The sequence below is a fragment of the Hibiscus syriacus genome, unplaced genomic scaffold (genome assembly GCF_006381635.1).
Source record: "Hibiscus syriacus cultivar Baekdansim isolate YM2019G1 unplaced genomic scaffold, ASM638163v2 tig00111835_pilon, whole genome shotgun sequence".
Classification (NCBI taxonomy): domain Eukaryota; kingdom Viridiplantae; phylum Streptophyta; class Magnoliopsida; order Malvales; family Malvaceae; genus Hibiscus; species Hibiscus syriacus.
Genome location: NW_024063193.1, coordinates 556,703 through 608,734, shown reverse-complemented (window position 1 = coordinate 608,734; position 52,032 = coordinate 556,703). Strand labels below are relative to the sequence as shown.

The window sequence follows — 52,032 nt, the reverse complement described above, 5'->3', positions numbered from 1 at the left end:
TTTCAAAAATTATATAATATTTAAATGTTTTAAAAAAATTCAAAACTATATATTATATAAGTTTTCAAAAATGATTTTAAAAACTATATATATCTATTTTCTAAAATGTTTTAAAACTATATATATAGTTTTCAAAAAATATTTTTAAAACTATATTATATACATTTTCAAATGTTTTCAAAAATTATGTATATTATAAGTATTTTCAAAGACTGTTTGCAAAGTAAATAATATATATATAGATATATATATAATAAAAAATAATAAAAAATAGACGAAAATGAGTGTCTACACACATTATAATGATATCGATTGATACCGAATGAATTTAACCGTTTTCATTGTCAATTAAGTTATTACTTAAAAGTAATAAGTTTCGGAATTATAAGTATGAAATATATATATATATATATATCGATACATTTTGCGTGCGTTTGAGCCTCCCGTGTATAATATTACTTAAAAGTAATAGCCTTCATGTGGAATTAAAGTATCGAGACCGATATAACAAAGTATTGATACATATATAAAAGTTTATGATATTATCATTATACCGATATAATTTTACCGTGTACCTTGTAAATTAAACTATTACTTATACAAAGCTCATAAAGGGTTATCAGAATGTTGGATTTACACAAAGACATATACAATGCACTTGAAAGATGTAAAGCAAAGGAAATCATCAATGGGTTGTTAATGCAGTAATTGCTTACTTTTAACCGGTACTTGGAGTATCGATATTTTAACCTTGCTAAACAATCTGTAGAATAAAATCTCCCGCAAATCATGGCCGGAAGTAGTTCTGTAACTGGGATTATTCAGGTTAATCATGTTGACTGCATAGCCAATAAAACCCGGGGGTCCAAATGGTAAGCTATGAATTGGTAATATAAGTTTTCTTTGAGGGTTTAAGGACTGAATCCTCCCAACGTAAGGAGTGTATGATTGAACATTACATATAATAGTTATGTTCAGTTCTTGAAGAATTATTTTTCATTGTATATAAGGATAGTTGTAATGATATCCGTTCACGCTTCAGGACCAATTAGTTAGATGCATACAATACCCTATATCCTCGACGCAGAGCACAAGAAATCTGACACTTAAAGATTTACCAAAAGCGGTAGCTTTTGCTCTGCATGAAGACTGAACCTAAAATCAACTTTGCAATTATGCCTATCATGCTAAAGAGAACATGTTGAATTATAGGATTTGCACACAAGTGTGAGAATTTTAAACCCTAAACCAAACTAATCTACTAAAATTATGCAACAGAGATCTCAGGATTTCCCATAAAATGCTTGCAGTTGTGTGCAAATCCTATCATTCAGCAAGTTCTATTGATCAATATAAACATAATTGCAAAGTTGATTTTAGGTTCGATCTTCATGTAGAGCAGAAGCTACCGCTCTTGGTAAATCTTTAAGTGGCAGATTTCTTGTGCTCTGCCTCGAGGATATAGGGTATTGCATGCATCTAACTAATTGGTCTTGAAACGTGAACGAATATCATTACAACTATCCTTATATACAATGAAAAACAATTCTTCAAGAACTGAATACAACTATTTTATGCAATGCTCAATCATACACTCCTTACGTTGGAGGGATTCAGTCCCTAAACCCTCAAAAGAAGCTTATCTTACCAATTCCTAGCTTACCATTTGGACCTTGCAAGGGGGATTTATTGGCTATGCCTATGCTGTCACCATGATTATGAGCTTCTTTTATACTTTGGCATTCAGTAAGACTGTAGAGATTTAAAATTTGTAATCAATTAAAAGTTCTTAAATACTTTAATCAAATTATCATTTCAAGAACATACATTGATACTTACTGGTTGCTTTCGATTTTCTTCAATGTTGATACGCTGGGGCTCCATTTGAAGGTCATCATCTTAGTTAACAAAGATTGAACTTTCAACCTATAATAGGTCTATTCGAAAATAACAAACTTTAAAACCTAACCCTATTTCCGAAGATTAAAATTCTAAAAAATTAGGGTTTCGATAACATACATTTCGATTCGATTGCATCAACAAACAAGTACCTTTCGAAAAATGCACTACCACTATTTACAACAACTAACTTTCCTCTAAAGAAAACTACGATCGTCTTCTATATATTTTTTTGGATTAGGATTTCTTTTGTAACCCCGATATGCTATTTATATTGAATACTCTTATAAAAGTATCGATACTTTATATAAAAGGAATCGACACTTTGTTGACGTTTCTTTTTTTCAAAACTGGTATCTATTGACTTGTTACATTGTATATTGAAACTGGTTTTATCAATTTTTAACCTTTTATATCATTATGTATCGATACATTTTTATAGGTATCGATACTTACGTGCATGTAGTTTTGAGAAGCATACTAGACAAAAAGTATCGATACATATACAAAAAGTATAGATACTTTATATAAACTTATGTTACCATTAAACCAGTATCTATTGACCGGTTACTTTGTATATTGAAACCGGTTTTATCAACTCTTAACCTTTATAATTGAAGACACCTAATTTCGTCTCTTTTTTATTTTTTTATTTTTATTTAATATTATTACAAACTATATCACATATTTACATTTATTTTATTTTTTTGTCAGGCCCAAATTATATGGGGCCCAACAGAATGCCCTAATCCAACTCGAATCCTAAACATGCACGAGAGCTAGGGTTTTTAGCTAGCATTCCAAGCAGCGCCTCACGAGTCCTCGCTATTCACGTTGCTCGACCGAGTCCCTCGATCAACCTCCGGATTTCACGGCCAAATGCCACCAATGCTGCCCGTATCGCTCAAGGCAACCAACAACAATGTTAGCTGAGTGTTTTACATTGAATCAAACACTCAAATAGACTAAAAATAGGACCTCTATTTGTACTATAAATAACTGTAAAAAATAACATGAAAAGAAAGAGGGGGGAGAGATTACACACGATTGATACACAATACGCACAGAAACGCACAGAGAAAATACCAAAAAATATTAGGGATTACACAACTTCGAAACATTTTTGTTGTAAACCTTTCAAGATAAATAAAAAGGTATAATCTTTTTTACCTTGTATATTTGTTGGTTAACCTTGCATGTTGATTTTCCCTTGAGATCTGGTTCGAAACAACCAAAAAGCAAGAGGCCGATGACCGGTGGGGGTATTTTGTCGAAGCATTTTTGTTAGATCTACGACCCCCCGAGGCCCGTTTTAAAAAACTAGTTTGATTTTTGTAATCTGCACAAGAAGAGCTTTCGGAAAAAGTCTACCTTTTCGTGTTTGGCCGCCGATGAACGACACGGCGGTGGCAAGGCGGAGGGGTCGTCGGAATCTGGAAACCAGCGACGACGTTCATATCTCGGATGAACAGATGAGAGAATAAGGTGGGGGCGTTTTGGTTTTAAAATGAAACTGTTAAATGTTTTAAATTTTTTTAAGTTATATAGTTGGCCCATCTGATCCGCGCGATCCAACCCAGTAACTCCCAAGATCCGCGTGTTTTTGTTTCAATGTGGGTAAACCGTGCTTTTAGCCCCTCTGACTTTAAAAACTCTCATTTTGGTCCCAAAAATGAATTTGAACTCAAATTTTCTTTTAATTTGGCCACTTGATTTGTTTTCCTTTTCAATTTAGCCCTTGTTAAGGTCAATTACTGGTTTATTATTTTAATTTTATTTATTTACTTTTTTATTATTTAATATATTACGTTTTATTATTTATTTTATTATTATTATGGTATATTATATATATATATTCCATTCTTTTTATTATTATTGATTTTTATTATTACTTTTTAGTATTTTATTCTATTATACATACGTTTTTTATATTTATATATATTTTTATTTTATTATTTTATTTATACTATTTATTTGTTTTTATTGTGTCTTTTAGTTTCTTTACTCTTATTATTATTTTCCTTTTTTTAATACTTTACCTTTCTTATTATTTTTGTATATATATTTTTTCTTCATTTATTTTATTTTATTTTATTCAATTTCGTTTTCATTCTTCGTGTTTGTTTCATCCATTTATTTTCTGTTTATTCTTGTTTGTTTCATTTACATCTTTGGTTTACTCTTTAGTTTAGTTCTTATTATTATTATTTTCTTTTAACACCTTATTTTAAATTTTAAGGGTATTTCTATAAACTTATTAAAGGTAAGTAACTCAGATCAATTTTTACCTTTCAAGTTAAAGTTATAATTTTCTTAATTTAAGACAACTGGAAATTACGTCTTACCGAAAGGGTAGTTCAAGGGTGCTAACTCTTCCTTGACTGTAATCGACTACCCAATCCGACACATCTTAGGTAAGACACAAATCAGGTAAGAAATAAAGTATCCTATCAACCCATTTGTAATAAATAAATGATCGGTGGCGATTCCAATCCACATTTTCCTAAGTCGAAGCTCAATTCCGGGCTCAATCGAAAGACGATTCCGACAGCTTGGTAACTCCGTTGGGGATACAGGTAAGTGAGTCAGGCTAAGGTAATTTCCAATTGTCTTTTTAACGAAAGGGTAAGTTTAAATTTTAAGGTAACATTTCGATTCTTATTACTTACTTTTGATTATATTTTCGAGTAAATAGTTGTACTAACCGTTTTTTTAATGATTTCAACATTCCAAACTCATTTTTCACTTAAGGCTCTAAACCTGAGCTCTGAATCCGTTTTTAAGTGGGGGTGAAAGCAACGCCTTCGTGTGAATTTATTCACCGTATGGCCTAGCAAGTAACCTTTGGGATTCATATATCTTATGTCTTCGTGTGAATTTATTCTCTGTATGGGCATAAGGGAATGTTTCCTCCCAAGTTTAACTTAGTCCACACAAGCTTATAATAAGCTTAGGACTAAGGGTTTGGCAAGCCCAAGGGGGCACCGGCAAGGAGAACTCGGGTATCGTTTTTAGAACCTAAACCGGGAGACTATGGAGAAATAAAGTCTACCTCGAAACCCCATTTCAAACCCTAGAATATTTTTACCCTAACCATACTTTTTTTCTCCTATTCTTCTTTTTTTTCTTTTGTCATTTTTTTGTGTTTATTTATTTACTAACTTTTTGTCTTTGAGTTTGTTTTCTTAGCATTTTCATTATAACAAGAGGTCATTGATCCCTAAAAAGGTATTTGTTATACACAAAATAATCTAAACAAATGGACAAAGGTGTTGTAATACAAAAGATAAAAATGCAGAGGACAATCTACAAGGCGACTATGTGTCACATTCAATCCAGAAGACGTGGTGCCCACAATTGAAGAGTATACCACTCTGATGCATTATAAAGGACTCATAATGAATCGAGTCTACATCAAGTACAATTAAAGTCTATCTTGGAAGAACTGACTAGAAAAGGTTGCAGGGGCAAGATGAAGGTTACTGATATTGGGAGTTCCTTCAAAGATAACAATGGCAAAACGATAGCTGAAATTGGAGATTATTGCTGATACAGACAAATGAACTTCACATAGGTCCTATCAATTGAGGGCTCCAATGACGTATTCGTTGGGAACAGACTCAACAAAAGATAAATGCCCGAGATGCAGTCATTCGAGACTTCTTGGGCCAATACAAAAAGAAACTCAATATTTGTACGGTTCATCCAGAGAAGCCGGAGCGGTACGACATGTTATTCAGCCGGTGACAAATGAACGTAGAAAACTAGTCAGCATGCCAGAAGTTGTCATGATTTTTTTTGTTTCTTAAAAGATAAAACACTTTTGTCCCCAATAAGGATTATTCATAATAACAAACACATTTTTTGGATCAATGCCTCGGACATTTCATGCATCATGCATTTAGACATATTTTGCATTTTGTTATTTTCTTTAGATTTGCATTAACTAACGGAAGAATGCTTCAATAAAAGGAATAAATATTGGATACACCACCTCAAGCGTTGGACATACCCCATCCGCATAACACCCGCTTGAAAAAGAGGCGAATGGAGGATAAGATGGATCAGAACAGTCAAAGTACCCTGGACTCAATCAAGAAGAACCAGGAGTCCTTGGTCGATCAAATTATGGCCAAGTTATTGAGTCTCCAACAAGCCAGTATACTAGGGGCAGGTTCATCTGAAAGAGTCATTATACCACCAACCCCACATGTGGTTATTTCACCCGGGATCATACCCGGACCGTAAGAAAACTCTTCTGCTACCAAAGGAAAAGCATCATCTGCTGCGAAGGTGCAAACATCCATAACCTATCCTGATAATCATCCGGAAGACTATCATATCCCGGATTTTGACGAGAAAGATGAGGCAAAAAAGATGTAAGAGAAGATTAAGATGTTAGAAGATCATATGAAGATGGTCCAAGGGGACTATGATTATTATGGAGTGGACGTAATGGAGCTGAGCCTGGTTCCAGATTTGATGCTTCCACCAAAGTTTAAGGTCCAGAGTTCTAGAAGTTCGATGGGAACAGCTGCCCCTCAGCCCACATCACTATGTTCTATCGGAAAATGACGGGATATGGGGGAAATGACCAACTCCTGATCCACTACTTCCAGGAGAGTCTATCCGGTGGTACAACCAGCTCAGCTGAACTCATATTACGTCATGGAAATACTTAGCCAAGTCTTTTTTGGAGCAATACAAGCATATTAACGATATGAGACCAGACCGGGTTATGCTACAAAGCCTGGAGAAAGAACACAATGAAAGTTTCCGATAATACGCACAACGATGGAGGGATTTGGCTATGCAGGTTCATCCACCTTTGGATGAAAAAGAAACTAGGAAGCTGTTTGTACAGACCTTGAAGACGCCTTACTTCAGGCACCTGGTGGCAATTACATCGGGAACTTTCTCTAATCTAGTTATGGCTAGTGAGATGATCGATCTAGCTATAAAACAAGGAAAAATTGAGGGAAGGGACTCCAGTGAGAGGCCTCCCATGAAAAACAAAGAGCGAGAGATCAACAATGTCAACACCTATAACGCTAACAAAAGTGTTACGATATCAACCACTGCAACTGTACCATCCGATACTTTTAAACGAACTCAGAGAGAACTAAGGAATGAAAAGGAATCTTACCTGACTAATATGGGGATTAGACCTCATAATGTGTTCCATAAAAAGACTCGCATCAGTCCAATCCCAATGACATATGAGGAGTTGCTCCCAACGCTAGTTGAGAAGAATCTTGTGACTCCGGTTCAATCCAAACCTAGAGAGGCCCCATATCCTGAAGGCCATGATATTAACGCCATATGCAGTTATCATATCGGGATCTCAGGGCACACCACTGAGAACTGTGGGGCATTGAAACGTAAGGTCCAAGATCTGATCGATTCAGGGGCATTAACATTCAATGAGTAATGAGGAATTCTGATTGAGTTGATCGGGGCATCCATCAGGAGTTTTGTTGTGTTCTCATCTTGTTTGAAATTATTTTTCTTTTGTGCTTCTTATGTTCAAAAGTCACTTGACGTTCAAACATTTTAAATAAAATGCTTCATTCTGAGGAAATGAACAAATTTTAATCTTGAATTCCTTGAATATCACCTTAATTAAAAGCTGTTTAATATTTGAGGTTGTAAATCTTTGACAAATGACAAGATTAAACCCTGCAAAGAAAAGACCCTTTGGTTCTAATTTAAAGGATATATCAGACTACACGTTATTCTCTTACAGGGACCGAGCTAGTTTTCTCTTCTCATGAAGAGTCCATCAAAGGTTTGGTATTCAGGTATGTGTTAGGAGCGAACAAAATAGGGCAACTAGCACATGAGATTGCAAAACTAATTGGTTTATGCTTTTGTTTAAGACGTTCAGTGATGATCATGATCTTCTCAGATGGAATGGTCAAGTAGGTGAATCTAGTTTAGGTCAGTTGCTTGGTAATTGAACTCTAACGATGAGATTTTATGACCTTGAAAAACACCTAGACTATAACAGGTTTTTCTTAACAAACTTAAGAAATTGGACCCGTATGCCCACATTATAATATTATTTATATACAATAAAGCTTGAGTTGTCCCTCTAGATCAATTGGTTAAACGCCCCGGCTTTATGGATAATATTCAACTAGCCTGATAAAGGTGATTATATTATATAATAAAGCTTGAGCTGTCCCTCTAAGGCAATTGGTTAAATGCCCCAACTTTATGGATAAGATTCAGTTAACCTGATAAAGGTATTTACATATTGAGTTGTCCTTCTAGAGCAATTGGTAAAACGCCCCGTCTTTATGGATCTAACTAGCCATTTAATGGTAAATTTAAATAAGAAGTTTCGGTAAAAATGAACTAAGGGAGTTAAGGAACACCTGTTATAGTTAAATACACACGAGAGCACTTAAGAATCTTTTTTTAGATCGATATTTATGCACTACTTTTGTTAGAGGAGCTTATAAAACTTGAACAAATAGAAGATTTCAGAGAACTGAAACAAAAGTGTCCTGAAAGGTCTAGCCATTGATTATGCTAGTTGTGTCATTTTGTTCGTCTCCGATCAAAATGTCAAATCAAGAAAGAAGGGTATGCCATGATATTCACGATGACCGAATCGATGAAACAAACCTTAATACCCACCTCTAAACCAACTTTTCGATCTTGATATTTGTCAAAGGTTTGTATCTATCAAAGATTAAAATAGCATTTGATTATTTTGATATCCAATGAACTCTTGTTTTATGATTTGCTTCAATTGTGAAACCTAGAAGGAGGCAATATTTTTCAAAACTCCTTTTGATATTTTTCAAAATTTTGAAAATTCAAAGGAAGAAAAGCATTTTCAAAAAAAGTAAGTTATCTGGAAGCATGTCTTGGAGTTCAACAAATATCCCTCCGAAGCTGAAGATTAAAAGTTGGGGCAAATGAAGCAGATTTTGGGGCAAATTTTGATAGGGGAAGGAAAACAAATTGTCTTAGGTTGAGGTTTACAAGAGTACACCTCGGTGGAAATAAAGACACACCGAGAGAATGAAGACTGCTCACATAATTATCTCCTTCAAAGATCAACATTCTATATATTAAGGTTTAGTATGTTGGAGAATCCAAGATCAATAATCAGAAATTTAAGTTTCCAGCATCAAGGGTCATTGAGACTGACACACAACCAAAGATTGAGATTTTTCTCTAAACCCTAAAATAACATGTTTTGCATATACATTTTAGGCATACATAAGAGCATCGCATCCATAGCATAGCATATGTGCATAATTTTGCAGATTCATGCTAGAGTCAATTTCAACTTCACAGCGAAATATATTGAACTCAAAAGAAGTGCAATTTACAAGTGTGGATCTCAACTTCACAACGAAGAACATCCGATTAAAAGCTCAATTTCACAGCGAATGAGCCATCCACGATTTCAACTTCACGAAGAAGGATATCGTGCCCGATGAAGTGATTTAGTGTCGCAACAAATATATCATCCACAAATTTGACTTAAGTCAACGATTAAAGCTTCTGAAAGGATTTCTTTAGCATACATGAACAAGCAGATTATAGATCACCTTTGAGATTGTTTCCCTCGAAACAAAAGATTTTATATCGCTTAAGATAGTTTCACTCAAAACAAAATTTTGTCTCTCTTGAGACAATTTCTCGTAAAACAAAATTTTGTCTCTCTTGTGACATTTTCTCTTAAAATAAATTTTGTCTCTCTTAAGACAGTTTTCCTTGGATCAAATTTTGTCTCTCTTGAGACAGTTTCCCTTAAAACAAAATCTTTAAATTTGTTTTCCTTTAAACAAATTTTGTCTTTCTCGAGACAGTTTCTTTTGAAATTAAGTTTTATCTCTCTTGAGACAATTTTCCTTGAAACAAAATCTTTGAATTTGTTTTCCTTGAAACAAACTTCGTCTCCCTTGAGACAGTTTCTGTTTGAACTAAGTTTTGTCTCTCTTGAGACAGTTTCTCTTAAAACAAATTGTCTCTCTTGAGACAGTTTCTCTTGAAGCACCAATCTTTGAAATTGTTTCTCTTGAAACACAAAAAAACCTTTAAAACAATTTTTCTTGAAACACAAACAAAAAACCTTTGAAAATGTTTCTCTTGAAACACAAAACCTTTGAGATTATTTCTCTTGAAACAAATTTTGTATCTCTTGAGACAGTTTTTCTTGAAACACAAAATTTTTTGAATTTATTTCCCTTAAAACAGAACTTTGTTTACCTTGAGACCGTTTCTCATGAAACAACAAATATCTTTGAGATCGTTTCCCTTGAAACGGATTTTGTCTCTTTTGAGACAACTTCTCTTGGAGCATCATCTGAACCGTGTTATCAACCTTCCTATTAGACGACCAGAACTCTTCATCATAGACATTCGAGTTCGACTACGTTCAGCTCAAAGGCATATTAAATTTACATCATATTGAGGACGATTCAGGAGTTACTCGCCAAAAAGCTTTGAGTTCGATTTCAACTTCACGACAAAAGATATCATGCTCAGAAGCTTCCAGTTCAACTTGACCTCACGACGAGGGAATCATTTCGTGTTCCAGTTCAATTTGAAAATATTGGATTTCAACTCTACGACAGAGGGCATTTGATATGGGCGAAATTCGTGTCTTTTAATCTTTGCTCTATTTTCGTTACACGACAATGAGCAAAAAGGGGTAGTTGAAGACACCTAATTTCGTTTTTTTATTTTTATTTAATATTATTACAAACTATATCACATATTTACATTTATTTTATATTTTGTGTCAGGCCCAAATTATATAGGGCCCAACAGAATTCCCTAATCCAACCCGAATCCTAAACATGCACGAGAGCTAGGGTTTCTAGCTAGCATTCCAAGCGACACCTCATGAGTCCTCGCTGTTCATGCTGCTCGACCGAGTCCCTCGGTCAACCTCCAGATTTCACGGCCACACGCTACCAACGTCGACCGTTTTGCTCAAGGCAACCAACAACAATGTTAGCCGAGTGTTTTACATTGAATCAAACACTCAAATAGACTAAAAATAGGACCTCTATTTGTACTATAAATAAGTGTAAAAAAATAACACGAAAAGAAAGAGGGGGAGAGATTACACACGATTGATACACAATACACAGAGAAATACGCAGAGAAAATACCAAAAAATATTAGGGATTACACAGCTTTCGAAGCATTTTTGTTGTAAACCTTTCGAGATAAATAAAAAGGTATCATCTTTTTACCTTGTTCATTTGTTGGTTAACCTTGCATGTTGATTTTCCCTTGAGGTCTGGTTCGAAAAAACCAAAAAGCAAGAGGCCGATGACCGGTGGGTGTATTTTGTTGAAGCATTTTTGTTAGATCTACGACCCCCCGAGGCCCGTTTTAAAAACTAGTTGGATTTTTGTAATCTACGCAAGAAGAGCTTTCGGAAAAAGTCTACCTTTTCGTGTTTGGCCGCCGATGAACGACGACGATGACGGCGAGGCGGATGGGTCGCCGGAATCTGAAAACCAGCGGCGGCGTTCATCTCTCGGATGAACAGATGAGAGAATAAGGAGGGGCGTTTTGGTTTTAAAATGAAACTGTTAAAGGTTTTAATTTTTTTTAAGTTATATAGTTGGCCAATCTGATCCGCGTGCTTTTTGTTTCAATGGGGGTAAACCGTGCTTTTAGCCCCTCTGACTTTAAAAACTCTCATTTTGGTCCCAAAATTAAATTTGAACTCCAATTTTCTTTTAATTTGGTCACTTGATTTGTTTTCCTTTTAAATTTAGCCCCTGTTAAGGTCAATTCCTATTTTATTATTTTAATTTTATTTATTTATTTACTTTTTATTATTTAATATACTACGTTTTATTATTTATTTTATTATTATTATTATTATGGTATATTGTATATATATATATATATATTCCATTCTTTTTATTATTATTGATTTTTTTAATTATTACTTTTTAGTATTTTATTCTATTATACATACATTTTTATATTTATATATTTTATTATTTTATTATTTTATTTATACTATTTATTTGTTTTTATTGTGTCTTTTAGTTTCTTTGCCCTTATTATTATTTTCCTTTTTTTTAATACTTTACATTTCTTATTATTTTTGTATATACATTTTATCTTCATTTATTTTATTTTATTCAATTTCGTTTTCATTCTTCGTGTTTGTTTCATCCATTTATTTTCTGTTTATTCTTGTTTGTTTCATTTACTTCTTTGGTTTACTCTTTAGTTTAGTTTTTATTATTATTATTTTGTTTTAACACCTTATTTTAATTTTAAGGGTATTTCCGTAAACTCATTAAAGGTAAGTAACTCGGATCAATTTTTACCTTTCAAGTTAAACTTATAATTTTTTTAATTTAAGACAACTAGAAATTACGTAGTACCGAAAGGGTAGTTCAAGGGTGCTAACCCTTCCTTGACTGTAACCGACTCCCGAATCCAACACATCTTAGGTAAGACGCAGATCAGGTAAGAAATAAGTTTTTCGATCAACCCATTTGTCATAAATAAATGATCGGTGGTGACTCCAATCCACATTTTCCTAAGTCGAAGCCCAATTACGGGCCCAACCGAAAGACGGTTCCGACACAATTTAAAAAGGTATCGATACATTATGTTGACCTATTTTCTAATTAAACCGGTATATTTCTACCGGTTACATTGTAAATTTACCTATTACATTATAATTATCGGCTTCGATATTTTTGAGATCGATACTTATTATAAATGTATCGACACTTTATACGTACACCTAGTTGGCCATTCAGTCTGAACAAAAAGTATCGATACATTATGTTGACATATTTTCTAATTAAACCGGTATATTTCTACAGGTTATATTGTAAATTTACCTATTACATTTTAATTATCGGTTTCGATGTTTTTGGGATCCATACTTTAAATGTATCGACACTTTATGCGTGCACCTCATTGGGCATTCATTCTGGACTAAAAGTATCGACACAAATTTAAAAAATGTCGATACATTATGTTAACCTATTTTCTAATTAAACCGGTATATTTCTACCGGTTGCATTGTAAATTTACTTATTATATTATAATTATCGGTTTCGATGTTTTTGGGTTCGATACTTACAATAAATGTATCGACACTTTATGCGTGCACCTCGTTTGGCAGTCATTTTGGACAAAAAGTATCGATACAATTTAGAAAGTATCGATACATTATGTTTACCTATTCTCTCATAAAACCGGTATATTTTTACCAGGTATATTTTTACCAGTTACATTGTAAATTTACCTATTACTTTATAATTATCAGCTTCGATGTTTTTGGGATTAATACTTATGATAAATGTATCGATACCTCAAGTTTGGGAACCATACTGGACAAAAATGTTGGAAACTTTGTTTTTACTAATTTTGTCATTAAAAAGTGTATTTTTACCACTTACATTGTAAATTTACCTATTACTTTAAAGTAATAAAAGTTGAATTTTGTAGTTATTGTACATACCTAAATATGTCTTACGAAATTAATGTTGTACTCACCATTTAACTACCACATCCTATTGAAAGCACGACAGAAACATGAACTATGAAACTTTACTTCCTTCTCCATCAACTCCTGTTGGGACCACTGAACTTGCATTACCAAATTTTTTCCATATGGATCATACTGTATCAGACAATATTAAGCCAACCGAGGAATGCCATGAAGTACATATTGTTGATGAATCTGACAGATTGGTTGGTCAGCTCTTCTCTTCACGTAATAAAGCTTGGTACTTTTACAAGAGATTCACACGAGAGCATGGTTTTAGTGCACTTTGGGGAACAACATGGCTTGATATGGAAGGGAATGTGAAGACACAATAATTTTGTTATTCCAAAGAAGGGTTTTGTGTATTCAAAGTCAATACTGTTGACCGTCAACGTGCTCATACGTCAGTCACAAGAACGGGATGTAAGAATAAAGTCGTAGTTACAGCAACAAATACAAACGATCAGTGGGTTGTAAGTAAGTCTTCTAAGAAACATAATCATGCATTATGCACACATGCTATGACACTATTTATGCGTTCTAATAGAGCTGTAAGTAAGATTGATATCGATGAGGCAACAACATTAAAAGTGGTCGGTGTTGGCACGTCACAAGTAATGAACTATTTAACGCAGGCAAAGGGTTATTATAATGTTGGATTTATACATAAAGACCTTTACAATGCACTTCAAAGAGGTAAAACAAAGTAAATCTTTAATGCTGATGTGAATGCGCTTATTGTTTATTTTGATTATAAGAAACATGATGATCCCAAGTTTTTTATGACATACTCGGTAGACGAATCTGGGGCATTGCATAATCTTATTTGGTCAGATTCTACATCGAGATCAGATTACACATGCTTCGGTGATGTAATTGTGTTCGACAAAACGTATAAAGATAATTTGTATTGTCGACCAATTATGCCTATTGTCGGTGTCAATCATCACCATAACACAATTGCGTTTGCTACTGCCATAATCGTTGACGAGACGTCCCAATATTTCGGGTGAGTGCTAAAGAATTTTTAGAATCCATGATGAATAAATCGCCTATTTCAATTGTCACCCAATGCAGAGGGCTATTAAATCTGGTATCCCTTATTCTAAGCACATATTATGTTCTTGGCATCTTTCTCGCAATGCACAAGCTAAATTGGTGACCCAAAATTTACAGCAACATTCTCAAAATGCATGGCTTCCTGATGGACAATCGACAAATTTGATATTCACTGGCGTTCAGTTGTTTCAGAATTCAATATCGAAAAGCATCCATGGCTGATTAAGAAGGGAAATACTCGGCACTTATGGGCACAAGCATATCTAACCAGTCATTTCTTTGCCAATATTCGCTCAACACAAAGGTGTGAGTCTATGAATGCTTCACTCGCGATTGCACTGAAAAACAAGAAGACATTTAGATGTTCGTGCAATTGAAGAAGGAATTAGTAGAATGCGTGTGAACGAGTTGAAAGCGGATTACTTAAGTTCCCAGACGAAGTCCTTCAAGATCACAAAACTGATTGACCTTGAAAGCCATGCTGCTGATATTTAAACGCGCGAATCTTTTCGTTTGTTCCAAGAAGAACTTCAACAGGAGAAATTGTACCGGCTTTAGGAAGAGATTGAGTCCTTATCAGACGAATGTCAAAATTATATTTTGACAAAGTACAAAGAAAAAAATAAGACATTTGAAATCAATTTTGATTTTCGTACAGAAACCCTAAATTGCTCGTGTAGAAAATTCGAGACCGTCGAAATTCCATGTCGCCATCAACTTTACGTTTTGAAGCACTTGGATTACACATATTTGTACGGGTCTTTGATTCAAAGTAGGTGGAATAAGGATGCGAAAGCTTGTGCACCCAATTTTTTTGACTTGAATGTGTCTCCAGAAGTAATACAAATGGCAAGGTTCGCTGCTCTACATGTAACGTCAAGTCAGTTATGCTACATTGCATCAAAGACAGATGCATCTTTCAAAACCGCAAGAGATGAGATGAAAAGACTAACAGCAGAATTTTAAAACTCATTTGATTTGAATGATTTAGTCAATTAGAGCAGTGTAGTAAACAATGTTCGCGACACTTAACGAAAACAACACAAGCAAAAAAAAAGTACCAAAGAACAAGGTCGAGAAGAAAATTAGATGATGTGGGTTCTATAACGGTGAGGGATATAACAAACTAACATGTCCTCAAGTCAAACTCAGTTTGGAAACAATCACACATCCTACATATATTGATTTTCTCGAAGACGAAATGAAATGACCCATCAGTCCCGCACATGATGACAATTATGTTAATGACATTTTGAATAATGCAGACAAAGATCTCCATATATCATAAGTATCAACATAACTCCTACTATGTATAAAAAACATGTACAACAACTTATTGCTAACTTTTCCAATCTCATACATAATTACATTTAGACACAGAATTATAAATCGTATGCAAATTTTCTCTTACATTTACATCATCGCACCCTTGTGTTATTCTTGTGTCTGATGGAAGCTTTTGTCATCTCCTCTCTTCGTTTATTTTGATCTTGATTTACGAGATCGTTTAATATTCACATACGATCTTATTCTCCAATAACCTATATTCAAATTGTCAGTACGTTAAGTATTGTAAACCACAACATTCGATTTATGACTTTTAACAATTTAACCGCAAACTAATTTTTCTTACATTTACATCATCGCACCCTTGTGTTATTCTTGTGTCTGATGGAAGCTTTTGTCATCTCCTCTCTTCGTTATTTTGATCTTGATTTACGAGATCGTTTAATATTCATACGATCTTATTCTCCAATAACCTATATTCAAATTGTCAGTACGTTAAGTATTGTAAACCACAACATTCGATTTATGACTTTTAACAATTTAACCGCAAACTAATTTTTCATTCCACTTATAAAATCATCAGTTGACCCTCTAGAACCGATCGATTCCATCCGCATAATCACATAAATGCCGCAATCATATCTGTTACAAAATTTGAATACCACACATGTCAATTATAAAACCTGCATAAATTGCGCTTTCTATTTATGATAACATCTCATACCCATTCAGTTGCTCATTCATCTTATCCTCTACAAATTTGAATTTATTCAATGGGACCTTTAGATGGCCATATGCTTCTACAAAAATACGTTCCTGATTATATCTGTATAATATTGTCATCTGCATTAAAAATATCAAATTATGATCCAAACAAATTATTCATTATAATTTACATAATTTCCTTTTATACATACCAATCTCTTAGAATCCTTTACTCTCTGTTTGGCCACTTGAGATGAAAATAGACTATTGTATACCGTTGCAACACAAGAAATCATATCCAACACCAACATATACCAATGGGAACCACTGTAGTTTATTGTGATTAGGATCTGCAATAAATTTCACACCCAATTTGTCAACATTCAACATTATATATCCGAAACATCATTTGAAATTCGTATGGTGTCTTAAATTGTCACACTCGGTGAATTTCAAATAGTCATCTAATATCATCCCCAAAAGCTCGCAACACCATCAACAGTTGCTTTGTCCTCCAATGCCTGTTGCTGTATTTACGCGACAATCATTATTACTTTACCGTCTATAACACTACTTTTCAATATTTATTAATTTAACTCATCGCTAAGTGGTATGGAAGGTAGCCAATCTTTTAGCGTAACTTTTTCAATTCGTAATATAATTGTCCAGCCAAACAAATCAATAACCTAACAAAATTAATTACACAATCAGAGCATTTTCACTAGATTTTAACATTTTTTACTTTCTACTTATCGCACTGTCAACCCATTCAATAGACTTCAACGTTTCAACGTCGGATGCAATAGTGAATTGATTTCCAAAGTCGATTACAATATATCTGTATGAAGCATTATGATTAATATTTTGTCTTGAAATATTTAAATATACTCACAAAGCAATATATTTCACTTACGACGTTTGTAACCCACTATTCTATAAATAATCACACATTGTATCTTCGTAATCACCAATTCCGCTTGGAATTTCCGCTTTTCAACCTATAATTTTGCATATAAATTTGTCGCAACAACATAATAAAATTCAAATTAAGTTTTCTTTTATTCAGTTTACCTTCTACTTCTTCTTGGGTGCAAGACATTCTGAATCCAAATCTGCATCTATAACACTATCCGGTGTATAAATCACATCCACATCCTTCCTCCTCACTTCCTCCATCTTTTCTTTTTCATATTTTTTCAATTCATCGTATTTTTATTCTACATAACTCTTCATCTCTTTTATTTCACCCTTAATATTTCCCCCCATTCATCCAACTTTTTCTCAACCACTTCCTTTACCCTCGTAAGTTCACCACTCTATCAATTTTTCCACCATCACCATCTTAACTTCACCCCTCAACTCTACAACTTCTTTCACCACTCAATCTATTTTTCCACCCACTTTCCCCTTAAGCCTCTCAATTACCTATTCGACTCTTGATTATCTTTACAAAATATCATAAATGAATTTTTTTACATCCGCCAATTTAGACATCAAAATGTCAAATTTACTTTGTTTTCCCTCACCGTCATCCCCCCTACTACCATCTCTTCTTTCTTCTCCTCTTCCTCCACTGCCTCCACTGCATCCTCTGCTTCGTCTACCTCCTTGCCAATAACCTTCAAAATTAAATTACAATATTAATACATTTATTATATTCTTAAGATTATTTAATTATATTTATTTCCCTTTCTTGCTTCGTCAGTCTATCCAACTTCAACTTCGTCATCACTCTAATCATCTCTTTCTTCCCCCCATGCACGGATGCGTGCCACTCTGGTTTTTTCATATGCCGACACACTATTATAGTCCGACAAAAAATTGAATAGTGCAACCTACATTTATAATTAAATTTATCATTTTATATAATAACTATACTATCATTTTATATAAAAAAAATGTTTTTCAACTCATTTAACTCTAAGATTGCTATACACCCTTTGCGGTATCTCTAGTGACCCTTTTGAAAGCTGATTATTGATTCAATCAATCTCGAATGGAAATATTTAGCCCAATTGAATTCACTTTTCAAGCTTTCATTGCAAATCAATTTCATATTATCCTTGCTCGTTAATGTATCACCCGTTGGAAAAAGAAAGATCCCGACAAGATACAATAGAACTCGGACCTTCAGCTCATCCCCCTCGTAAGATATACTTTTGATTTCCTCTTCAAGTTCAACATATGTCACCTTGTACTTCAAATCATATTTTGAGGTAAGTGCTTTACAGTTCTTAATCTTACTGACTTATACAACACTTTTGCCTTATTTTCTACCCCAAAATGGCTGCAGCACATGGGACCCCTAAAGGAAATGAATAATCACCATATTTAACCATACATTGTTGGACATCGAATTGCCCCACCAAGGATCAACACAATTCCCTCCGAATTGGTCGATCTTTTACTCCTATCAAAGATCTAAACCTCATTTCTTTTAGCACATTCAATTACTCATTCTCCTTAAGGTGTTCAATTAATGAATTTACTCTTTTTATGCTGCACATTGTCGACACTTCCTACATTTAAAAAAAAATATATAATGTTATTGTTCTTATATATCTTTTATCAAAGTATTTACAAGTTTAATGAATACCTTCTTTTCATGTGCTTTCCTTCAAGCTTTGTATTCTTGTCTATCCATCTTTGACCATGTTATTTAAGGTTCATTCTCAACATCAGTCATCGACTTCCATTTCCCCAAAACATAATTTTTCACCTAATATTAGGCATAAATGTTTCTTAATCAATACATTAACGCTAAATAATACTCAATATCAATTTCATTTTACATACTGAACCGATGTGATTACCAGCTTCCTTCATCCTTTGGCATTCGGTCATACTGTTATAAAAGATATATAAGAACAATAACATTATATATATTTTTTTAAATGTAGGAATTGTCGATAAAGTGCAACATAAAAAGAGTGAATTCATTAATTGAACACCTTAAGGAGAAGGAGCAATTGAATGCCAAAGGATGAATGAAGCTGATAATCACATCGGTTCGATATATAAAATGAAATTGACATTGAGTATTGTTTAGCATTAATGTATTGATTAAGAAACGTTTATGCTTAATTTTTGGTGAAAGATGATGTGTTGTAGAAATGAAAGTCGATGATTAATGTTGAGAAGGAACCTTACATAATACGGTCAAAGATAAATAGACAATAATACAAAGCTTGGAAGAAAGCACATGAAAAAAAAGTATTCATTAAACTTGTAAATACTTTGATAAAAGATATATAAGAACAATAACATTATATATTTTTAAAAAATGTAGCAAGTGTCGACAAGGTGCAGCATAAAAAGAGTGAATGTAATAATTGAACACCTTAAGTAGAAGGAGAAATTGAATGTGCTGAAAGAAATAAGGCTTGGATCTTTGATAGGAGTAAGGGATCGATCAATTCGGAGGGAATTGTGTCGATCCTTGGTGGAACAATTCGATGTCCAACAATTTATGGTTAAATATGATGATTATTCATTTCCTCTGGGGATCCCATGTGTTGCAGCCGTTTTGGGGGTAGAAAATAAAGACAAGTGTTGTAGAAGTCAGTAAGACTAAGAACTGGAAAGTACTTGCCTCCAAATATGATTTAAAGCATAAGGTGACATATGCTGAACTTGAAGAGGAAATCAAAAGTGGATCTTACGAGGGGGATTACCTGAAGGCCCGAGTTCTATTGTACCTTGTCGGGATCTTTCTTTGTCCAACGGGTGATACATCAAAGAGAAAGGATAATAAGAAGCTGATTTGCGATGAAGGCTTAAAAGGTGAATTCAATTGGGCTGAATATGTCCATTCGAGATTGATTGAATCAATAATCAGCTTTCAAAAGGGCCACCAGAGATATCTCAAAGGGTATAGCAATCTTAGAGGTAAATGAGTTAAATAACGTTTCTGTTTTTTTTATATAAAATGATAGTAATTTTATTATATAAAATGATAAATTTAATCATAAATGCAGGTTGCACTGTTCGATTTTTGGTCAGACTGTAATAGTGTGCCGGCGTATGAAAGAACCACAGTGGCACACATCCGTGCATGGGGGAAGGAAGAGGTGGTTAGAGTGATGGCAAAGTTGAAGTTGGATAGACTGACGAAGTAAGAAAGGGTAATAAATGTAATTAAATAATATTAAGAATATAATCAATGTATTAATATTGTAATTTAATTTTGAAGGTTATTGTCAAGGAGGCAGTGGAGGAAGCAGAAGAGATGGTACTAGGGGGATGACGGTGAGGGAAAACATAGTAAATTTGACATTTTGATATCTGAATTGGCGGATGTAAAAAAATTCCTTTTTGATATTTTGCAAAGACAATCAAGAGTCGAAGAGGCAATTAAGAGGCTTAAGGGGGAATTGGGTGGAAAATAGATGGAGTGGTGAAAGAAGTTGTGGAGTTGAGGGGTAAGTTAAGATGGCGATGGGTTAAAAAATTGCTATAGTGGTGAAGGAAGTTGTGGATTTAAGGGGTGAACTTACAGGGGTGAAGGGAATGGTTGAGAAAAAGTTGGATGCATGGAAAAAATGAAGGGTGAAATAAAAGAGATGAAGAGTTATGTAGAGGAAAAATACGACGAATTGAAAGAAAAAAATAAAGAAGAAAATATGGAGAAAGTGAGGAGGAAGGATGTGGATGTTATTTATAAACCGGAGAATGTTAAAGATGCATATTTGGATTCAAAATGTCTTGCACTCAAGAAGTAGAAGGTAAGGTGAATAAAAGAAAACATAATTTGATTTTTATTATGTTGTAACAAAGATTTATATGTAAAATTGTAGGTTGAAAAATCAGAAATTTCAAGCGGAAACAATCGTTGTAAGTGAAATTTATTGCTTTGTGAGTGATATTTAAATATTTCATGACAAAATATTAATCCTAATGCTTCACACAGATATATTGTAATCAACTTTGGAAATCAATTCGCTACTGTATCCGACGTTAAAACATTGAAGCCTATGGAATGGGTTGGCGGTGCGTTAAGTAAAAAGTAAAAAATGTTAAAACTAAGTGAATATGTTCTGATTGTGTAATTAATTTTTTTAGGTTATTGATTTGGTCGGCTGGACATTATGTTACGAATCGAAAAAGTTATGCGAAAAGATTGGTTACCTTCCATACCACTTAGCGGTGAGTTAAATTAATAAATGTTAAAAAGTAGTGTTATAGACGGTAAATTAATAATGATTGTCGCGTAAATGCAGCAACATGCGTTGGAGGACAAAACAACCATTGATGGTGTTGTAAATGATGTTTTCGGATATATAATGTTGAATTTTGTCAAATTGGGTGTGAAATTTATTGCATATCCTGATCACAATAAACTACAGTGGTTCCCATTGGTATATGTTGGTTTTGGATATGGTTTATTGTGTTGCAACTGTATATAATAGTCTATTTTCATCTCCAGCGGCCAAATAGAGAGTGAAGGATGCTAATAGATTGGTATGTATAAAAGGAAATTATGTAAATTATAATGTATAATTTGTTTGGATCATAACTTGATATATTTTAATGCAGATGACAATATTAAATAGATATAATCAGAAACGCATTTTTGTAGAAGTATGTAGCAATCTATCCTATTAAATCAATTTAAATTTGTGGAGGATAAGATGAATGAGCAATTGAATGAGACAATTTGAATATAGGTTATTGGAGAGTGGGATCGTATGCGAATATTAAACGATCTCGTAAGCCACGATCAAAATAAACGAAGAGAGGAGATGACAAAAGCTTATATCAGACACAAGAATAACAAAAGGGCGCAATGATGTAAATGTAAGAGAAATTTTGTATCTAAATGTAATTATGTATGAGATGAGAAAAGTTAGCAATAAGTTGTTGTACATGTTTCTTATACATAGTAGAAGTTATGTTGATACTTACGATATATGGAGATCGTTGTCTGTATTATTTTAAATGTCACTAATATAATTGTCATTATGTGCGGTACTGATGGGTCATTCCATTCCGTGTTCGAGAAAATCAGTTGATGTAGGTTGTATGCTTGTTTCCAAACTGAGCTTGACTTGAGGACATGTTAGTTTGTTATGTCCCTCACCGTTGAAGAACACACATCACATAAATTTCTTCTCGACCTTATTATTTGGTACTTTTTTTGCTTGCGTTGTTTTCGTTGAGGGTCGCGAACGTTGTTTACTATACTGCTCCGGTTGACTGAATCATTCAAACCAAATGAGTTTTTAAATTCTTCTGTTAGTCTTTTCATCTCATCTCTTGCGGTTTTGAAAGATGCATATGTCTTTGATGCAATGTAGCATAACCGACTTACGTTGCATGTAGAGCAGTGAACCTTGCTATTTGCATTAATTCTGGAGGCACATTCAAGTCAACAAAACTGGGTGCACAAGCCTTCGCATCCTTAGTCCACATACTTTGAATCAAAGACTCGGGCAAATATGTGTAATCAAAGTGCTTCAAAACGTGAAGTTTATGGCGACATGGAATTCCAACAGTCTCGAATTTTTATACGAGCAATTTAGGGTTTTCATACGAAAATCAAAACTGATTTCAAATGTCTTATTTTTTTCTTTGTAATTGTCAAAATTATATTTTGACATTCATCTGATAAGGATTGAATATCTTTCTGAAGTCGGTACAATTTCTCTCGTTGAAGTTCTTCTTGGAACAAACGAAAAGATTCGCAAGTTTAAATCTCAGTAGCATGGCTTTCAAGGTCAATCAGTTTTGTGATCTAGAAGGACTTCATTTGGGAACTTAAGTAATCCGCTTTCAACTCGTTCATACGCATTCTACTAATTCCTTCTTTAATTGCACGAACAACATCTAAATATGTATTCTTGTGTTTCAGTGCAATCGCGAGTGAAGCATTCATAGACTCGCACCTTTGTGTTGAGCGAATATTAACAAAGAAATGACTGGTTAGATATGCTTGTGCCCATAAGTGCCTAGTATTTCCCTTCTCAATCACCCATGGATGCTTTTCGACATTGAATTCTGAAACAACTGAATGCCAGTGAATATCAAATTCGTCGATTGTCCACCGGGAAGCCATGCATTTTGAGAATGTTGCTGTAAATTTTAGGTCACCAATTTAGCTTGTGCATTGCGAGAAAGATGCCTAGAACATAATATGTGCTTAGCATAAGAGATAACAGATTTGATAGCCCTCTGCATTGCCCTATCCTAATCGGTGACAACTGAAATAGGTGATTTATTCATCATGACTTCTAAAAAATTCTTTAGCACCCACTCGAAAGATTGAGATGTCTCGTCATCGATTATGGCAATAGTAAACACAATTGTTCTATGGTGATGATTGATACCAACAATAGGCATAATTGATCGACCATACAAATTATCTTTGTACGTTGTGTCGAACGCAATTACATCACCGAAGCATGTGTAATCTGATCTCGATGTAGAATCCGACCAAATAAGATTATGCAATGCCCCTGATTCGTCTACCAAGTATGTTATAAAAAACCCGTGATCATCATGTTTCTTATAATCAAGTAAGCAATAAGCACATTCACATCACCATTAAAGATTTCCTTTGTTTTACCTCTTTGAAGTGCATTGTAAAACTCTTTATGTGTAAGCCTGTAGCGTTAAATAGTTCATTACTTGTGACATGCCAACATCTACCTCTTTCAATGTTGTTGCCTCATCGATATCAGCCTTACTTACAGCTCTATTAGAACGCATAAATGGTGTCATAGTAGGTGTGCACAATGCATGATTATGTTTTTGAGAAGACTTACTTACAACCCACTGATCGTTTGTATTTATTGCTGTAACTACGACTTTAGCCTTGCATCCCGTTCTTGTGACTGACGTATGGACACGTTGACGATCAACAGTATTGACTTTGAATACTTGAAACCCTTCTTTGGAACAATAAAAATCTTGTGTATTCATATTCTCTTCCATATCAAGCCGTGTTGTTCCCCGAAGTGCACTAAAACCATATTCTCGTACGAATCCCTTGTAAAAGTACCAAGCTTTATCACGTGAAGAAAAGAGCTGACCAACCAATTTGTCAGATTCATCAACAATATGTACTTAATGGCATTCCTAGGTTGGCTTAATATTGTCTGATGCAGTATGATCCATATGGCAAAAATTTGGTTGGGCAAGTTCAATGGTCCCAACTGGAGTTGATGGAGAGGGAAGTAAAGGTTCATAGAACAACATGTTTCAGTGGTGCTTTCAATAAGATGTAATAGTTGAAGGGTGAGTACAACATTAATTTTGTAGGACATATTTAGGTATGTACAATAACTACAAAATTCAACTTTTATTACTTTAAAGTAATAAGTAAATTTACAATGTAAGTGGTAAAAATACACTTTTTTAATGACAAAATTAGTAAACACAAAGACATCGAAACCGATAATTATAAAGTAATAGGTAAATTTACAATGTAACCGGTAAAATTATACCGGTTTTATAAGAGAATAGGTAAACATAATGTAATCGATACTTTTCTAAATTGTATCGATACTTTTTGTCCAGAATGACAGCCAAACGAGGTTTTGTTTAATTGATCACCTTTTGTTGTTTAAGTAGTTGTGTCGCATTATCTTACTTTATTGACTTTATAGCCATCTAGTCTGAGGATTAAGATATTTTTTGGATCAGTGAATTATCATCCACTCCAAAGTCTTATCAAGTAAAAAATTAAATTGTTTGTGCAGTTGTATTATATTTAGTTTCAAACCTGAAGTGGTAGTTGTCTTTAGTCTGTAACCATTTATTTCTCATGAATGGTATTTTCTTTAAAAAGTACTTCTCCTGGGAACTTGTTCGACTATAAGTGTATTGATTGTTAGTTCATTTTGTTATTTCGTTATGTGATGTTGATGCTCTTTTCTGCTATCTGCTTTTATGCCAGATAAGGGTAATCGACCGTAACTGTGAAATCCCTCATGAAGGTCCCTTCTGTGATCTCATGTGGAGTGATCCTTCAGATATTGAAACATGGGCAGTCAGTCCACGTGGAGCAGGTTGGCTATTTGGGTCCAGGGTCACATCTGAGGTAATTCATCTCATCTCAAGTCTATATCTATGCCATCATTCTGAAATAATATTTTTATCCTCGTCATTGGTTGCAGTTCAACCACATAAACAAGCTTGATCTTGTTTGTCGAGCTCACCAACTTATGCAAGAAGGTCTTAAGTACATGTTTCAGGATAAAGGCCTAGTAACAGTAAGACTGAACTTTATGCTTTCATCTTTTTAGCTTAGCTTTATTAAGAGCTTAATGGAATTTCTTGATTATTTGTTTTTCCATGTGTGGTCTGCCCCGAATTATTGTTACCGTTGTGGGAATGTAGCCTCTATATTGAGCTTCAATGAGAATATGGTGAGAATAAATAAAATTGTCGCACCTTTTCTATTTGATTAGGATTGGAGGTTGTTTCTAGCTCATGGTTCTTATGGTTTCGGCATTTGTTCAGGAAAGAGAAGTAAAGTTCTTCACTGAAACAGAAGAGAATAATCAGATGAGAGGGCCGAGGACAGGAGTTCCTTACTTGTAATTGAAGCAAGTTACATACTGCAGTGCCTGTAAAACCATCCAAGCATTTGGTTGTCTAAAAGAGGTGCGAACGAGGAATCATCGATACAATGCTAGCAGGTGGACCAGTCCTGGAAATTTTGTTCTGCTCTGGCTAAGCTCTACTTTTGGGTATCAATGGATCATGTCATATTGAGTGTTGTCTCAAGGTCAACATAGCTTTTCCCTTAAATGTTCCTCTTTCATTCCCATACGCTGTCTATTATATGCTACCTATCTTGGTTGATGCCTGTTCTATATTCATGGGTTCTGTATTTTGTTTCATTATATGTATACTGCTGCTTCTCAATTTTATCATTGTTTTTGCCATTTTATCAAGCAGGGTTCATCCATCATGGTTTCATGCTTATTATTTATACATGAAAATATGGGAAATTATTTGATGCACAAATTGTGTAAAATGTAGTTTATATAATCTTGTATTTTAATATTAAACTCTAAAATCAAAAACCCTAAACTCTAAATAAGACGTAAAATGTGACATTAGAATAAGTAGAATTATACTAAATATATATAACGTGGAAATGATAAATGGGAAAGGCTAAAGAATCTCTCTAAATGCTGGAAGACATTAATCAACTTTGATTAGATCCAAACAATATTTTACTTTCTTATTAATATTTTGTTGCAATAATTGATACACATCTCGTATAGGATTTTGAGGCTTCAATTGGCAGGGTTTTGGACCTCATCCCAGGAGGGATCCATTGAAGGAAGCTGATATTCATCAGGTTTTAGTGACAATACAAAGTCTGGCAATGCTGGAGCTATCTGCATAATCCTGGAATCCAAACTAAACAAAATAAGTTCAATTGGTAGAGAAAAGTTGCAAAATTCAGAGACTAAATGTTACTTTATACCCAATCTAAATTCTAAAGAATTAAAAAAAAAGGAAGGAAATTGAACCACGGCTTCAAGAGTTGGCATCTAACAAGTCAGGGGTTCGAATTTCAGCATATGCAACCCCTTTTTGACTCGGCCTCTTTTGTGTATAGAAAGGAAGAAAAAAAGGGGATTTACAGTTCATGTTTTGTGAATCCTAGTTGATTGTTTTGCTTGGTATATCTTTTGGAATCTTCTCAGCAAGATACTTGCTAGATCCCCAGAGGAGGATTACTGGACCAAAAACAATTGGTATTGTGTAAGTGAAGATGGATTTCCAGCTCCGAGACAAGCTACAATGTTCTGTTTTCATTTTGTTATCCACAGAGAAAGGTCAGAAGTAAACTACCATGATGAAGAGAGAGCTATATGGAACTCTTCAAAAACCTTTTCTGCTGCTTGGAGAGCAGCCACAGTCATGTCGGCAGATGTGTTCCCTTATTCGAGGATTAATCCGTGCAGATAGTATACGGCAGCCTGGAACATAAGAAGGGTGTGTAATGTTCATGTTTAGAACGCCTACCATCAAGAGGTGGTTATAAGATGACACAGTTACTATCTACATATGTTGGGTCAAACAAGCTTCTTAAACAGTGAAATTAGGCATTTTCGCATCTAAACTTGTAGTGTTTAGATCTCCATAAGACCATAAGGAGAATTGTACCTTAGCTTCAATGTGCTTGCACTGAACAAAAAGCTTGTTCTTTTCTCCCCTTCCATTTGCTAGTGGAAGGTCCTTTATGAACTCATGAGCCTGCATTTGTGTATAAACAAGAAAATTGTCAAAGACAAAACGATTTTATAGATACATACATCTGTGCGTGCGTGTGTATGTAAGTGTAAAATAAAATGTCAGGACAAAAAAGAAAAAAAAGAAAAGCATACTGATTGAATGCAAAGAATGATAAATTTACCTGATGCCAGTATTTAACCATCTGACATGCTAGCCCCCTTTTCACTGCCAGTGTGGCCTTAACGCTAACAATTGCCATTCCCAGTTGAATCTCAACACCCTGTAAATATTTGGAAATTAAGGGCAGCAATTAACTCTAGAGTTTGACAAGCAGCCTCCGATTTCTTTAATTAGAAACATGATATTTGAGTTGTACCATTATACAATACATTACATTACTGCATATTCTGCTATAACTTAGATATTAAGACCACCGTTGTCCACAATTCGATCAAATGAGTGAAATAGTCTTTGTCTAAATGGTTATATATTCTTAGGTCCTTCAAAAAAATTGAAATCAGCCTCACCAATCATGAAAAAATTACCTGGCCTAATGCTTGCAAACAAAGGGATTTGAGTACTCCCTCTGTCAGGTCTAATGGCAAATCATTCCTGCAAGAAACAACAGTTTCGGGCACTGCTTAGGCCTTTCGGTGAACTATGATACACAAGGGAAATGATACAGGTATTTGAATTCATTTAAGGAATACTACTATAAAGAAGTCTTTTGAGCAAACCTAAGTTCCAAGGGCAGCTGGGGAAGAACTTTCTGCACAGCAAAATCAAGATATCCAGCTGCCTTTAAGAAAATATCGATGGATGCTCGCTTGCACTCTTAGAGAAATAAAGAAAATGGTAGATTTAGTTAGATTGATAGAGAAGGTCACAGTTTAAGTTCAAGGAAAGCAATGGAAAGAAACACCTAACGTATAGTCCCTGTATGACACCTTACAATTATCAACTATAGAAAAGATATTGGCATTTACCGTTGCCCGAGGTACCAATGACCTTAGGATCGGTTGGAATTTCCACCAAGGAAGACGGTTCTTCAAGTGAATAAAGAATAAGAGAGGGCCAACCCTGGTTGTGGCACCCAAATGATTATCTAAAAGGAAGAAAACATTGCAAAGATGGAAAGGAAACTAAAATTTTCTAAATATAACTTAAGGACTAGAGCTAAGTAAATTTTGTTCCGGATTGTGTGCTGTGAACTTCGTGTGGTCATCTCATTCATTTAGAAAGATCACTTGTGTCAGATTAAAAGATGGGTTGAAGCAACCTAGCATGTTGATGCTATTAATTTCAAACATGAACATCCTTCTCAAAAAAATATGCAGAACTGAAGGCAACCTTTGGTACAGAAAATTATTGGTAAACCCTCACATGGAATCTGTTTGTATTCGTAAGATACGTAGAAGGGATTTATACTCTATGCCTTTCCGAAATTATATATAAAATGTTGCAGAAAAAAAATCATGTTGTTCGATAGGAACGAGTATTGAAAGTGTATGGAACAAACTTGTTACCGCAGCAGATGCATCAAAAAGAACTAATTATCCTCGCCTTCTACTGATGTTTTCTGGTAGCCACCGGTAGGTTTATTCGGAAGAAGCAAAAAATTGGCTTGTGACAACTATAGAACGGCCATCAAGTGCAACACTGATGGTACCTCATACCAAGAATCCGACATGGTAGTTTCCTGCATGGTAAAGAACTCTTTGAAGGGGAAACTGTAGACATTGAAGGTACTCGGATATGAAAATTATGATTCGGGTCTAATTTAGTTCACCTCCATATCATCTTCCTGATTTATCCAACAGAATCGCAAGCTATGTTTTTGCCGGTTATCTGGATGTGGTCAAAAAGATAAAACTTCAGAAACAGAGAACATGATGAAAAAGGAAGATCTCTTCCAAGCTACAAATCAAAAGCTCAAATGCGAAAGTAATAAGTAATGATTGTGTGGCCACAAAGAACAAATATCTCCGGCCAGCTGAATGTAAAACAACAGTATGAACATCTGGCTTTGTAGAGTTCGATTTCATATTTAACAAGAAATAAATAAGTAATATATCACTCGAAAAGTAGCTTTTCTTGACTCCAATTTTTCAGAAAAAATTGAGGATATTTTATGGGACAACGGACAAGAATCATTGAATATCCATTTTACATTGACTGATGCATTCTCAACTTTTTTAACATTATATCAAATTCCCATAATTTGTGGCATATATATAGTTAATCATGTAGATACCATTTTCGACTAGCCCCAGCAAAACCGGTAGATAATCCTCGAGAGCCTGCTTCAGGTCAGTCAAAGTGAACCTCCTGCATTATAAAATCGATGTTTAACTAAACAAGAACATCAAACAACTTCAACAGACAACCTCAAAGTCTTAAAAAAGTCATCAAGCCGTGTTGTGTGGCTGTTCTTCTTGGCTTAGTAGTCATAGGTGCTTCTTCACCTGCCATGACTTCTATACGTGTTCTAAGCGCCGACAAGCGTTCAACCAAGCTCTTTGATAGCCCATCACCAAGTGGCTGAGCAAAATAAAGTGGCCTTGGAGTTCTCAGTCCAGGAAGAAAAACTACGATTTCCCCAATACTTCTGGGCCTCCTTCTGCCCCCCCCCCCCAACGTCCGGTGTCGATAGTAGGCACCCCATTTCCTTCCACCCTATGTTCCTCTCAAGTCTTGAAACAAATCATATTATATAGAATCAGAATAGGAAAATCAAGTGGAATATTTTCAAACACTTCATCTACTACATATGAACGCAACCAATTATTCGCTGACTGTGGAACTTGACCAACCATGATAGTGAGAATTTGAGCACAAAGGACACTGGTTCACGTGAAAAACCTTGCAAACTGGAAGCATATCCTAACAAAACCAAATTCCAAGAACGAAAATTATATCTAAAAAGGCTAAGAATAAAAGGATTAATTAAATAACAAGTTGCTTATCAACCTACTGGATAGGGATAGGGATGATAAAAAAACTCCAACCCGACGGGAAAAATCGAAAATCGAATTAAACGGGGACGGGGAAAAACCGTTTATGCTAAACGGGGACGGGATGGAAAAAAATTGTTTATGCTAAACGGGGACAAGGATGGAGACGGGTTTGATAATCCCCGCCCCGATTACCCGGCCCGATACCCGACCCGATAAATATTAAAAATAATTATTATTATATATATAATATTAATAAATTTAATTTAATTTAAATTAAATATATATATATATAATATTTTATATATTTAATTTAAATATATATACCCAACCCGATACCTGTTTAAATAACCGTTTATGTTAAACGGGGATACTCGTTTCCCCGCGATTTTTCTCGATTACCCGATGAGAATCTCCGTTTAAATCCCTGCGATTTTTTAAGCGGGAACGGGTACAAGTTTTTTTAAACGGGAACGAGGACGATGTCAGGAGCAACTAAAATGCAATCTATATAATTTTAGGGTAAAATATTCAAATTTCTAGTACATTGTTTTGTTGAGTAGAATTGTTAAAGTTATAAAATAGTTTTATGATTATAATCGTTGTTTTGTTAAGTATTCCGACTATAAAAAACTATAAAATGATCATATTTATATGTTTTAAACTCATCTTTTTCTGCTAAAAAAATTGGAGACAGTCTCAGCCGTACGTGTTGATTGAGATATGAGCAGACATCATTAAAATATAATTTTTTCATATCTCGGTCAATAAATTAATTTTCAGCTCAGACGAACGTCATTTTTAACTAAAAATGATGAATTTGGAATATATAAATAGTCGGATGATCATTTTATAACTTTTAATAGTTTTCAACAAATTTGTACCTTATATTTAGATATCATTTTGTAACTTTTAATAGCTAGAGACTTAACAAAGTAACGACTTATATTCGAAAGACTATTTGCATAGTTTCTCCATAATTTTATGAGTTTAATAAAGTAATAGGAAGGGTATGAGACACGAAGTCGACAAATTTTGACCCGATTTAATTTTAAAGTGTCGAGTTTTTTTATTATAAAATAAGTTGGATCAAATTTTTTTATTGATTTATTATTAATTGAAGTATAATGTAATGTAAGAATTGAGTTTATTTCGATAAAAAGTTTTAATTTATGGATAGTTATAATAATACACTTTTGATATATATATATATATATATATATCGGATTAGGGGTAAGTGTATGTGCAAGTTTTTATCTTAAAGATTAATTGAATTTCGGTTTTGTAAAAATTCTTTAAATTTAAGTCAACTCAGATGACGAATTGAAGGTTAAAATGTTCGGATAAGATTTTAATTACTTAAAAATTTAATCTGATCCAACTTATGCCCATCCTCTGATGAGTATATTAGGCTTGGTGGGAGTAATGAATTTCCGGTAAAATTGGCCCATTAGGTCGGACGATATAATTAATTGGCCCATTACGCCAACAATAATTTTATTTTGGTATCAACGTGATAAATTTGTTTAAATAATATTTTTAAAAGGACCTAGGTAAATGGGACTCGTGGGATCTAATATTTTAATATATATTTTTAGGAACTCGTCACATTGACATGATGAGTTTGTTTAAAATAATATTTTTGTTTTTTAAAATTAAGTAAATAATTTAAATTTATAATAATTAAAAAATATAGAAACTAATCATGTCGACGTGATGAGTTCCTCTGGAATTTAAAATTAACTAGTCGTTTGTAGTCGTTGGACAATTGACCGAAACAACGGTCAGAAGCGACGGTCAGTTTAGAACTTGTCACTTTGACATGATGAGTTCCATGAGATTTTTGAAAGTTCTAGCCGTTTAAAGTTTGTTGGGTTTAGGGTTATATGTAAGGACTTGAGGTTTAGGGTTTTTTTATTGTGTATTGTTAAGAAAAAAATTACTCTTGAGAATTTTTTTTTGAAGAATTCATGTTAAAATGCCTATCTAGGATAAAATGCTACGCCTTGTTGTTGTCCATATTTTGTCAGTTAAACTCATTCCGATAAACAATTTTTCTTATATTTTTAATAATTCAAATTATTAATTTTTGTTTTAAAAATTTGATTAATTGGTTGAAATTGATATTATAGGAAGAAGAACGAGACATTCGTAAGCAATGAATGACACTTAAACATCCACATGAGCAGATTATTATATATCTACAATAATTCGGGTTGTATCCAACAACATTTCTTCGTGGTTATAAGATAAACCCTGCACTTATTTTGATGCTGATTGAACATTTGAGGCCTGAAACACATACTTTCATTTTCCGAGTGGTGAAGCGACGATTACGTTAGAAGATATTGCTTACCAACTCGGTGTTCCGTCAAATGGTATGGCACTGGTGAGACACAACACTTACAATCGATTCGTTATTTTTGAACAAGTTTTGAGAAAGAGGCTACCATAAGATGTCGTAGACGAGATGCGAATACATATAACTTGGTTGGAGTCCGAATTACAAGTGAATGAAGACTCTAACGAGGATGATGTCAAATTTGCAGCCTGATTGCATCTTCTCTAATTGATTAGAGGATAATGTTACTCGAGAATTTTATGCATACTCATTATCTTCCGATATTGAATAATTTCACTTAATGTCGTAACACTAGTTGGGTTTTAGCGATTTTGGAATTTTTATACCGGAAACTTTGCGAGGCTACAATCGTTAAAATGAGTCAAAAAGTCGATGTAACGGGTTGTCTAGTCTTGCTACAATCTTGTGCATGGTATCAGTACCCATTTTTAAAGCCAATTAGACCAGCCCCAATTAAGTTTCCTCTAGCTAGAAGGTAATTTTCTAGCTAATTTTTTTAATTTTATTCTTTTACTAAAGTTTTACATTTATTTTGCATCCTTATTTTTTTCTAGTTTTTATTTATTATATTGTTTAGATGACGACATAAAATTATCGAGATAAAGTTTTCAGGTGCAACAAAAATTGATCTATGAATGAGGATCGATATCCCCGGTCGACATGCGATAAATATTATTTTAGTAAATTATTTAAAATTTTATTTATAATTTATACTAATTTTTATAATTTAATTAATGTTTTATAGTTTTGTTGATTCCGTATTATGAGCTTAAGATCCACTGGTTACTACCACATAGATTTTTTGAAGGCTTGGAGTTGTGGTGTGTCGTAACGTCTTTGCTTCATTTTGCGATTGTTGAGCTGCATGTAGCAGATAGATTGTTGCACAAGTTTACGTCCCATCAGCCAATTCCTATGGAAATATTTGAGATGAACAAGCTCCATAGAATTAATACACGTGAGAAGCATAGAGAGAATTGACTGAGGAAGTATAGACACTTATTTTCATGCGACATTTAATTCCCTTTTTTATTTTAGGGTCCGTTTTGTTTCACTAAAAACTTTTTACAGAAAATGTTTCCCATAAAATGAATTACATTTTCTAAAAAAACATTTTCTAGAAAATGTTTTACGATGTTTGGAAGATGTTGTTTAAACAATTTTTCCACTAGTTGATGATTTTTTTTTTAATTATTCATTACAAATATTAAATACAATAAATAATATTATTTATCATAAAACTTAATATTATTATTTTTAAAATATTAAAATAATTTATTTATTATTAAAATATTATTTTTATAATTTTATTAATAAAAATATTAATATTGGTATATTTTATTGAAATAAAAATATTATAAATTATATTAATTATTTATTAAAGTAATAGTGTTATATATATTTTAAAAATATTAATTAGCATATTTTAAATATCTTTATGAAAATATTATTAAATTATAATATTAATATTAAATATAAAATAATATTATTCATTATTAATAATTTAATAATATTATTTCTATGAAATTAATAAAAAAATATAAATATTATTAATAATTTATTATATATTATTAAAATAAAAATATAATATCTTATATTATTATAATATAATTGATTATTTTATTATAATATAAAAATATAATATTATATTATTAGAAATATTAATAAATATATTTTAAACATTTTAATAATTAATATTTTGATTAAAATGATATTAAAATATTTTATTAATATTAAATTCATAAAATAAAAATTATTTTGAGTATTTATTCTTTGAAGTGAAAAGTTCGGAAAATGACTTACGGAAAATTAGACCGTAAGTCATTTACTATAAAAACACAAAGGAAATTTTGTTGACTATGAAAATATTTTACGTTGACCAGGAAAATATTTTACGTTGACCAACCAGTTTTCCTCCAACCAAACACTGGAAAATGAGGAAAATATTTTCCGAAAAACGTTTTACGTGAAACAAACAAACCCTTACATTAGATCAGTTGAATTTATATGTATGTGCTTATTATTAGCTATTATTATTGTTAATTATCATTAGTGTTAATTTAATATTATTTTTTATAGACTTCTATTTGTCTATTTATTTTAAATAATCAATATTTAACTAAGTATTTAGTTATGTTAAAACATTAAACAAATACAAATATTTTTGTATTGTTTTCATTTTGCATATTACATATTTGGAATCTAGCAGGTCAGTTACAACATTTATCAAATTCAGTCAAATCCCAAACCCTGTTTGGTCCAACCGTGAAAAAAAAGTTGGAAACCCTAATATCCCGACAGCAACAACAGCTGCTATAAGCTTCTAGAGAGTTTATGGAGACCATCGGATCTGATCCAAATCCAATGGTCATGATGGTGTCGATCGAACTCCCGCTTGAATTGCATGTCGTTTCCGATAGTCACATGCGCCGGTGGTCCCACATCCAAGATGTAACCCCCCGTATAGTACCTGACCTCTGTAGGATTGGCATATGTCAGAGCAGCAAACGACCTTCACACGAGAGAAGAGAAGAATTTTTTTTTCTCGAGATATATATACGAACGAACGAAGAAGGGAAAAGGGGGCGGCCAATTTCAGATACGAAAAGACAAAGAGAGCATTTGATAATATAAAAACCATATATCAGCAATGAAGAGAGCAACTAAACGGGTCAATTTTGTCATGAATGTCCTAACGGGTTAACTAATTATACCGCTTGACTTAATGGGTCAATTTTGTCATGAATGTTCTACATATCCATGGGATTTGACCCACTTGAATACATGTACCATTTCTCATGTAATTAGGGGGAACCCATAGGTTATCTTATCAGCATGCCCTAATTCTCCAACGCAAGGAAACCCTACTACGTCGTTAGGGCCAAATATTTACGAGAATCCAGTTAGTCGACCACTGACTACTGAGAGTATTTCGATCATCCTTATTGTTCATTTGAGGGAACGCCCGACGTCCTTATCGCAATTGAATGTTCAGCGCGCATCGAAAAGGGGTAGGAATACGAGTGAAAGTATTGAGAATGAATAGTACTCTGCTATGGATGCTGATGGAGAAAATGAGATTCCTGTTAACACTGAATCTAAAAGTATCAATGTTGAGAAGGACTATGGTGATGAGACTCCGATTCAGGATGATAAAAACAAAGCTACCTATGCTAGTATGATTGTGGATGACAAACAATCGACTAACGAAGATGACACCACGACAGGCTTTTATAGATGATGAAGGGGTTATTTTAGAAGAAGATGTCCTAATAGATCGTACTGGTATTCAATTTTCTAATCGGGTTCATGATCAGACTGTCAGGAACATGCGTAATGCAATCATTGTCGTTCACTTGGGCGTACAATCGGTCATAAAACCATGGAGGCCCGTATCAGAGATTTAAAAAACGGTCGTGTAACGGTATAACGGCCGTTAGTATCGGCGGCTCCCGTTATCGATATCAGCCGAAATCACGGTGTGAAACGGAATTAACCGATAACGGCCGCAATGTAACGGATAACGGTCGATCGCGGCTATAACGGACCGTTTTTTCCGTTAATCCCCGTTACAACACCAAACATCACCAACAATACAGTTACTTCAAAAAAAATGGTATTTTTCTTTTTTTTTACAGGCAATACAAAGACGGAAAAAACCAAATTATCTCTTAGCCTTACCAACTGGGAATGAAATTTTGTGGGTGGGAATTGCGTATCAAGCTCACTAGCTCTCTTATTGGAGGAAGAAACATCAATAAATGTAACATGCAGTAACCAAGTAAGATTTTTTAGGTATTTTTTTTAGGAATCAAACTAGCAAGCAAAGAAAAGTTAAAAACATGAAAAAATAAAAAAGAAAATGGACGAATTTTAACAAAAAAATCTCAAATTTTCATAATATTTGCTCTGCGTTTCTGCCTCCCCTCTCACTCACGATACGGAAGAAGAGGAAGAAGAAGGGATTTAATCATTTTTAGTTATATTTTATGTTTTAAATAATTATTTTTTACTTTTAATATTTTAGGTTTGGACCCTAATAAATTAATTATTTTTTGGATTTGATATTTTTTTACTTATGTTATAGGTTTTTAAAAAATAAATAATGTGTTATTTTTAATTTTATAAGTTTTAAGTTATAATATGTTGATTTTGGTAAGTGAATAATAACGGGTAATTTATTTTTGTATATTTTATTTTTTTTGAGTTTTTCCTATGTTGATAGTCTTATTTCTTTTAAATAATAATGTATTCACAATGTTATTATTAATTAATTATTGTATCTTATCATTGAGTTTAATATTTGATTAAACTATATTATATATATGTTATTTTCGTTTAGAAAACATTTTAAAAATCATTAAAATGATTCTTTAAAATTATAATTATAATTATTATAGTTTAGGATAAGTTGAGAGAACTTTAAGCCGCGAAACTCAAAGTGACCGCGATGGCATCCGTTATGTCTGCAACCGTGATAAACGTGACGTGATCGAAAACACGGCCGCGAACGCTATTTAAATCCCTGGCCGTATTCATGCTTTGTGAAAATCCATTGGAAAACTCTATCAATCTTGATAATAATTACTTCTTGATAATAAGACTTTACGAAAATCCTCACTAAGAGGCCATGGATGGTGTTCGGGAGTTACTTGACAATACAACCTTGAAGTTGGTCTTTTAAGACATTGAAAAAGCATCCTTCGCATGTGGTTGTCAGGATACACATACATGGCTTACCGTATAAGTACTATAATAAGGCTTTATTTCGTTATATTGCTTCATTTATTGGTAGGGTTGTTAAAATAGATTACAACATTGATGGTGGGGAGAGGACGATTTGCTAGATTGGTGGTTCTTATTGGTCTTAACAAACTGTCAATTTCTTGTATTCGTTTGATGACCCATTCAAAAACTCGAATATGAAGGATTATAACAAGTGTGTTTCAATTGTGGTGTGTACGGGCATACTAATGAAGCTTGTGCTGCTAATAAAATCTCTCTTTACGCTCTCATTGAAGAGGTTATTGCTCCTACTGAAGCTATTGGCCTGGTTAATGAGGATATATCGAAATCTAATTTATTTGGCCCTTCGTGGTGGTGGATATCAGGCATCGTCGTGCCAGAATGAATAGATCTTCAGTGAAACAAGCTGATACTTTTTTAGCTGGTGGCTTTCGCTTTGCCTCTTTAGAGGGTCTTGTTGATAAGGAGGAAACTCTGAACAAAGTGGGTATTTCAACTCCTACACAACCTTTTAGGAATGGTAATGGAAATGGATCTAAGAAAGGTAAGGCACCGGAAGTTCATCGGAACGAGGCTTATATGGCTTCTACCCCGAATAAGAAGAACAAGGCTGTTAGAATTGTTAAACAAGATATGAATGATATTCCTCTAGTTGATGGATATAAAGCTAATGTTATTACTCATCAATCGAAGGTTACTGTGCGATCCCATAAAACAGTTACCATCATAAAAAAACTGATGACAAAGTGGCAACCCTTAGCCAGAGTAGTGAACGAAACAAATCCAGTTAACACAAGGGACACTTCGACAATACTCATCGTGGTTTGAAAATTCGTAAGCCCTTTTCCCCAATGAACTCTAATGATTTAGTGTGTCACATTTTGAGTCAGCTTGATAATGGTGGTGCGAGTAGAAGCTCTATTCCTTGTATGCAGCGGATGGGTTCAGACTAGGTTATCTTAATGGTAAATTTGGATAACGATAATGTAATGTACTTGCACTGTCCTCATAATGATGGTGATGCTATGGTGCAGGAACCTAGTTACCCTGCAAATGACCAGTTAGGTTTCCTATTCTTTTTATTTTATTTTAATGGTTAAGTTCATGTTGTAGAATTGTCAGGGTGCTGCTAGCTTGACATTTAAGAGGTATTTTAATTCGTTTGTGCGGAAGCATAATTTAAATCTGGTTGTTTTGTTTGAAACTCGTGTGAGTGGGTGGAATACAGATAGAGTTATCTCTAAACTTGGTTTTCCTTATATCTTCCATGTTGAGTCTCATGGATTCAGAGGTGATTTGTGGTTACCCTGGAACGATATGGTGTGGTGAATAGTATGCACGCTTACAATCAATTTATTAATTGCATGGTGGGTGACAACAATGGGAACTCTCAATTTCAACTCACTATTGTCTATGCTAGTCTGCAAAGCTCTAAGCGTCGTAATTTGTGGCGGCATCTTGAAAATCTAGATCATGGCAAAAATGTTCCTTGAATTTTAGACGGTGATTTTAACGTCATCTTAACAGCCGATGAAAGGGTTGGTGGTTCCTTTCAACATGCCAATGGTAGTCGTTTATTTGTTGATTTTATTAATAGCATGGGCATTTCTGATCTTGGATTTTGTGGCCCCCTTTTACTTGGTCTCATGGTACTTTGCATCAAAGGCTTGACTGTTGTATTGTTAATGAGAAGTGGAACTTATCGTTTTCGTATGCTCAGGTTATCCATTTGGACAGACTCGGCTTCGATCATCGTCCCTTTATGATTTCTATTTTTCTTTTTTTGTATTCTAGCCCCTAGAGTAACCGTCCATTTCGATTGATTAATGCTTAGCAAGCTCATTCGATATTTTAGGATTTCCTTGGCTCTGTTTAGAAGGGTGATTGTTCTCTTGAGTACAATGTTGCTAATATCCGAAGGAACATTGATACTTGGAACACTAAAATTTTCGGTCACATCGGCACGAGAAAGAAGCGTATATGTGCTCGGTTAAGTGGAATCGAGCGGGTTTTTTAGATCATCACTTGGATTTCCTTGTCTCTTTATCTAATGATTTGAAATCGGAGCTTGAGAGTACTATGGCTCAGGAAGAGAGTTTTTGGCATCGAAAATCGTGTTCCTAGTGGGTGGGTCATGGTGACCATAACACTAAATTCTTCCATGCTTCTGTTAGGGCGAGATGAAGATCCAACATAATTTCTGCTCTTAAACGCGATGACGATACTTGGTGTACTAATAATGTAAATCTAGAACAAATAGCCTTGGAGTTTTACTGTCGCTTGTTCTCGAGTTCTACGGATATTCGGCCAAGTTATTCTTATCGGGTTAAATTTGCGTCCTTATCTCCCAATGTCAACAATGGTTTGCTTTTACCTATTTCTAATGATGATGTTAGACATGTTAATTTTTATATAGGAGAGTCTAAATGCTCCTGGTGTGGATGGTTTCAATGCGGGTTTTACCAAAATAATTAGCGCTTTGTTGGTGAGTCTGTTTGTAGCTTCATTAAGCAAGTTTTCACATTTAGAGTGATTCCTGCTCATATAAACCATACTCTATTGGTTTTACTGCCGAAATTTGCTTGGCCTGAATCCATGAGCTAGTTTCGGTCCATTAGTCTTTGTACAATGTTATATTAGGTTATCTCAAAAATTCTAGTTAATTGACTGAAACCTCTTTTACCATCTTGGGTTTCGAATAGTTAGACCAGCTTTGTTCATGGTCGTTCAATTACTGATAATATTATTATCATTCAGGAAGTCGTTCATTCCATGTAGAAAAAATCTGGTAGGTGAGGTTGGATGGTTATTAAGATTGACTTGGAAAAGACTTATGACAGATTGAAGTGAGATTTTATTGATGATACATTATCTGACATATGCATTCTTGACCATTTGCGGCTCTTGATTATGCAATGTATTTCCACCATTTCTTTTCTGGTTTTATGGAATGGTTTTATGACAGTGTCCTTTAGACCATCTCTTGGTATCACCTAAGGTGATCATTTGACCCTTTATATTTTGTCTCGCACATGGAGCGTCTAGCTCAAGCTATACAAACTGAATCGAGCAGGGGTAGGTGGTGACCCTTCAGAACCTCGTCTAGGAGTCTGACGTTCTCTAGAGGTGGCAAATGGGTCATTCAGAATAGGTTTGGGTCCGGTCATTTCGGGTCGGGTAATTTCGAGTTTAGATTAAATTTGATTTAATTTTGTTCAGATTGGATTGGATCTGGTTCGGATCAAGTTCAGGTGTATGGTGAATCAGATCAGGTCGGGTCAATTTTTGGGTTAGGTGATTATTGAATCGGTTTTTTTCCAGTTCAGATCAATATCAGATCTGTTGATTTTTGGATTGGGTCAATATCGGGTCAAGTTAATACCGAGTCAGTTGATTTTTTGTCGGGTCAATATGGGATAAATTAATTTTCGATTTAGGTCAACATTTAGATTATGTCAATTCGGGCTGAATTGGTTATGAGTCTAATCAAAATCAAGTATATATAGAATAACTTATATATACTTGTAAAAATATATCTTCTTATTTGTTAATTTTATCATTTATGTTTAATTTCAATTATCAATTATTCGATATTTTGAATTAAACCGTCATTTAGAGATGATAAATTAATAATTTGACACAAATACGATCCTATAATACATGTTAGAATTTGTTATTAAAATTTTATATTGATCTCGTATGAAAAGTTTATAATAAGAACTATTTGATAAAGAAATAATTTTTATTAAAATTTTTTATTTCTAATTATAAATTTAATATTCTTATTAAATTTTAAAAAAATAATACATAATTTTATTTGTTAAGTTGTAGTCGTAACATAAGTAAACTTTATATTATTTTTATTATAAATCTAATATTATTTTCTTTGTTTTAGTTGTTTTCTATTATTTTTTATTATAAATCTAATATTTTTATAACAAGTAAGATAAAAAAACTTTATTTATTATTCTTTTCAATATTACAATTAGATTCTTACTTTTATATTGCTCCTAAACTTTCTATTATTTTATTATAAATCTAATATTTTTTATAAATTATCAATTTTATTTAAATTAATCTATTATTGAAAATAACTTTTATCGTTTAATAATTTCAATTTGTTCGGTTTGCTTTCGGGTCGGGTTAAATTCGGTTCAGATTGCTTTCGGATCAGGTTTCTTTTGGTTCATGTTAATTTAGATTCGGGTTGCTTTCGGTTCGGGTTAATTTTGGTTCGGGTTAATTTTGATTCAGGTTAATTTCGGTTTTGATTAATTTTGGTTCCGTTAAATTTTAGATCAGGTATGATTTGGGTCGGGTATCGGATCAAATTTAATTATTATGTTCGGGTTAATATCGAGTATTGGGTCGGGTAATCGGGTTCGGTCAAGTTTAGCAGGTCTAACCATCTCTCATTTATTTTTTGCAGATGACATGATTTTATTTACCGAAGCATCCCTCGATCAATTAAATGTTGTTGGGCATAAAGTTAGTATTTCTAATACAACAATTTTATGTTCAAACTGACTTACGCCAGAATATTAGTAGAGGATTTGGATTTTCAGAAGTGGATGACCTTGGGAAGTATCTGGTCGTTCCTCTCTTGCATAATCGGGCTACTTCTGCTTCCTACAACTATTTGGTTCAGATGGTACAATGCAAACTCAGTGGTTGGAAAGCGTGTTGTCTTTCATTAGTGGGTCAGATTACCTTAGCTAAAGTTGTGCTTTTTGCGATTCCTATTTACATTATGCAGACTGCGATTATACCAAAGCATATCCGTATGGAATTGGAACGGATTATTCGTGGGTTTGTTTTGCATGTTACTTCTTTAAGAGGCAGGGTCCATTTAGTTCGTTGGGTTGATATTTATCATATGGTCTCGGAAGGGGTCTTGGTTTTCGTACAATATCCATGCAAAATAAAGCTTTCCTTTTAATCTTTTAACCTGTAAAAACGACTTTCGGTAAGATTCATTCGGCAAAATATAAATGTACTACTGGTCTTCTTATTCATTACGGCGTGGTTCCTTCACTGATCCTTCTATTAGCATCTGGAAGACTATTCAAAATTTTAGGGGATTACTGTGGATACGAAAATTTAATGTGGTTAGTTTGTTGGAATAAAATTATGACTAATGATGAGCGTATTCGCCGAAACTTTGCTAGGGATAGTAGTTGTCAGGTTGTGGTGCTGTTGTGGAGGATATAAACCATGTCCTTTGCTTTTTTCCTCCTGCGCTTCTTGTGCGGAATGAATTAATTAAGTTGGATAATCTGTTGGAGTTCATGTTTCTCGATCTGAACGATTGGGTGGATGCCAATCTCACAGATTCAACGTATTTTGCCATTGATAGGAATAATTGGGATCTTATGTTTGGTGCGATCATCTGGAACTTATGGTTATCGCGTAATTCTATGGTGTTTAACTTTGGACAGTGGTAATAATCTTATAAACCTATGTCGGCGACTGGTTCTTATGAATATTCGGGCTCTTGAGGAGAATCAATTGAATAAGGTGGCTACGCATATTGTTGATCGTAGTCTATCACATTGGGTCCCTCCTTCAGATCCATGGATTAAATCAATACTGATGGTGCTCGTCGTGGATTAGATGGTCATGCCTCTTACAGTGGTATCACTCGGGATAACACTAGTTCTTGGATATTTGGGTTCCACAAGTTTATTGGTATTTGCTCGGTGGTTGATGTTGAGCTTTAGGGTGCGTACATTGGTTTTTTGTTGGCGTGGGAAGCGGGCTATAGGAATATTGTTCTTGAAGTTCTTCGATTTCTTCGGAACGACTACAATGGTTCTCATCCCTTTCGTAAACCCTTATCTGACCTTCGTAAACGTAACTGGATTGTTAAGGTTCAGCATGTTCGCCGTGATGGAAATAAAGTGGTCGACGCTTTAGCTAAAAGTGCAAGCTACAATTTGTTTGATATGATTATATGTGATTCTGCTCCAGCTTGCGTAGAACTGCTCCTTCATGTTGATAGCTTTAACCGTTAGTGTTGGGGTTGTTGGTGTTGTAACCGGTTTTCGTCCGGGCACGAATTTTTTACTTGGCGGGAAAAGTGATGTGAATAAATGGTTTTTTTAAAATAATTTGGGAGTCGCCATCGGCCTTTTGGGTCAGGTAGGTCGAATACCTAAAAATCATCTTTTAAAAGAGTTTTTAAGAAAACATCGATTAAAAGATAAACTGATCTGCGTTTTAACCAAAAATTCATTCTTTTTAATAATAAAAAGGGATTCGTGATCGGTTACGTTTAGGGAAGGATTAGCACCCCTACAACGCCCAAAATTGGTACTTTTTAATTATAAATTGTCTCTATTATTATAAATTTAAAAATTCAATATATATTTAATCTATAATCCTATTATTTCAAAATTATAATTATGAAATAAATATTAATTTATATATTTATAAATAAAATATTTATTTATTTAGAAATATCAGAAAAGAACTTCTAGGTGCCTTAAGACAGCTCTTTTCTTCGATATTAAAAAATAAATAAACAATTAATATATAATTTTAAAAAATAGGATATTTATTTATTTAAAAATATCAGAAAATGGACATTCAGTTATTTTAAGACTGTCCTTTCTTAATATTGAAAAATAAATAAATATATATTAAAATATGATTATTAAAAGTAATTTATGAAATATAAGATTTTAACGAATAAACAAATATTATTTATTATATATATATATTTATTTATATAAATAATAAAAATAATAATAATAATAATAATATTGTAAATAATGATTTAAAATAAAAGGAATTAAAAATATAATATTAAAATGTAAAAAGTAATAAGCTTGTAGAATGAATGAAAATATTAAACTTAAGGACTAAATTATAATCTAATAAAATTAAATACTTAATTCATAATTAATTATTTAAAATTACAGGGATTAGACATGCTATTTTACCCATTTATTAATTTAGTGATTAAAGTAAAATTATATAAAATTTTAACATCAAATTAAAATAAATTAGAACATATTGTTCAGGATTAAAATATTAAATAACAAAATTACAAGGACTAAATCTATTATTTATCCTAAAATATACTATTTAATACTAATAAGGACTAAAACATAATAAAATAAAATTCGAATGTCAAATTAAAATAAACACAAATAACTGGTGGTGACTATTTTGTAAAGATTACAAATATGGAACACCGCGGAAGGGGTTTACCCCTTATGAAATTACAGAAATACCCTCCCAAAACGGCATCGTTTGGGATAGGGTATTTAAACCCAAAACCGGCTGGCCCTACGAGCCATTGTTCTCATTTTCTATTTTGCTTCTCTCTCTAAAGAGAGAGAAGCTCTCGTTTTCTCTCAACTGAAGAGAAAACTGGCCACCGTTGGTCACTGTTTCCGGCGCCGATCGCCAGCACCGGCCGCCGTCTCCGGTGGCCGGAGATTACCAAACTACACCAAATTAAAGATCTCAACTCCTAGAGGCCAAATCCGGCCTTCTTTTACCCTAAATCCCCTTAGATCGACCTAGATCTAAGTTTTTTTTACCTTCGACTTTCGGCTTTCCGACGACGCAAGAAGGCTCCGATGACTATGGTTTCCTCGGTAAGTTTCTCTCCTCTCTTTTCTTTCAATATTTGGCTGCTGTGGGTGGTTACTGTCTATTCGTATTCGTCGTTATTGTGGTCTCTTGTTCTCCGTTGCTCTCTGTATGTGTTGGTTGCCCCTCTGTTTTGGTTATCTCCAGTTCTTCCTCTTTTTTTTTCTTGTTACAGGTGTGGTCGATGGCTTTTATAGCCATCGACGGTGTGGCTCTCGGACCGGTCACAGAAGGGGGCACCTCGGTGAGTCATCGAGCTATGTGGTGACTCACCCTTAGAGCAGCAACGTGGACGGCCATCTGGGTCTTATGGATCTTTCGGTGGTGGCGAGGCGTGGCGGTAGCTGAAGCGTCAACGTGGAGATGGCAATGAGCGGCGGCTGTGGCTTCTGGAAGCTTGAGGCGGCGGCTGGAGCTAGGGTTTAGAAACCCTAGCTGAAACCCTAAATATTTAGGGTTTCTGGTTGGTCTGGGCCGGTTATGTTTTGTTTGTAACTGAGTCGGTCCAGTTTTCATTGGGCCTGTTTGTAAATAATAATTATTTAATAATAATAAAATATATATAATATAATAATAATATTTAATAATAATAATAATAATTTTAATAATAATTTAAGTAAAATGAAAAATTGGTGTTTACAGCTCCCCCTCTTTGCTCATTCTTGTTTTAACAAGAATAGAGCAAAGACGAAAAAACAATAATTTTTCATTTGACTTCTTTTGAGTAAAACTGAAATGTTGAAAACATCATTCCAGAGGTCTTAAAAACCTCATGCACTGCAGGACTTACAGATGACCCTAAGGTTTTGAAAACATCAAAAAGCTCCCGAAGGCTTTTTGGAAACATCATGCACTGCAGGACTTACAGATGACCCTAAGGTTTTAAAAACATCAAAAAGCTCCCGAAAGCTTTTTGGAAACATCATGCACTGCAAGACTTACAGATGACCCTAAGGCTTTGAAAACATCAAAAAGCTCTCGAAGGCTTTTTGGAAACATCATGCACTGCAGGACTTACAGATGACCCTAAGGCTTTGAAAACATCAAAAAGCTCCCGAAGGCTTTTTGGAAACATCATGCACTGCAGGACTTACAGATGACCCTAAGGTTTTGAAAACATCAAAAAGTTCCCGAAGGCTTTTTGGAAACATCATGCACTGCAGGACTTACAAATGACCCTAAGGCTTTGAAAACATCAAAAAGCTCCCGAAGGTTTTTTGGAAACATCATGCACTGCAGGACTTACAGATGACCCTAAGGTTTTGAAAACATCAAAAAGCTCCCGAAGGCTTTTTGGAAACATCATGCACTGCAGGACTTACAGATAACCCTAAGGCTTTGAAAACATCAAAAAGCTCCCGAAGGCTTTTTGGAAACATCATGCACTGCAGGAGATGACCCTAAGGCTTTAAAAACATCAAAAAGCTCCCAAAGGCTTTTTGGAAACATCATGCACTGCATGACTTACAGATGTGGGAAATAGTTTACTAAATAAGAAACTATGAAAATCGTTTTCTTACTTTTCAATAATTTCATTTTAGAAAAGATTGAATGAGAAACTATGGAAATCGTTTTCTCATTATTTTTCAAAATAACATGTTGATTGGGTAACATGCCCCAATCTCAAGATAAGGCTGTTGGAAATAGTTTACTAAGTAAAAAACTAAGAAAATCGTTTTCTTACTTTTCAACAACTTCATTTTAGAAAAGGTAAAATGAGAAACTATGGAAATCGTTTTCTCATTATTTTTCGAAATAACATATCGATTAGGTAACATGCCCCAATCTCAAGATAATGTTCATTTTTGTGGATTGCATCCATCTCTTCTTCAGATGTTTGCGTGATTCATGTATTTATGGTTTTGAATACCTTCTTCGTGTAAGGTATTTTTTACCATGAATCTTCTTGTTCTTCTGAAGATCTGTAAAACTTCATGTTTGAATGCACTCAGATGTATCAATGTAATGCATTGTCTATTGTGTAAATGATATTCTTATGAATGCATGAATGTTGATGCAATCTTCATTTGACTTCAAAGTGGTGAACCTGGTCTTCCTTAACTTCATCATTTATTGCCAGGATTACCTCTGGATATCAGTGTAGAAACTTATGCTATCCAGCTTGCATTTCTGCAGAATCATTTGATCAACTTGTATCTTTGCATCTTCTTTGCTTTATTTAAGTCTCAGAAGAAATGTTTCACTTGTGGAACTCTTGTCGTAGTTAAAATTATGACCATGATGCCTCATTTTGTCTTGGATAAAACCAACTTTATTTGCTTGGACTTGTGTAGAAATCCCATAAAGCTTTCATCTTTGAAAAGAGAATCTATTATCTTCAAAAAGAGAATCTATCATCTTTGAAGATTGTAGATATAGATATGTCTAACTCAGCGGGGATTAATTAGGGGAGTAGATTCTGTTCTGATTTAACTCTTGAAACACACCATAAGGAGAATTTATCTCAATTCCTTTCATGTCCCCACATTTAAATCAGATCTCGAATAAGGCAACTAGGACCATATCATGTCGAGATGTTTAACAACAACCTGTCATTCAACCTTAGTTGGCTCCACTAGTTTCTTGTTGTCAAAATTTCAGCTCTCCTTATGTGGAAAGAAATCTTCATTATATCTCACTTCTAATCTTTGGGTTGAAGAAGACAGATTTCATCTTGGATCAATAAATGGAAACCATATGATTGCAACATTGGTTCAGCACCATAATCACTGGTTCGTAAAACATTTGACAATACATTCATCTTTTCATGTGGTTTCCGTCGAGATGTAAAACATTTGAAAACACATTCTTCCTTTCATGTAGCTTCTGCTCAGATGTTCGTAAAGCATTTGACAACACATTCATCCTTTTCTGTGGCTTCTGCTCAGATTTCTCAATTAGTGAAGCTCTTTGCCTAGTGTTCAAAGTTTTTGTATGATATCACAAGATCACTTGAGAATAAAACTCAGTGGGGATACAAGTGAGATGTTGGTATGACCAAAAAGTTGGTCAAATTCATGATATATGCTAGTATCGAATTGAATAGGAGACACTAATTGATCTTGATATCATCTCGGGCAAGGGCAAGTGTAATACTGATCACATTTTCTTCTGTAACGAGTTTTGTAGAAAGTAGAAACACTTCAGCTATAGGATCTATATATAGAAAGATATTCATGGATTTCTTGCTGTTGGGGATGAAACGCACATGATAAACCCCAAAAAAATCAGTTCAGCCTGGCTAGAAATGATAACCCCAGTAACATCGGGAAATAGCAATATACATGAGCTTCTCTCTTCAATGTCATCAAGTAAACAAAACTGATGTGAAAAACAACTTCGTAACCTCAACATTATGGTTGAAACTAACTGACAGGAATCTCAAAGAAATATTTTCAATTATCACCGACACACAAAAGGCCAAATTCAGAGTTTGAGGTCTCGATGAACTGATCCTTGGATCGAATAGTCTACAAAGGGACCATCTTTATTCATGATGTAGTTTAACACACTGTCATGTGATATATGGTTTAAGAAGATTGGATATTTGAAACCATACTTGATGAGTAGATATTTGTTCAACAACAAGATTCTAATGCAACTGCCTGATGAACGAAGCAATTATTTATAGTTAGCTCGACTGCCACTGTTTTATCATTTTCATTTTTCATATCTTTCTGTCTCATTAGAAATATTTGTTCAAGTCAATGATGATGTGGGCCTTCAGCATGCCCCAGTATTTGTTGATACGATCGTTCAAAAAATGCATCAACAGTCCTAATTTTGATTGAAATGAGCTTTCAGCATGCCCGACATTTGCTTCTTGTTAATATGAGCCTTCAAAATGCCCCACATGGATCTATCTGAAGGAACCTTTAAAATTCCCCAACATTTGCTGATACAGATGTTAAAAGTGTGCTCAACATTACTTCTTGTTGAGATGAGCCTCTAAGAATGCCCAAATATTCATATTGTTGTGAGCCTTCAAAATGCCCCAATATTCTATTTCTGGTTGAAAATGGGCCCTCAAGATATCTCTCTAGATCTGTCTGATTCACTCTCAATGTCTATTTGACTGAAATGTTATGATCCCCACAAGGTTTAATTTTGACAATGCACTGTTGTAGGTATTTGTGGCTTTATTCATGCCCTAAATCTGTTTATCTTGAATACTCTCATTCTAGTGTCACTAAACAGCAGTGCTGTCAGGTAACTGGAAGAATTCTCTTCATGTTGTCACAAACTTAAGAAGTACTCAATTATTCTGACAGAAATGTCTGAGATATGTGTCTTCTGCATGAGGTGACTATTTTCTGTATCTGGAGGGATTTAGTCAGACAGAGCAATATAAATAGCTTGATAATTCGTTCCAGGCTGACACAGTGGCTTATTATCTTTCAGTGAAGGCCATCTCTGAATTATACTTTTCTATGGGAGAGAAACCAATTTATGCAAACAGTAATCTGATGCAATAGCAAGACTACATATACAGTGGTACAGGCTCATCAAAAATCCACACCCATGCAACATGTTGATTCTGATAACAACTCATCTGATTATGAAGCGATCTTTCAGGATGATTTCACAGATATTGATAGTTCTTTCTGATACCGAGGAAATCCTGAATTATTATTCTGATGAGAAGAATAAACTGTTATACTTAACAAAAATGAGATTCTCAGAGGCTGAGGCTTCAATAACCATGGAGAGATGTGGTCCAGATTCATCAATTGTAGAATTTACAGATTTTATATATGCTGATCAAATGGCTAAGGCTACTGACGCACTTCTTATGGTAGAAGATAGGAAGCCATTATGCAATGATCCCAATTATAAGCAAAGGTGAAACTTGGGCTATGATTTTTGAAAAGGAAGAAGTAGAAGAAGCTTGAAAAGAAGCTTCTTAATGAAGACGATTATGCAGTTCATCTGTCAATTCTAATGATTGGTTCTGGGATTCCTACCGAACCAGATCAGATAACTCAAAGAATACTTCCAGAAGATGCTATTGGGGCTCCTTATTTTTGCTATGAGCAAATTCATCTTTTAAATCCAATGATTGGTTTTGGGGTTCCTACCGAACCAGATTAGATAACTCAAAGAACACTTCTAGAAAATGCTATTGGGCCTCCTTATTTCTACTACGAGAACATGACACTTGCTTCAATTAGTATTTGGACCGAAATGTCACGGTACTTATACGATATAGAGCCAGAATTTGTAGATTCGAAGCATTTTTGTGCTGTTGCCCGGAAAAAGAGCTACATTCATAATCTGCCAATTGAGAATAGATTTCCTTTTATTCTGCTTCCTCCTTGTACCATGCATGATGCTTTTCCATTAACAACAAACTGGTGACCCTAATGAGATCCAAGAACAAAGTTGAACTGTTTATAAACATGTACAGGAAGTGCCAAATTGACAGAAAGGATCCGCAAGGTTCTTGAAGCTTGTGACGATGAGCCATCTTCGAGTGTTTAGAAGTATGTTTTTGATGAGTGCTGAAAATGGAATCTGGTATGGGTTGGAAGGAATAAAGTTACTCCACTTGAACCTGATGAGGTGGAAATACTTCTAGGTTTCCCTAAAAACCATATACGAGGATCTGTATAGAGACATGTTCCATGGTGGTATCAATGTCCTGTCTCTTTTCTCTGGGAACAATGATACAGAAGCTGCCTTTTACTGTCTTGGCATACTTTTGAAACCAGATGTGCAAGAACTGAATGATGATCGGTTAGAGCAATTGATGACTAGATTTGGCGGATTCGACCTTGTTGTTGGTAGCATCCCGTGTAACAACCTTAATGAAAGCACTAAACATCATCAAGAGGGTCTTGAGGATTTTTGTTAGTGTATTTTCTTGCAATGACTGCCACAGTGTCTGTCTCTTCTGCTGCTCCAAAATACACATTGCCATATCCCACTCTTCCCGAACCATGGAAATGTTTGGCTGATAGTAAAACTGGTTATCTCAACTTTTGGAATCATGTAACCAATGTTACCCAATATGAAAGGCATACAAGTGTAAAATCTGTTCCAATGTCTTATTTTATGCCATAAGTTTTAAATTCAGCAATCTTCTGAAGGACATAATGAATATAATCCTGACAAGGAAAATAATCGGCATGGAAGAGGTGGCAATGATGCATCAAGACTTGAGCCAATATCACGGTATAACCAGAGTGCAGGTAGTGACTTGTTCATGGCTCTATGATGTAATCTTCTAGAGAACATGAATTGATGGTTGGGGAAAATAATCTGTCTGGTGATGCTTAACACCCTCAGCATGAGATAAACGATGACCTCAAATAATGTCATAGAGGAGTGTCACAATTTCAATTCTCCAGACTTTCTGGCTTCTCAGACCACTTGCCTTCAAAAATATGAAGTGCTTCATTACTCTGGCCTCGTTCATTCTTTTTTTACAACAGAGGTAGAATAAGCAACAATTACTTCAAGGACCTTCATCATTTGAGACTGTCTTGTTTGAAAATATTTTTTTTCTCCTTTCTTTATTGAAGAATGAAAGTATTTTGCAAAGTATTACCCCTTTCAGGTTCACAATATAATCAAATCATAAGCATGAATTCAAAGAATATCAAAAGAATCAACAACTCTGTAATGTTTGAGAATTATAATTCTTTGACAAGTATCAAGATTTGGTTTGGTTTCAGGATGGCCTTCCTATTTTCTATGGTTACATCTATTTAAGA

The 52,032-nt window shown here is 34.1% G+C and overlaps 1 protein-coding gene, 1 long non-coding RNA gene and 1 pseudogene across 2 annotated transcripts; 1 reads left to right on the top strand and 2 right to left on the bottom strand.

Moving 5' to 3' along the window:
- Positions 1–16,080: 16,080 nt before the first annotated feature.
- Positions 16,081–27,209, bottom strand: LOC120171760. Its single transcript, XR_005520899.1, has 4 exons — positions 27,058–27,209; positions 26,725–26,818; positions 19,640–19,643; positions 16,081–16,092 (listed from the first exon to the last, which is right to left on the bottom strand). It is a non-coding gene; the product is annotated as an uncharacterized LOC120171760 (long non-coding RNA).
- On the top strand, positions 25,116–26,355 carry LOC120171759 (phytochrome-associated serine/threonine-protein phosphatase-like). The gene is made up of 4 exons (XM_039179412.1): positions 25,116–25,496; positions 25,573–25,668; positions 25,753–25,824; positions 25,919–26,355. Exons 1-4 carry the CDS (start codon positions 25,410–25,412, stop codon positions 25,997–25,999), a joined length of 336 nt encoding a protein of 111 aa, XP_039035343.1. The 5' UTR covers positions 25,116–25,409; the 3' UTR covers positions 26,000–26,355.
- An 89-nt stretch (positions 27,210–27,298) lies between the features above and the next one.
- LOC120171696 lies at positions 27,299–30,317 on the bottom strand (annotated as a pseudogene).
- Between the last annotated feature and the right edge of the window lie 21,715 nt (positions 30,318–52,032).

What these genes read in the sequence shown, in the direction of transcription:
- LOC120171759 (XM_039179412.1), top strand. Translation starts at nt 25,410, where the DNA reads ATGTGGAGTGATCCTTCAGATATTGAAACATGGGCAGTCAGTCCACGT. An exon ending in AGGATAAAGGCCTAGTAACA is followed by an intron (nt 25,669 to 25,752) that starts GTAAGACTGAAC and finishes TTGTTTTTCCAT; the next exon opens with GTGTGGTCTGCCCCGAATTA. An exon ending in TGAGCTTCAATGAGAATATG is followed by an intron (nt 25,825 to 25,918) that starts GTGAGAATAAAT and finishes GCATTTGTTCAG; the next exon opens with GAAAGAGAAGTAAAGTTCTT.